We start from the raw sequence: 72,089 nt of genomic DNA on the forward strand, positions 1-72,089 counted from the left end.
CGCTTCCCTTCCTCTCTCCGCCTGCCCCTTCTCCTGCCCGGGTCTCCTCCCTTCTCCCTGGGCAGGTCTCACTGGCCTCGGACAAAGTTCCGCTCTCCTTCCCCGCGGGTTTGGAGCGGCTGCCTGCTCAAGCAGCGGCACTCCTCGCTCGCATCGTTTTCGCTCCCTCGCCTTCGCAGCTCAGGGAATCCGAGCCCGAGTTTTATATGGCCGGCCGGCCGGCGTGGCAGGGGCAGGTCCCGCTGTCACTGCCCGCGGGTTGGCGCGGGAGGGGATTGGATGTCAGCCGCACACCGCTCTGGCGAGGGAGTGACCCCTGGGCAGTTCACACGCATCAGCCAGCCCCTGGGCCCCGTGCTCTCCTTCTGTCCGGGCCCCCGGTGCGGGAGGAGCGAGCGGAGGGGTGGTGTCTAGGTATCCGGTGCGGGATTGGGGCGGGGCTTGTGGGGTGGGGTGCGCCTGTTGGAGGAGTGTGTGTGAGGAGGTGGGCATGGCGGGTCTGTGTGCATCTCAGCAGGAGTGAGACATGTGACGGACAGAGACGGGGGAGATTTTGGAGTGCATGCAAGGCAGCTAGAGAAGTCTGCTGCATGTAGGGCAGCTGAAGCTGGGAGTCAGGGTGTGCGGTGCGCCTGTTACGGCGGAGGGGTGAGCAGTGTGTAGGGGCTGGAAGGGAGGGACAGGGTGTTTGGCGGTGGGGAACTGGGTAATGTAGCCGTAGCGGTGGGACGGTAGGGGCGAAGGACGCAAGCGGTGGCTGGAGTGGTTTCCTTTTAGGGGTGTGTAATGGAGAAATGCAGTGGGATTTGAGTGAGGGCGGGTTGTCAGAGTGTAGGGGCCAGGGCTGTGCGATGGAGCTGTAGGAGTATGGTGTATGGAGCGTGCTGGTGGGAGTGGGAGGTGTTGGTCGACTTAACTGTGAAGGGATGGGTAAGAGAGGTGAAGGGGTTCCCCGTGCAAGGGCTTTAAGAAGGGGTGGTTTGTCAATGCTGAAAGCGGGCGAGAGCGGATTGTTTCTCGGTGTTTGGGTGGGAGGTCTGTATGGAGGTGTAGGACTGAGGTGGGTGGTTTGTCGGTGCCTAGAGTAGGGGTGCCTGACATGAAGTGGAGAGGTGTGATGTGCTTTGGGAAAAGGAAGAGAGAGAATAATCAATGCAGAAAAATCCATTAGTTAATTTATCTTTCCCAGGGGAGCTTTGTGGAAGGGTTCCACAAATAATGACAAAGAGCTAAGCCACGTGGTATTAAGAGAGCGAGATAGAATGTCAGTGTTTCCTAGACAGATTCCTGAAAGGCATATGGAGTCTGGGATCCGGAGGGGGGGAATTAATAACAGGTAATTCAATTCCATCTCACTCAGGTGGAAATGTGGTAATTGCCATGATCTGGGACTTTCGTTCCCTCTCATCTTATTTTTGGCAGGTAGTACTTCAGCTGGCTATAAAATGCCTTTCTTTTCAAGCAGCATCTCTGTTACCCAAGGAAGTGCAATCTAGTAGGCATAGCAAAGAGCTAAGAGTCACGACTTCTAGACATTGCTGTGTGACATAGGCAAGTCACATATAGCCTGATCCTATGATGTGCTGAGCAGCTGGGAAGTGCTGAGACTCCCTCAGTTCCCCTTAAAGACAGGACAACCAAGGGCACTCAGCATCCTGCAGAACTGGTCACTGAACCCTCTGTGCCTTAATAACAGGAGTGTGGTGATGCCTGACTAATTAACGTTTGTAAAGTACTCTGAGATCCTTCAGTGAAATGGTTACATAAGTGGTATTATAATGTTTGCTTAGCAGAGAATGCCAAACTCTAGGTGTCAAAACAGGTTTAGTTATAACCTCCTATTTTTGCTTATACAAGACAAACAAACAAATAAATAAAATATAGATTTTCAAACACCCTCTATTTTGGCTGAAATTGCCCATCCTTGCTAAATAATTTCCTTTTAAAAACAGAAAATTGATGCCGTTTTTTCCAGTTAGGGTGGACTGGAAAAGACAGGGGCGTTTATTCTGAAAAATTAATGTCACACTTCCATCACTCTATACCTACTCCCACCACCACGACCCAGCAGCAAACTGTAGCTCACCCACACTCTTTGTGACATACAAACACATATTTTATTTGCTTAGCATGGAAGGTATAGGGACATAATTTGCATGAGTGAGCCTAAAAATGTCTCATTGAATCACATGCTGTAAAATCCTCCAAATCTACCACCTTAAAAGCCAGAGCCAGAATGTGGATATCAGATTTTTTTAGTTTCATCAAAATTACTGCTGCATTCTGCAACACTCTTACCTTTTTTCAGGAATTTAAAAAATATATATATTTTTAGCTGCCAAAATATAGCCCTCACAGAATCAAATACATTGCTGCCTTGTTAACTCAACCTTGGAGAAAATTGTTTGCTGCTAAGCAATAGCAAGTCAAATCTTCAGGCTTGATGCCTAACATTTTAAATGCTTAGTTACTGATTTGGGCACTTAAATGCAAGAGAGGTGCTTAATAAAGTTCTAACTTGTCCATGGTATAATTAAGGACAAGGGCTATGTCATTAACTGGCCCAGTCCCCCCTCTGGATGGACATCAGTTCTTGCTTCTAAGCCAACTGGGTCCACCACGCAGACCTTGATCATTGTTCCTAGCTCTGGGTCTGTAAGACACACGCCATGCTCAGACTACTTGATTAAAATCCTTCCATGGGATGTGCAACTCCACTGTCCCACTGCCTGCACACTCTGGAACCAGTGCCTTAGACCTCCTGAGCCCCCATAGTCACTTGCGCACACTCTCAGAGCTCCACCTAGTCTCTAGTCACTCTGGGGTTAAAGGTTAACCACTCCGAGAAAATGGCAAAAGGCAAGGAACAAGCTCAGCCGAGGTTAACACCTGTCACTTTACTCTTAAAAAAGACTAGAGAGTTACAGATCTTTATAAAATAACAGAAGTTCTGCGATGCCCCCTTCCTTAGTCTGATCTCACCCCTTCTGAGGTCTTGCCAGCATTTCAGACCAGGCAGAGGCCCCATGCCTTCTTTCTCCAGCCAGTTCCTTTTCCATGTGGCAGTGGATGACCCCACTCCATTGAGAAGCCATCCTCCTTAAATACAGTATCTATTCTCTTTTGCCATGTACCCATGCTAAGATATTCCAGCCCCTTCCCCAGTCAGGCTTCTGTGCAGAGTTTTCATTATTTCATGGGATTGGGACAGCAGTCAAGAGACAAAATTGATGGCCCTAGATTGCTCCGTGATGGCTTCTCAGTCATAGTCATTCAACTAGATGTCAAGTCTTTTTCCTACGCTGGTCACCTATCTGGAATGCAGCATAAGACTGACCTTACCAAGGTCAAACTGGTTTTTCAATACAGAATACAAAATGGTAGTCAACACACAAAATAGAAGACAGTGTACAAAATGGAAGTCATAATTTGTTCAGAGATATTCCACACTGTCACAGTCCCCATTCTGGTATGTGTTACAGAAACCTGCTTAGCCATTTTTGGCCTGTTTGATTCCAGCTGGGTATTTGGTCCCGTATGAACCAAAGAGGAATCACCAGAGAGATGAGGTGACTATGCATTTTGCAACCATTCTGAAGTACAGGGAGTCTTCTACCACAAGACTTCCAAAATTCACGGTGTTCATCTAGCATTTGAGTCCCTCTGTGGTGTTAAATCAGGCTTAGATTTGGTCTACTAATTCCCACACAGCACTGCAAAGTCCCTGCCTGAGCTGATGAAGTGTCCACACTGCAGTGGCATTGGAAACAACAAGGCTGATAGTGCTTGGTGACTCCAACATCTGAGTAGATGGTGAATCCTTAGAATCAGCTCCAGATTTCATGGCCACCATAATAACCAGGTGGCTATTGCCTTGATGACTTAGCTAGACCAACCATAATCTAATTTTAAGGCCAGGGTGAACATACACTGATATGGCAAAAGACTTCAGAGATGGTATGTTTCTTCTTATAGGTCACTCTATCCAGAGTTTGCTAGGGTTTTATAATAAGCTTCTAGCTTCAATTCTTGATAGGAGGCACCCTATGCACTTTCTTAATTAACTTTGCTCTCACAAAGCCTTTTTAGTTTGACAAAGCTGGTGGAAGTAAACACATAGCTGTAGCCTGTCATATCCATCTGTTGTCTGACTTAGACAGTAATCTCTTTGGGGTAAGAACTATCTTTCTGTTGTGTTTGCACAGCACCTAGCACAATTGAGTCCTAGTCCTGCATAAACACATGCATGTTGACCATTGAAGGGGTGGGCTTCCACTTGTGTCTACATTTGTAGCAGACCTCTCCTATGTCACTGTGCAACTTGCTGTCAGGTATATCTGGACCAACAATTGGTAGCAGATAACATTCAGCAAATATGTAAGTGCTGTGTGTTATTAAACACTTCCAGACTCCTGTGTATAGGCAACAGTAGACAATGTAACATTCAGATAGTTACACCACCATTTGCCTTTGAAAACTTCTCATATAGTGGCTTCTTACAAGAACTGATTTAATAGGATGAGAAGCTTCTTCAACACAGCAACGTATATACCATTTTGTCTTAATATTTTCTATTGATGCTGTACTACCTACAGACTTCAGCATCTTGTCTGTTTTACAACCTTGGTATTTTTTGCATCACCTCAAGCTTTTTCCTTCATCTCGTGACAACTCTCTTCTATATAGGACCCAACAGCCTAAGGGACATCTTTGTTATTAATGATTATACTTGATAAATCTTCCTAGAGCATGAGACCACTGTCTATCATGCTGACTAATATTGTGTCGTTTCCATGTACTCGTTTGTATCCATACCTTGTCTTATATTTAGCCCTGAACTACATTACACAGTTAGGTCAACAAAAAGGTTGACCTAACTGTGTAAGTGTCTACACTACAATTTTGCTCCCAGTGACACAACTCACCCACTACACTGAAGTAATAACTCCACCTCCCCAAGAGGTTGAAGTAGTTAGGTCAATGCAGTGTCAGTGTAGATATTGTATTGCTTACATCAACTGTTGCTGGCTTTCAGAAGCCATCCCATAATGCCTCACAATGACAGTTCAATCCGTGCAAGTGCTTCTGGTGAGGATGCGCACCACCAATACAAGGAGCAAAGTGAAGACATGCTCAAGTGATGTAATTACTGTGACGGCTGTATGCCAATGTAAGTTAGGTTGACTTAATTTTGTAATGTCCTTAGATTGTAAACTGTTTGGGACAGGGACAGTCTTCCTGTTGTCTGTACAGTGCCTAGCACAATGGGGTCCTAGTTCATGTCTAGGGCTCCTAGGTGCTACAGTAATACAAATAATAATGCTATGGGTTCCTTCTGCCTGGATGTTACAGTCATCTGTGTTTCTCTTCATTTTGCAACAATTGTGCCACAGCTGGGTTCACTTTTACCAGGAGCTTTTATTTTGCAAAATAGTACCAAAATATTCCTTGGAGCAGGTTCCTGAAGGAGATGCACATCAAAGTCAAAGTAGGAAAACTGGGTGCAATTTTTTCCAGTCAACAATAGCTGCCATTGGGTGTGCAAATGACTGTGGCAACACTGGAACTGGCAGTATGGTAAGGATTGTACATAGCCTGCCATCCTTGTATTGCCTCATGTGTGTTGGCATTCTTCAATATACTAAGCCCCGGACGGCTGCCATGCCGTGCTCATGTGGCCATACTGTTTTGTAACTGGGTGGCTTAAGTCACAGATGCACAAGCTCTGATCTATGTCCTAGCCTGTAACCAGTCCCTTGGGAGAGACCCCTTTAATGTTCTCTGGCCCAAGGACCCACAGGAGCAGTTCCATGGCTTCCAAGACTCTGAAACTAAGCCTTCAGGCATGAGTAATCTCACTCTCTCTTCATGGCTCCCTGCAGTGAATCCAGCCAAGTCAGACTCATGCGGGAGAGACATGTACTTCAGGGTACAATACTCTCAGTATTTGAAGTGACACCAGGCAGCTTTTTCAAAACAAGGTAACAATTTATTAGTGGCCTAGAGATTCTGAAAGTCCTTAGGTCAGCAGAGAGAGGCAAAGGTTAAGATAGAGTTCAGTCTGGCCATCATCAGGGTGCCCTTGAGCCATGCTGCTGTCAAAGCCATCTTGGCTCGCTCTCTGTCTCTGACTCTTTGTCTTTAGTCTGAAGTGAGAGCTGCCGAGTGTCTTCCAACAGCCAACGCTTAACCCATCATTGACCCATGCTGAGTTCACATGTTCCACCTGCTGGAGATTCCCATGGATAAGTGTCAATTGTTCAGTCCTTGGGGGCTCCCATTAACTTGATGGATCCTCCACATTGATATGGGTCAGTTTCAGCCAGTCCTTTAACAACCCATTAATTCCACCTCAGATAGTTATGTGACACAATCCCTCATGTCTCCTGCTCTGCCCCAAGACAGTTGAACTCTTTTGCATGCACTGGGTAGCATTGCAAAGTACAGAGGGAAACTGAGGCACACATAGACATATTACAGAAATTTCCCACATCATCAGAGGTTACCAGGTGGATCATTGCATCATTACTTGATGAAGGGTCAATATTTGAGGAATTCAAAATCAATATTTACATGTGAAATGAATACAAATCAAAGATTTAATATAAATATATGGAGATATACTTATCTCCTAGAACTGGAAGGGACCTTGAAAGGTTATTGAGTCTAGTCCCCTGCCTTCATTAGCAGGACCAATTTTTGCCCCAGATCCCTAAATGGCACCCTCAAGGATTGAACTCACACTGCTGGGTTTAGCAGGCCAATGCTCAAACCACTGAGCTATCTCTCTGCCTCTCCCTGCTACCTCCCTAATTAAGTAACACCTGTGTTTGAAAAATACTTGCAGTCATTACTCAATAAATACAATTAGAAATGTTTCTTCGTGGTGCTGACAATGAGGTGGTAAGAAAAGACTGAGCAGTTGGCACTATGCCTTGTATTGCTCCAGCAAAAGAAGAACATTTCTGGGATTAATATAGCTGAAATACTTGTTGCCATCCATGTTAATTCATTGATGAATGCTTAAAAAATAACAATTATCCTTGGGCCCTTGTTTTGCAATAGCCTCTCCTGAAATCATTCTTTACCTTTTCACTTAACACTACAGCTTTCTGTGATCAGCTTCTTCCCTTCCTTTTGACACATGCTATACTGACTTAGATGGGGGAGTAGTTCTGTTACTAGCTGGGATAGCCAGAATGAGCAAAAAATAGCAATGCCTTCTTTAGAATCTAGTCCTCAAAGAGTTTAAACATCCATTGCTTATTTTCTTCCCTTTCCCCTGTGTTTTATAGGTTTCCTTTGTGTTTGCATAACTTTATGATCATTGTTACCATTTACAGCTGTGCAAGGTAAAGACAATATTATAAATTAATATCTCAACATTTGGAGCATCAACCAATTGCTTGCAGGACTGGGGAAGGAATTTATTCCAGTGTAAAACATTGAACAAGTTGTTTAGGTGAACTGTGGGTGGGGCAGGGCATGTCTCTTTTTCTGTCACATCACATATTGGCCACAGCTGGAGGCAAAATACCAACTAGATTGGTCTGTGGTCTGATTTGGTGTGGGGATTCTTACCTCTTGTTTTTTCTGCATGTGGTTTGTGTATAGCATCTTTTAAACTATTTCAAATACATTAAAATACTTTTCTTTTATTTAACATTCATCTCAAATGTCCAGGCTAGGCCATTCAAATTTTTTTTTTTTACTTTAATTTTTTTTGAGTGGCCATACTGTCTCGCGTTGTCTCAACAATTTAAGATGACAGATCTAGATGCAGTTAAAGCTGGAAAGAAGTGGAAAAATAAAAGCACCTGCCTCATTTTCATGACCACCAGCACTACTATCCAGTGATCTAAACACCCTGGGGATATTCAGGTGCAACATGATTGCTCCTTAAAAGAGACAGCAGACAATATGAGTGTCCTCAGCTGCTAATTAAAATACTGACTGCTGACTATTAAAATTCTTCATATTTTTATCTCCTCTCAGCATCAAATATGTTACACTATTTCTAACTTCAAAATATCCATGGATTATATATACCTTTAATTTTAGCTTTGAAAAGAACCTGGTTACCACTGTGATGGGTCTAGTATAACAACTGAACCAGAATGTAAAAGAAAATAAAAGAGAAGGAATGTGTGAAGAACAGCTGTGGTCAATAGCATTAAATGTAAGCAAAGTATAAATGGATAGGAAGTCAACAAAGTGTAATAGAGGGTAGACATGAAGAGTGAGTAAGAGAAAACACAATTTAGACATGGTGTTAAATATAATGAAGTGGTTGATCAAGAGAGGATTTTGGAAGACTAGCAACAACAGAAAGGGACATATTCATAATGATGGACATTCAACCCACAGATTAACGGCCAATAGCACCGGGCATTGGACACTGTCGGAAGACAGGATACTGGGCTAGATGGATGTTTGGTCTGACCCAGTATGGCTATTCTTATGTTATGTAGATTAGAACTTTGTAAAGTTTCTTCTTTTCTAGTGCCATAACTGTATGAAAAACTATTTTTGTTAAATAATAGGGATTATTCTGAAATACACATAGGCTTCTAATATTAGTGTTACTGGTAAGGAAAATGGAAACATGATTTAAGTGCAGGTAACTGAGTGAATTTTGTGCAATCACCTATTCAGGCAAGTATGATGCAAATGTTTTATGGAGGAAATGATAGTTTAGGTTTCAGAGTAGCAGCCGTGTTAGTCTGTATCCGCAAAAATATATATGCATCCGAAGAAGTGGGTTGTAGCCCACGAAAGCTTATGCTCTAATAAATATGATAGTTTAGGTCTCTCTGTCATTGTTCTCAGATAACAAAATAAATGCTCAAGTAGCCGAGCCCTTAGAGTAGATTGTTTGTGACAAGCCAAGGTGTAAATCTACCCTGTAGTAGCCTGCCACACACTAAGTGTCCATGTGGATCCTACTGACGTACTCTGACAATTCGTTTCAAAATGGAGTAGATTAAAGAACACTGAAGAACTGTTAGTGCACATCAGCAGGGTCCATGAGGACACTTAGTGTGCAGCATGCTAGTGCAGGGTAGATTCATACCCCAGCTTGCTGAGAACTAAATGTTGGTGTAGACAAGCTCTTAAGTGATTTATGAATAACAGCAAAGGAGGATTTCCCACACCACACATCCCTGTCTGATTTTAAGTTATTAAGCCTTACTTTCTGGTCTGCTATAGACTATTGCTAGACAGCCTCTTGTAAAGTGTTAAGAATCTGATAATTAAACAACAATTTTCCAGCTGTGTGATTTCAGGAAAACAATTATTTTATCTGTAATACAAATGCAGTATTGCCAACCCCAAATGTTCAAAAATCATGAGTAAGGCTCACCAAAAATCATGAGATTGGCTTTAATTCATGAGATTATGTAAAAATAATAGATTTGGTATTCTTTTTATTTACCTTCTGCTTTTTGAGCCTTTTATGGTGCACTGGGTCACAGTAAGGGCTAGAAACTTACTTTTTTTTTTTTTTTTTTTTAAGACTGAAGGCTGAAATCATCACATATCCACTTGACTCCAGGAGCTGGGGCTTTAAGGAAAACAATAATTATCATGAGAATCATGACAAAATCATGAGTTGGCAACACTGCAAATGTACAAAATTGAAGAGCGTTGAGCCATAGGAGATTGTTCAATCTACAAAAACAGTGTAATCAACAAATGGTAAAGTTAGACAAGAGACAGTTACAACTTACTTGATTTTTCATTCTCAGTGCAAAGCTATATCTGTCAGTTTATGAACTTCAGGAAGGGCTAAGTCATCACTAATTTTATTTAATTTAACCTGACTTTTAAACAACTATGGAGATGATTTTATACAAGTCATTTCTGCAGGATAAATACTTTAGACAAATAACTATACCTGGTTGAAGAGTTATTTTCTATATATTTGTAACAGGGAATACTGCCCTTTAAGACTAGAAGGGACCAGAAGTCCCCCTTCCAGGAATGCTGGAATAAACAAAGGTCCCAGAAATGGTCTTGTAGAAGTAAAGGAGGAAGAAGTCCTGCAGAATTAGTAGTTATGGTTTTGCCAATCCAACATCTTGCCTTTAAGGGCCTGGGACCAGGAGCCCTGTAGCTTAGAGTGGGGGCAGGGCTCCCCTCTCCCTCAACCAATTAGTGGGAAGCTCTCTGAAAGAGAGCACTATATAGGCTGCCTACCCACTCAGAAAGAACAGGAGGGTGGCTGACAGGGAAAAGCAAGCCAGATCCTGTAGGCTAAGCTACCACTAGGAAGGATGAGAGCTGTAGCTCTGTGTGGGGAGAATAAGAGCTGTGTATGTGGCAGAAAAGCCAGAGATGAGTATGAACTTTTGTGTTGCTGTGCCTGTGATGGACTTTATTTTTTTGGGACACTGAATGCTATTTTGAGCAGTGTTTAGCTATTAAGCTAGCCCCAAGCGGTGGTTGGTGGTAGGCCTGAGAGACTGTAGGGAGTTCCTAAAGGGCCCTGAGGAGGGCACACAAGGTGGATACTAAAGAGGCATCTCTGGCCATTAGGGGGTTCCCATTAAATAGCAAGCCTGTTACAATATTCTTATCTTATAGCTACCATTTAAGTATTTCTAGGACATTGACATACCTAAATACCATAGACTCTGTTCACTAGTCTTCCATATAATATTTTCTATATTATTTTAGCACTGTGGACTGCTCATTTAATCAGGGATTTTAATCATGATTTAAATCAGCAGTCAGAAAACCTTGTTTTAAACTAGTGGTTTTCAATAGGGGATCCCCAGACTATGTCTAAGGGAATGGTTCTCAACCTTTCCAGACTACTATCCCCCTTTCATGAGTCTGATTTGTCTTGTGTACCCCAAGTTTCCCCTCACTTAAAAACTACTTACTTACAAAATCAGACATAAAAATACAAAAGGGTCACAGCACACTATTATTGAAAAATTGCTTACTTTCTCATTTTCACCACATAATTATAAAATAAATCTATTGGAATATAAATATTGTACTTACATTTCAGTGTGATACTTGAGCCTGTTTTTCACTTGTGAGCTTTGTCTGAAGACTGAGCCCCACCGTTCAGGGCCGAAGCATGTAACATTGGCCTGGTCTACACTAGGCGTTTATGTCGAATTTAGCACCGTTAAATCGAATTAACCCTGCACCCGTCCACACCACGAGGCTATTTAGTTCGACATAGAGGGCTCTTAAATTCGACTTCTGTACTCCTCCCCAACGAGGGGAGTAGCGCTAAATTCGACATGGCCATATCGAATTAGGCTTGGTGTGGATGGAAATCGATGGTAATAGCTCCGGGAGCTATCCCACAGTGCACCACTCTGTTGACGCTCTGGACAGCAGTCCGAGCTCGGATGCTCTGACCAGCCACACAGGAAAAGGCCCGGGAAAATTTGAATTCCTTTTCCTGTCTGGGCAGTTTGAATCTCATTTCCTGTTTGGACAGCGTGGCGAGCTCAGCAGCAGTGGCAACGATGCAGAGCTCTCCAGCCGAGATGGCCGTGCAATCCCAGAATAGAAAGAGGGCCCCAGCATGGACTGATCGGGAAGTCTTGGATCTCATCGCTGTGTGGGGCGAGGAGTCCGTGCTTTCCGAGCTGCGCTCCAAAAGACGGAACGCAAAGATCTATGAGAAGATCTCTAAAGCCATGGCAGAGAGAGGATACAGCCGGGATGCAACGCAGTGCCGCGTGAAAATCAAGGAGCTGAGACAAGGCTATCAGAAGACCAAACAGGCAAACGGACGCTCCGGATCCCAGCCCCAGACATCCCGTTTCTACGAGGCACTGCATTCCATCCTAGGTGCGGACGCCACCACTACCCCACCACTGACCGTGGACTCTGAGGATGGGATATTGTCGACGGCCGCTTCCTCGGACATGTTAGCGGACGGGGAAGATGAGGAAGGAGATGAGGAGGACGAGGCAGTCGACAGCACTTACCAAGCTGATTTCCCCGACAGCCAGGAGCTCTTCATCACCCTTACAGAGATGCCCTACCAACCCTCCCCAGCATGTAACCCGGACACAGATTCAGGGGAAGGATCAAGCGGTAAGTGCTTTAAACATATAAACCTTTATTTTTTACAAAACTTGAATATTAAGACTAATAACAATCTGTGATTCATGATTTCTTCCCCCTGGGCGCTTAAGTAATCAGTAACAACTATTTATAAAAAAATCAAACAGTGTCCGGTTGTGCATGATTGTGCTGCCCAAGCTGCTCCACTCTTTAGTCCCTGCTACTGCAGCTAGATGAAAATCCTGTCTATATGTCCGGGGATAGAGCAATAGTCCTCCACGGACATCTCCACAAAGCTCTCCTGCAAGTAATGGGATAGCCTGTTCATCAGGTTCCTGGGGAGAGCGGCTTTACTTGGTCCTCCGAAGTACGAGATGTTCCCGCGCCAGGAGACAAGCAGGTACTCTGGTATCAGTGCCTTGCATAGCATGGCGGCATAGGGCCCCGGTCTCTGCAGGCTTTCTCGAAGCATCCTTTGGATCTCGGTGTCCGGGATCCTCATGAGAGTAATGTCGCTCATGACAACCTGCTTTGAATTAGGTAGGGGACTGTTAGTATTGGGACTGCTTGCAACAAGTTCCTTTACAGAACTGTGACCGCTGGTTTACAGCCACGCGGTGGGGGCGGGAGAGGGCCAGCATCCAGGGATCTTTCCCTGGCACATCCGCGAGGGGGTGGGACAGGGCCAGAGTTCCTGCTTGGCCGATTGCTGGCAGCACAGACTGGCAGTGCTTTCAATGTGAAAGGTGGCCAGTAGTACTCCTAAAGTTTTAATCTGCCACAAGTCTACGGCTTACCATGTTTGCCTGCTACAGAGAGTACTGTGTCCTGCCCCGGTTCCCAGATCGGCAGTGCAAAAGCCCAGGCACTGAAGGCGAGGTTCAAAAATTCGACCTTGTCCTCAGTGCGCATGTGATAGGTGTGGTTCATGGTCTTGTTCACAGAGAAAGACTATGTTCTTGATTCACAACTACATTTATCTTTCGGAGGAATTCACTGCCTTTTCCTCATTCCCACAGCCACATCTGCAACTGTCTCCCAACCCAGCCTGGCATCACACTCCCAGAGGCTAGCGCACATTAGGCGGAGGAAGAAGAAGACGCGAGAGAACATGTTCTCTGAACTTATGGGCTGCTCCCGAGCCCAGGCAGCACAGCATAACCAGTGGAGGGAGAATTTGTCCCAAATGCACCGGACACACATGGAACGTGAGGAGAGGTGGCGGCAGGAAGACCAGCAGGCGACTCAAACGCTGCTTGGACTTCTGAGGGAGCAAACGGACACGCTCCGGCGCCTTGTTGATGTTCTGCAGGAACGGAGGCAGGAGGACAGAGCCCTGCTGCAGTCTATCAGTAACCGCACTCCCCTGCCACCAAGTCCCATACCCCCCTCGCCCAAAGTCCAAAGAAGGAGGGGCGGAAGAGTCCGTGAAAACTCTCACTCCACCCCTGCAGACTGCTCAAGCACCAGAAGGCTGTCATTCCCCAAAATTTGAAAAGTCCTTTCCTGGCCGCCTCACCCAAGCCCCCGTCCAAGTTTCACCCCCCAGTTTCATGTGTGGTTGTTAATAAAAAATACGTTTCTGTTCATTACTGTTTCAGTCATGCTGTTTTGAGGGAGAGTCTGTCTGCAGGGGGGGAAGGGGCTTGGTAATTGGACAGGACAGTCACCTTTAGCAGGCTACAGAGGCGGGGGCAGGTCCAGCAGCAGGGCACATAAACAGTGCAGTGACTAGTTACCCTGGTCAGTCTGGGAGGTGGTTTTCATGTTCTGGGGGGGGCGGGGGGGGTTAGTTGCTCTGTGACTTTGTGGCGGGGGAGGGCAGTTACAGATCGTATGCAGCGGTCCTTGTCCTGGATCACAGAGCCACGCAGCAAGGTGTAACCCTCCTCCCCCTGCCATAAAGTCACATAGCCCCCACATACACGCAGTCCCACTCAGGAGGGCTGGCAGGCTCCGTTGAAACAACCAGTCTGCTACTGTGAATCCTGTCATTCCTGGAGTTTAGAAGGATCATTTGCATCAGTACACTACACCCGCTCCCCACCACAGTCTGCGTCCCCGGTTTCAAAGATTCCCGCGAAAACAGTACTAAAGACAACGGTGTTCAATAACAAAAGTAAAACTGATTTTATTTTTTTGGAAGGGGGTGGAGGGGGTCTGTAACTGGAGAGGATAGTCATCGTTAACTGGGTAAAGAAACGGGGGCAGGTTCAGCTTCTCTGTACAGAAACTTAAAAGTCACTGGTTACCCTGCTCACTGTGGAACCTGGCTTTCAAAGCCTCCCGGATGCACAGGGCGTCCCGCTGGGCTCTTCTAATCGCCCGGCTGTCTGGCTGGGCGTAATCAGATGCCAGGCTATTTGCCTCAACCTCCCACCCCGCCATAAAGGTCTCCCCCTTGCTCTCACACAGATTGTGGAGCACACAGCAAGCAGCTATAACAATGGGGATATTGGTTTCGCTGAGATCACAGCGAGTGAGTAAGCTTCTCCATCTCCCCTTGAGACGTCCAAAAGCACACTCCACCACCATTCTGCACTTGCTCAGCCGGTAGTTGAAGAGTTCTTTTTCAGAGTCCAGGGCGCCAGTGTAGGGCTTCATGAGCCAGGGCATTAGCGGGTAGGCTGGGTCCCCAAGGATCACTGTAGGCATCTCCACATCCCCAAGAGTTATTTTGTGGTCCGGGAAGTAAATACCTTCCTGCAGCCGTCTAAACAGACCAGAGTTCCTGAAGACGCGAGCGTCATGAACCTTGCCCGGCCATCCAACGTTGATGTTGGTAAAACATCCCCTGTGGTCCACCAGTGCTTGCAGCACCATTGAAAAGTAGCCCTTTCTGTTGATGTACTGGCTGGCCTGGTGGTCCGGTCCCAGGATAGGGATGTGAGTTCCATCTATAGCCCCACCGCAGTTTGGGAATCCCATCGCGGCGAAGCCATCTATGATGACCTCCACGTTTCCCAGGGTCACTACCTTTGAGAGCAGTACCTTGACGATTGCCTTGGCTACTTGCATGACAACAACCCCCACGGTAGATTTGCCCACGCCAAACTGGTTCGCGACAGACCGGTAGCTGTCCGGCGTTGCAAGCTTCCAGAGGGCTATGGCCACTCGCTTCTGGACAGTCAGGGCTGCTCGCATCCGGGTGTCATTGCGCTTCAGGGCAGGGGACAGCAACTCACAAAGTTCCATGAAAGTCCCCTTCCGCATGCGAAAGTTTCGCAGCCACTGGGATTCGTCCCAGACCTGCAGCACTATGCGGTCCCACCAGTCAGTGCTTGTTTCCCGTGCCCAGAATCGCCGTTCCACAACATCCAGATGACCCATTGTCACCGTGATGTCCTCGGAGCTGGGTCCCGTGCTTTGTGAGAGGTCTGTGCCCCTCTCAGAGTTCAGGCCCTCACCGCGGTGCCGTAGCCTCCTCGCCTGGTTCATCTGCATCTGCCTCTGGGAAAGGTGGATGATAACCTGCGAGGCGTTGACAAGTGCCACAACTGCAGCGATGGTCGCAGCGGGATCCATGCTCGCAGTGCTGTGGCGTCCGCGCTGTCACTGACCCGAAAAGTGCGCGAACTGATTTCCCGCCGGCGCTTTCAGGGAGGGAGGGAAGGCGGTAGTGACAGACGGATGACGACAATTACCCAAAAGCACCCTCAACCCTTTTTTTTTTTACCCAGAAGGCATTGGCGGCTCGACCCAGAATTCCAATGGGCAGCGGGGACTGCGGGAACTGTGGGATAGCTGCCCACAGTGCACCGCTTCCCATGTCGACGCTTTCCCCGTTAGTGTGGACTCACAAAGTCGAATTACTGTCCTTAGTGTGGACACACAAGTTCAACTTTGCAATATCGATTCCACATATTCGATTTAAGTGAAATCGAAATACCCTCGTAGTGTAGACATACCCTAATTGCAGGGTCCGCTGTGGCATGGGACCCCTGACAATTTCCCTGCCTGTCAACCCCTAACACCGACCTGCACTTGCAATGCCCCTAAACCCATCCCACAACCCCCAGGTTGAGAAACACTGATCTAGATGTTGAGTACCCCCAGAAGACTTCTGCATACCGTGGTTGAGGATCACTGGTTGAAGGGGTCTGTGAAAGATTGTTGTTACCATAGAACAGTGGTTTTCAACCTGTGGTCTGCGGAGCCCTGGCGGTCTGCAGACTACGTATGTCTAAGATTTCTAAAGGGATCTGCTCTTCCATTTGAAATTTTTTTAGGGGTCTGCAAATGAAAAAAGATTGAAAACCACCATTTTAAACAATTGGTTTTAATCTTGCATTTGTACTTCAGTTATTTTCTAAAAAAGGTTCACTCTCATTTAATGGTATAACCATTAAAACCTGCTGATTTGCAACCCAATATTGACTTTATGCCAAATTTGGTAGTTTAGCTACCCAGTAGGAAACACTATATGCACTTATTTTAGGCAATCTAGTTTCTTAACATACATTTATTCCAATTTATTTTTCATTATGTCAGAAAATGGTGAATGACATTTCTTGTTTACTAGGTAACCTTTTACTTGGGATTTGTGGCAAGCTGTCTTTGGATGGAAATTAGAATTCAATACATACATAAACATTTTAAATTACTTTTTTAGTTAAATAAAAGTACCTTAAATGTGCAGATATACAAGAAAAAAAGCAAGTTTATCAATATTTTCTCACTTAAAACTGATTTAATAAACAACGGAAATATTTACTGTAATTAGTAATTGCTGGATTGTTTCATCAGCCAGATTTTCGAAGATATTTACATACCTAAAAATGCAGGTCCAGATCCACACAAAGATTAGGCATTACTGTGATCCAACCCCACCCACCCCCTCAGCTGCCACCTAACCCTACAGACTCCTAAATTCACTCAGTGCCTAAAATTTTGTGGTAAAAGTTCCTTTGGTGCCTTAGTTTCTGCCTCTGGGCATGCATATAATGCCTTACACTAGACATCCAGGCACCTAGATCATGCCTAAGTCCCAACTCAAGCCCCAAAGCTGGTGGAGATAGGTAGGGGAACACCTTTCTCACCTGCGGGGCCCCTTTCAAAATCCAAGAAGAGATAGTAGTGGTGCCTCCCTTATAATTTAGCCCAGCAGTTAGAGCACTCAACTAGGATGTAGGATACCCCTGTTCAAATCCTGCCTCTCAGAGCATCCTAGTCATTGGGCTGAGGGATATTCTGATATGGGTCTTTCTCAGTCTCTCCTGCTGAAGTCATTCCACTTTGGATAAATACTCTAGTGAGTCATTGGGCCAAAGAGAAAGTGACTGACCCCAAAGCCTGCTGGTTATGACACTCACTTGGAACATGCATGATCTAGTCTAGGGGTGGGCAAACTATGACCCGCGGGCCGCATCCAGCCCGCGAGCCATTTTAAGCCGGCCCGCTAGCTCCTGCTGCGGGGGCTGCACCACGTGGCTCCTGGAAGCTGCAGCATGGCCCTCCTCCGGTGCTCCACTGGGGTGCAGGCTCGGGGGCTGCACCATGCAGCTCCCGGAAGCGTGGCATGGCCTGGCTCCAGTGCTCCAGCAGGGGAACAGGGTTGGGGTCCACTCCACGCGGCTCCCAGAAGCCACGGCATGGCCCCGTTCTGGCTCCTATGTGCTCCCATGGCCCCCTCCAGCGCTCCAATGGGAGCTGCAGGGGCGCTGCCTGCGGATGGGGCAGCATGCAGAACCACCTGGCTGCACCTCCGCGTAAGAGCCGGAGAAGGGACATGCCGCTGCTTCCGGGAGCCCCTTGAGGTTAGCACCACTGGAAGCCTGCACCCCTGAGCCTCTCCCCATGCCCCAACTCCCTGCCCCAGCCCTGATCCCCCTTCTGCCCTCCAAATTCCTTGATCCCAGCCCAGAGCACTCTCCTGCACCCCAAACCTCTCATCCCCAGCCCCACCCTAGAGCCCACACCCCCAGCCAGAGCCTGCACCACCTCCCACACCCTGAACTCCTCATTTTGGACCCATCCCAGAGCCCATATCCCCAACCAGAACTCTCACCCCTTCCCACACCCCAAGCCCAATTTTGTGAGCATTCATGGTCCACCATACAATTTCTATTCCCAGATGTGGCCTTCGGGCCAAAAAGTTTGCCCACCCCTGATCTAGTCCCTCTACTCCAACGACCTGTTCATTATTTACACACACAACAGCTTCAACAGGCGAGACAGAGACCCACATCAGAACACCCTCTAGCCCAGTGCTTCAAGCACATTTGTGAGAGGTAAGGATTTGAACAGGCATCTTTCTCCAGACCAGGCAGAGGGGGGAAATTGAACCCAAGTCCTCCACATCCCAGTTGAGTTTTCTAAAACTGGGCTAAAAGTTAAGGAAGACCCCCACTACTTGCAACCCCCCAAGCCTAGACATCTAGTTCTAGTATGTTCACAGCAGTAGATCCCAAGCAGAGGGAAGTGCCTACGTCCAGCCTGGGTGTGAGGCAGAGGACACATCCTGGCCTCCATCTCCCCATGGCTGGCTTAGGCAGTTCCCCACCGAACATGCTGGATTTTATAGATCCTGTTCCCAGGTACCTATCTAGCCCCATGCATCATAGAGGGAGCTGAGCCTCTCAACACCTAAGTTCCTGGGAAGACATAATCTGCTTAGGCACTGCAGCCTAAGAGCCTAATTTTCAATCATTTCAATGGGAGACAGACACCTAACCTGCTTAGGCACTTTTGAAAGTCACATTAGGCACCTCTCTACATCTTTAGGTGCCTAAATGCCTTTGAAAATCTGTCCCCATGTCATTCAAGTTTTCAGAATTAGCAGACCACCTCTTCTCCCAGCTGGTTTTTATTCATATACTGGAAGAGGAAAACAAGCTTTCCTGCTTCTTCACCTCCCAATTGGTTTCTCAGTTTGAATTAACTAGTCTAAATGAAGAAAAAACTCTCTGCCCCTACTAGCTAAACTGAAACCAAATTAAGATAGACAAAAGCTTTTCTGTATAGCAGAAACTGAAAATACTTGAGAAAAATGTAAATACCAGCATTCCCTCCATCATAAAGGATGAAAACATATCTACTTAATGTAGTGATTACATTGTGACCTTTATAAAGCTTGTGTTGACATCAAAAGTTAAGACGTTTTAGCCCTGATTGTTTCTAGTTTTAAAAGAAATCAGCACCCTTTAACTCAGTGGGTCTCAAACTTTTTTACTGGTAACCCCTTTCACATCGCCAGCCTCTGAGTGTGAGCCCCCTAATAAATTAAACACACTTTTTAATATATCTAACACCATTATAAATGCTGGAGGCAAGCAGAGTTTGGGGTGGAGGTTGACAGCTTGCAACCCCTCATGTAATGACCTCACGACCCCACGACCCCCAGTTTGAGAACCCCTGCTTTAACTCATTAAAGTTTGAGGACTTACTGATGAAGTTATTGTTAAAATAATTTTAATAGATTATAGTAAATGCACACCTCAACACAGGTTGTCAATTTCAGGTTTAAAATGTTTAAGAAAAATTTGTTTAAATATTTAATAAATACACCCTGCATGTTAGGCAGAAAACACCACCTTTTCCTCCACACCCTTCAATGTTATACCAACTGATTCTGTCCAGCTGTAGTCTATTTTAGAGGCAGAGGCTTGTCTACACTACAAATGCTTGGTGAGTACAGCACTCTTCAGAACTGAAATTGAGTACATTCCACAATTCAAGAATGGTGATAAATTCTGAGGAGAACCAGCAGAATGATTGAAGGATTAGAAAATATACCTTATAGTGAAACTCAGGAAGTTATTTAGCTTAACCTTCTGTTTCTTAAGGGGTGATTCAAACAGTCTATAAGTACCTACATTGGGAACAAATATTTGAATATTTGCTCTAATTTAGCAGCCAAAAGGTACAAGATCCAATGGCTGGAAGTTGAAGACAAATTCAGACTGGAAATAAGGCACAGTGAGGATAATTAGCTATTGGAACAGTTTACCAAAGGCCACAGTGGATTCTCCATCACTGGCAACTTTAAAAAAAAATAAAAATCTGATCTTGATTTAAAAAAAAAAGAAAAAGATATACTTTAAAGGAATTGTCTTCAGGAAGTTCTATGGCCTGTATTATACAGGAGGTCAGACTGGATTCCCTTCTGGCCTTGGAATCTATTAGCTTGTCATCAAAGTCTAACATTTACACAACTGTGGATCTGCAAAAAACCCATGCCTGCTGGCAGCAGAATTTAGCTTCTAAAATGTTTATTTACAGTCCAAAACTTACTAAGACATTCACAGCCAGTGTCTTAACAATATTTCCTATCACTGTGATGTGTAGACTACCAGTACCTATCAAAACACCTAAACAAATGCAAGATGGGTGAGCAGCTAGGACAAGTATTTCATAGGCTTCTACATGTCCATGTGCAGAAGAGCTCTTTTGCAGTTGGGCAAGACCCTGGCCTCAATGAATTTGTCCCAAGTGGTTATACAGAGTATTTATAATAGCTCAGTGTCTGTCAACATAAGCTAGCAATCAAGTTTTGGTAAATCAGGTATTCTAACCATTTAGAATTCCAGACCCAGTTCAAGGAGGCAGTTGAGCATATGCCTTGCTGTAACCTACTCCTCATCATGATTTGGGTGTAAAACAAGTCATGGAGGGAGTGACCTCAAACTTGAGGTATAAGTTTTGTTTTGACAGTCCAGCCCAGGAGGCTGCTGGTTAGTGAACACTTCATAAAATTTAACTCCAATGAAGTTTGGGTCATTTCCGAAATCAGTACATTTACTGTCCTCTGCCATCAAAGATGGCTTGGAGTGCCCTCCTACTAAGTCTAAGTGCAGTATTCAAAAGTTATAAGCCCATTATATTAATTTAGGACTATATGGGCCCAAAGAGTTAAATGTGTTAGTATAACCCTGAAACTGTCCAACACTAAACAAGATTCAGGGTTTGGTATCCCTTAGCCTGCTTAGAACCATGGCACTATTAAAAATCTATTACCCTTTAATGAAAGTACAGCGAAGATAGTCAAAGCATTTAAAATGTAGAGTATTAATAAGGGGTTCATTTTAACAACCTTTTTTCCCTTTCCATTTAGCAGGAGAGCGCTTTTAGAAAGATCTCTCTCACACCTATTTTTTTTTTTTTTTTGGTGACAGTCTCCCTCCTGATATTACAGATGGCCATAACTGTCCTTTTTGGGGAAAAGAGGTTAGTTGAGATGGGCTGGAGCTGCTGCTGCTAAACTCTAATCGTGTTTCCTAAAAGGCAAAACAAGACAGACAGACAGAGAGAGGAATGAGCAAAGATAGAAAATGTAGGTTTGGTCTCTGACTTTCACGTGCAACCTCACTGCTGGAAAAATGCCGGCACAAAACGGGGTCTTATTAGCCACTTTGATACCTGGCAAACTTATACCAGCGTAGGCTATTTAGGTGCTGCCTTTCTGGTCACAGACTTACAGCAGTGGTGCAAAATATGCAGCCTTGACCAGCTAAGACAGGTGTTTTAGACAGAAGAAAAGAGGAGAGGGTACAAAAGAGAAGAAACAAAGCAACGCGTGCATGCACATATGGGAGACAGACATCACCCCTCCTCCCCAAGTGGTGGTAGGATTGAGCTGGAGCAGGTAGGTGTGGAGATGTCTTGTGTCCCGCTGTCTGGCCCAGACTGGTCAGAACATCTCTCAGGATTAGGATAAAGATCTGGTGTCCTAGAAAATGGTGGTAGTGGCAGCAATGATGGGGAAGATCACTCCTTCCTCTTCTCTTGTTTTTCAGCCAGCCAGCCAGCATTTCCCTCAAAGTTGCTTTTTGAGGCCCTCAAAAGGGAGTGATGTGTGAAATACTAACCAGATAGGCCTAATTTTCAACACATCAATTTCAGTCCATTGATTTCTGGTCCCACACTCGTTTGTCAGGTATGATCTTAACACAGTCCTTGAGTTATATCAGTAGGCCTCTTTGTTTGGACTAATTTCATCTGCTCCCCCAACATTTGTTATAGGTTATTATAACACTTTATGAACTTTCACTTATTTTACAGTTGAGCTCATACTTAAGGTAAATTCATAGGGCCCAATTATTACAACATACCTGCTTCACAAATCGACATGTTAATGGTGTTAGAGAACACAGTAATCAGATTGCTTAAACAATTAGGTATTGAAAATGAATCAGTCATCTGTATATAAACTTTATTAAAAGCTTCCAGTCAGAACAGCTTTGTAAAATTAAGTGTGCTGCATAGTGTTTTATTAATGCAAACATACAATTTAAGATTGAAAGTAACCAATTTATGTGCTTGATGTATACGACAGAACTACTATACCTGAGCAATAATATATTTGAGGCATCATGATAAACAAAATACATCTCAAATTTACATATATACACAAGCAGAAACTGTAGGAATTTTTTAAACAAGAAAAGTTGAAAACCCTGAACCTCTGGAAAGTCTCCCTTTTATTATTTGAGAATATTTCTCGCTCTCATTAGATCTGAAAGGTTAGAATTAAAAAAGAGACTTACTCAAGGATCAACTTATTGTACCAGCTAGTTCAAATAATACAAATATAATTTTAATTTGATGGGTCACTTATGTTGTATGCTTTCAGTCAGGGCCGGTGCAAGGATATTTTGCGCCCTAGGCAAAACTTCCACCTTGCACCCCCCCCCCCCCCCCCCCCCGTCCTCCTCCCCCGGAGCATCGTTTATTATAAACTTTCAAAAATGAACACTACATAATGTGGCATTGTTCATTAGAATTAATACACGTTTGGCTTGAAAATTTATTAATTTCATTATTTAGTCTACATATCTATCTGCCATGAGGCTGCATCAACTGAAAATGAAAAAAAATGAAATTTTATTCCTATCAGTTCTTTTTCTTGTTCACTATTAAAAGTAAAGGATAGAGAATACATGTCACTTACTAACTATGAGTCACTATTTGAATTTCATCAAATGTTTGACGTAAACATTAAGAGCTCAATGTTGATTGTAATCAGAAATACACCCTTTTTAGTCACGTATACTTCCTTCCTTCTTTCATATCAAAATCTACTACATTTTATTCTACCTTTAGAATATCCAATTATTGTTATTAATAACGTTTATAAAATTAGAATGGCAGATACTCCGTCATACAACAGACAATATCAATATGACAAATTTCAATAACCTACACACGCATATTCGCACATGATAAACATACACACCTCTACCCCGATATAACGCTGTCCTCGGGAGCCAAAAAAATCTTACCGCGTTATAGGTGAAACCGCGTTAATCGAACTTGCTTTCAATGCCAGAGTGCGCAGCCCCGCCCCCCCAGAGCGCTGCTTTACCGCGTTATATCCAAATTCGTGTTATATCAGGTCGCGTTATATAGGGGTAGAGGTGTACACTCAAATACTTAACATACACACACAATTGACACAAAGTATTAGCGAAATGATGCAGCAGCAATTGCCAGTCTTAAATCTGAAACAACTCAACAAAAATAGTTAGACTCAGTCGACAACCTCCGAAAACTAGTAAATTTAGCATTATAAACAGTACGAACAGTTTACATTCCCACTGTTGCATGACTAGTTGCCTTTAAATTTATATTAGTTGCCTTTACATTTACAGTAGATTTCCTTCTTGTTAAGAAAGGAAAGGGAAATCTGGTTAATAGGCACTCTTCCATGTAATACACAAAAATAATTTAACAGCAGATAGCGAGGAGGAATGGTGAATACAGTGCAATTTAATTCCCCAAATCTTGTATCAGAGAAGCAAACAAACATCAAGAGAATAAGTCGCACTTGTACTTTTCATAACTTACTTTCTCTAGGAAAGATCTTAAATGTACATGTCTGAATTGGCAAAAAAACACAAATATGTATTAATACTTTATGGATCAATAATTTTTCTAGACATAGGACATATTTTCTGTTGCAGCATGGCTGCACACTGCTGGCAGAATCTGGCCATAGAGCCACGGGAGGGTCACACCAGCAAAGGGGGAACCTCTAGTAGCACCCATTCATTTGAGATGCTCGAATTTATGCCAGGGATACTAAAGTGGCTAACAATGGTACCAGGATCAAGGGTGTGCAAAGGTGAGGTTTACACCATCTTTGAAGGCCTCCTCCCATACCTGCATGTGGCTTCTTTGCTATTGCAGATGATCTGGCCCCAAAATTTTAATGGAGGTACAGTAACAGGCAATAGAACAGAATATTTCTTTAAAGATCAAATACGGCATACCAGAAGTTTATAAACATTGTCAATCTAGACTGAGCCTGATTCACGGATTCCAAATACCAATAACTTAGCAGAAGATACACAAACAAAAATTTAACTGACAGACAGCCAGAAGCTCATCTCTTTGGGTATAAGCCTGGGTTAGAATTGCCATCTATTGTAGGATTACTTTTAGAATTCAAATGGAATGAATAAGGTTTAATTGTGTTAAGTGGCACAACATTTAAATCAAAATCTTAAGTGGTTCCAAGTCAACTGATTATTATTTTTAAACAAAATGCATTTAAGAATACATCCCTCGCTTGTTACCTACCTTTGTAATACTATACATAAACTTTGTCAAGAAATAGTTAGCAGGGTCATAAGTTTTGGGTCACTAAAATAGGTTCTACATTACTGCATTTATACTTTGATAAAAGTCAAACAACTGACTGACAAGCTATTGTCTGAGCTATTACACAACTTTTGAGTTTAAGCAGAGATTCTCAGAATTATCATTTTTAAAAGGTATGACAGAGCACGGGAATTTAGTTTAAAAGGAAACTGTTGCCTTATAATTTGAAACAGTGAGCTCTTTACATACAAAGCTTATGGAAACAAAACTTACAAAAATATTGGAGGGGCAACAGTTTTCAGTCAATTTCAAATTAGACTCTGCGCACACACTTATACTGCACTATGATTTGATGAGTCTGCATCATTAAATTCAGTACACAATTCAGAGGTTATGTTCTGAATTCACTTGCGCTGTTCAAGTTGAAAGTTCTCGTCAATGTCAAGTATTCAGAAGAGATGTTATCCAACTAACTTCCCATTCCAGACATCTGCTAGTAACAACAGTCCCTTCTATGACTCTTTAGTGACACCTTAATTTGATCAGTTCTTTAACTCAATCTAGTAGCTTCTGAGCATTGCAGCACGTGCACCCCTTTTCCCCCTACAAATTCCAACAATAACATGGCTAGTGACAGATGGAACTGGCATGAATGTTGAATTGATTTGCTTTTGTAAATGTGAATCAGACTCTTACTGTGATATTAAAGTTTTGAAATACAATATTGCCATGTTTTTCAGCAGAAGTTCACAAGGAACCCATAGTATTTAAAGTTTGCACACAGTGTAGCGAATCAAGTTAGTTACCTCCTTGCAAAGGCAGATTTCTTGATACCTAGAAACTCAAAGAAAAGTAAGGATTAGTTATATTATTTTATTTCTTTTGTGCAAACAAAGCAAAACCAACATTACATATTGTCAGAACTATTAGTTATCTCAGATGTGGTAGCTTTAGAGTTAGAGACCGAGACTGAAAGAGTACATTACATTCGTCATCGCTGTGTTCACATAAAGGCATGCTGGCCTTCTTAAAGTGGGTTTACAAGGGCGAGGGGGCAGAGGACAGGCTAACAAACTAGGCTGCCCTGTAACAACAGTCAGCCAGCCAGTGAATCAGCTTCTCTAGGAGGGGAGCTATCATTGGATAATCCAGATGTCTGTTGCACAGGGCAGTTAATAAAGAACCAGGCTAAATGGCAGAGGGCCTCTTTCTTGGCTCCACCAGCTGGCATAAACTGTTTGCTGAACTGACATGGATATATGTGGTTTGTGTTGTGCAGCTTGGATTTTTTGTTTGTTTGCTTTACTTTACTTTCAGAGGATCACAATTTTGGGTTGTACAGCCTGTCAGATCCCCTTTTCAGGAGGGTAGTTACTGGGGTGGTTGTCTCAAATCTGCAAGGGGAAATTCTTTTCCCTTAGAAAAGGTGGTTCACTTGCAGAAAGCATGAGCCACCTCATGAGGCTTAGTGGTTTCTCAAGCCATTCTGGATTGCAGACAAAGAAAGGCTATTGTTTAAGTGGGCAGGATAAGACCTAGGAATGGAATGCACTGGATTTGAGCATCAAAAAAGGGGAGAAATGGTAAAAAATGGGTGTCAATAGTTTTCTCCTTTTTCCTTTGCTACTAGGACAGATTGCCCCCAGAAGTAATCCTGTTCTGATTTAATAGTTTCAGCCACTTGGCCAAAAGTTCCTGATGTCTAAATTCATTGGTCTCTATTGCTTACAATCCAGACTGACAATGTTTTAGGTAAGGGCGGAAAAACTCCCCTCAGTTACCAGAGCATGTGGAATATGGGAAATAAGATACACAAGTACGTGGGAGAAATGAAGGAGGAAACCTAAAAGTTTCCCCTGTCCTTGAACGTGAGGTGCACAGGATGGAAAAAGGTTTAAGTGAAGAGTTCATGTTGCTTGAGGGAAAAGAAAAAATACTGCAATGTTCTTCTCAAGTCACTAGTGCCCTAATACCGCATTTACAGGGATCACTGGGAATTTTAGTAGACTTTGGGCCAAGTTTTTCCCATGAGGTAACATTTTAGTTAGGGACTTTGTTTTTTACATATTTGCCAATATATGTATTAATTTTAAGGCTATGTTAATGGCATATTGGGAACTTAATTTTTCCAGAGGTTAGCAATAGTCCCACCTCACTCCAATGCTCTATAGAGAGCATGCTTTGCAATCCCTGCTTTTAGTCCCCATCTCTACCTGTAGCTGCCGCCACTCCTTTCAGCCAGCTAAAATGCCAGCACAGCCTTCACTCACTCTCAGTCAATCAGCGATCCATCTCCCTGACAAGGCACTTAATCCTATTCCACAGTCCATTTCTTTCCTATGCTATGGCCAAAGCACCACAGGACACACACTGATATACCACCTACCCAACATTCTACCCCACTAGCACCAACACAGCTGTGACAAATTCCAACCCTGGCTCATTCCTGAAAGTTGAAAAACAATTCAGGAATGAAGGGGGGAGAAGGGATTAGTTTATAGCATGTTAAAACTGGATATTTTGCATAAGGACTAATTTACAGACAAGATATATTGACTAAACTTGTTAGAGTTCTGTTTCTTGCATTTTTGTTAGAGTGCAATTGGTTTATCAAATGAAAGTTAGTATAATTCAAAAGACAAGTTTGTGGATGTACATAGATATTTAAAAATGTGTTACCTTAGGTGACTCATCCCAGCAGTGACACAAGCATCACAACACCCATAAACTGAGTGAACAGCAACAGAGGGGTGAGAAATGACCATACAGGCCATAAGGCAATGTTGAAACTGGAAATAAAAACAAGAAGAAGTTTAATTTTTTTTTAGTAATTTTAATGTCATGTACTATATCCTGCACATATTTGGCATATTGTACCAGAAGTAAGATTAAGGACTCTACACCCCAATCTTGAAAGATCAAATTTATTTGAAAACAGTATTGTAAAAAAGTCTCTCCTTCTTCTACACAATCAATTTTGTTATGGTGTGAAAGACAACTCTATAGAAGTGGCACCATGTTATTACACACCTGTGACACAATTCCTTGGTTTACTAGAAACCCTCCCAACAAAACAGCTATTAATTTTTGTCCTATACAACAAATATTACAGCCATGGAAGAGAGAGCATCAGCATAAAGAACTTTTAATTGTCTGTGTTTATGTAGGAAATAAGATGAGCAATTTGATTTTCAGATAGTGTTCAGGGCTGGCAGTTATGAAAAGCTTTTAGATCGTCCAGCTAAGCAGCCTTGATCATGAATTAACTGACAAGAGAACTCCAAGATATCCTTATACAACCTGAGAATAAAATTTGATTTGAGCAACAAAAACAGAAATTCTAAGCCAAGTGTGACCATTTTTCTTCTTTCACCCTTCCTTTTGTTCTCAAGTTTTGCAACAAATGTGTCATAAGGTCACCTATTGGCACTGTCTGAAAACTCATGCAATAGTGAAACTTTCAAAATTGGCTCCATCTTTTTCTAACTGAATTGGAAAGCAAGGAATACACAAACTTCTTGTTTTGCAGATTTCTTTTTCTGCATCCATGCACAATTGTTATAGACTGGGAATAAGAGTTTAGCATTATATAAAGCAAGGTGTCAGGCTGTAGCATTTCAGTAAAAGCCAAGTTATAAATGCTTGAAAAATAAGCTTTCCAAAAAAGTCACAGTTCAAAGTATATATTGAAATTTTTTTATTTAAGCAGTGTTCTGCAAGTTTGATAAAAGCTATCTGTACTGACCACCAGTCTGGCTATAAAGCAATTTGAGGTAGTTTCCACCTTGAAAAACAGTTGTACACAGAGTATTTAGTTTTGTCCTATCTTCTCAGCTTTATTTTTAACAATCATCTTTAATTTAACAAAACCAGGGAAGGACTTTTCTATCTTCGTAACACTTGGAAAAAATAGAAGAACCAATACACCTAGAAGTGGACTTAATATACAATTTCGAGCATTACTGGCCTCAGTTCCAGTCTGCAATCACAGCTTTCCAACAATTAGGAATTCACTTTTTCAATAAAAGGAAAATGTAACCAAAAAATGATGGCAGTATGATGTCTAAAATTTTTGTTTCAGTAGTGGTTTATTCTCTTCATAGGTTTACCACCTTGATCTGGCATTTTTTACTACTTTCTCAACAATGTACTCTGTTGTATTTTTGATATAAGACATTTTGTTTTAAGGTTTTTAGAGACAAGGCCAGGTCTACCACCTTTACTTAAAAAAAGAATTACCATATATAAAGGCCCTTTGATTTACAGGAGACTACTCATGAAACAAGGTCCTAGTAAACAGGAATAAGGGTGGCAGAATCTGATCCATGGTCTCCAAGAATATTAATGGAAATAAAGACTTTATGCTAAATAGAACTAATTCAGGATGTGAGCAACATTACTGGACTTGACCAAAATCTACAGAAGTGACCATTCGATCAGTGTCCACTAGTGCTTCTAAATTCGAGAGGCTGTTGGCATTATCACTGGTAATCCCTCTTCAGGTTTTGCAAAAGTTTTATGTATTTCTGCAGCACTTTAACTTACCAAACTGCTGCTGCAATAAAAGTGGCAGTTGTGACAGGTATCAGTACTGGATACTGGGCATCATAATCCTCAATTCCACAATACCATTCTAGATATATTATGCAGTAAAAAGCAATAGCTAAGCTTGCAACCAACAAACAGCTGCCGAGAACAATGCACCAACTGCAAAGAAATAAACAAATTAAATACAGCAAAATTTCAGTTTGCCTGTTATTATCCATCACTCTAATTCACAGTAGCTCCTTACTTCATAGATTTTTATTGTGTTGTAGTAAACGCTGATGTTACTAAGAGTACATTACTTTCACAAAATACAATACATCTGTATAAAACAAAGAAATTACTTAAGCATATCTTATGATGCATGATAACAGCAAGAATACTGTATCACAATAATTCACAAAATTCAGTTACTTTCAGTGAGTCTCAGTAATTAGGGGGAATTAGTGAAGATCTACTCTGCAGTGTATAAATGTACTGGAACAATTATTTTTGTTAGTCAAGCGTTGTCAACAGATTAAGAGAGTCCTAAATAGTTAGGCTCATGCCAGGTCTACACTAGAATAGATTTAGCTATATGGACCAATCCAGCTTAGACCTGCAAAAAAAGTGCTTTTGCTGGTATAGCTTACACCAATCGTCAGAGTGAAATAAACTGTACTACCAAAAGCATTTTTATGCCAGTATAACTGGATCTATTCTTGACTTTTGCTGATATATTTCTGAATCAGAAACAAAAAACAAAACAAAACAAAAAAACACAACCCCTTTAAACACCCCCCATACCGATATTGCTATATTGGCAAAAGTATTTAGTTTAGATCTGGCCACATTCCCAAGCCAGAGGATAACCACTACATTTGTATTTTATATGACAGTTTATTGTGTAGTTTTTATATAAAGTGAAGTTCTGAGCTTTTCATTGAACATTATCAAACAGAAGCCCTTCCTGAATTAACTAAAGTTTAACTCCACTTAGTTCTGCAACCCTTGGAAAAAAGTTATCTTTTTTAAATACACAGTATTACCTTGTTTTCAATTGCTAAAACACAGTATTTTCTCAGATCATTCTCACGCTGAAAGTTAGTTAAATGTTTTAATAAACTTTCACATCTACAAACTCATTACAGGAGTCTAATAGAGTCAAACAGTTTAATATACTGGCTAAACAAAACCATAAGGAAAAATTATTTCAAATCCAGGCATAACAGTGTATGGAACTCAACGGTACGGAACTTAGAAAGCTAACAAATTATGGACTATAGGTGCCAATTTTTAAAATTATTTTCTGGTGAAATATGTCCAAACAGAGTTCAGATATGCTCAGCTTCACAAATGAAGTGAATTTATATCACCTCAGTTGAAATTACTAAACCACAACAGACAGCAGAGCAACTGTCTTTGTCCAAGAGATCCCCTGCTCTGAAATATTGTAGCAAAGCTCTTAGATGTGCACTGGTAGAGACATGGGGACACTTGGGACCTTATTCTGCAAGGAGCTAAGCGCTCTCAAATCATGGGGGACTGAGAACAGCTCAGCACAGAATTGGACTCAACCACATCTGGGGACAGATTTTCAAAAATGCTCATCACGCATCAGCCCAATTGAAAACAATGCAAAAGTGTTAGTGCATTCCTATAATCTAGTTAAGTCTTTCTACTCTATTTAGGAAGAAAGTTATTGATCTGATCCTAAACATAATTTTTAAAATTTAAAGAAAAAATATACACATCAGAAAAACAAGTTCATATTACATTTAATTACCTTTTTTATAGTACCATAGTGGTACTTTATAGCTCTGCTCTGTAAATTTCTCTGTTATATGGATTTTAAATCTGTTCATATGTGTATGCATGGATGAGACAAGTTAAGTGAGTGCTAATCAATGATAAATTGGAAGTTCTTATCAGTAACAATTATCTGGTTGCCTGAAACATAAAACTATCTAAAATTCACAATGTTTGTAGACTAATCTTTGGCAAAAGATTAAGCCACTGTAAGCAGCTACTTCATTAAAAAATAGCTTACCACCTCTCCTCACCATGAGAGCAATATTCATAAAGAGCCCAGAAAATATCAGCAACATTCAAAACTGATAACCTAGTAAGACACACACATGATGAAGGAAAACTATTTGCTACAAATTAATTATTATGACTGTCTGCTATATGTGCAATATATGGAATTTACAGCTTAGCCCACATAATATCAGGTAAGAATTTCTCCAATATCCCAAAACCTCTCAACAAGATTAGTTCATAACTTGTGTTACCCATATTTCAAACCAGCTCAAATCTTTAGAGCCCTGCAAATCTGTAGATATCCATTTTATATCCGTGGATATCCACATTGGTGGATGCAGATATCCATGGACCACGTTTACAGATAGGACGCAGATACAAATTTTGTATCCGCACAGGGTCTAAAAATCTTTACTCCAATTTAACTGTAAAACTGGTAATTCTATTGATGAGCGTGCAGTCTGCACCAATCCTGCAAATATGCACTTTATTACTAAGGGCAGTCCAACTGAACTCAACGGATTATTCATAGTAGTAAAGTTTAAGCACGTGTAAGTGTTTGCACAACTGAGGCCTTATAAAATACTTAAAAGACCCAATCCTCAATTTGCTCCTTTAAAACCACTGGATGTTTTGAGTTAATGGTTTCAACTTAACCCCCCACAAATACATCAGCTCTGTAAACTAATGCCATAGGACAAATAGCCATGAAAATAAATATTACTTTTTTAGTCTTTGGCATCTGTCTTAAATCCAGGTATTATCCCCTCATTTTTACATTTTAATTCCCTTTCCCTCACTCTCAAGGGTACAGTAAGCCATCCTTGATTAAAAGGTGTTAACTTCTTTCAATCTCAAATAAATTTTCCAAAAACAGGCAGAAGAGTTTCTACAGAGCCAAAGGAAGACACAATATGTCCTTTCCAAAAATGTAACCAACATGCTACCCAATATAGGACCAAGAGACAGAGCAAGTTCTACATTCTGATCCCATGCACTATAGCAAAATAATGTACTATAATTCGATTACAGGGTCCTGTGTTACTGTGTAAGAAGAATCTTGTAAAGCTTGTATGGAAAAATTAACTTTTTAATTGACCACAAAGATGAAATCTACAGTAATAATGTTGAAGACGTACACAGAACTTTTCTTTTTAAGAAGAGGATCCCTTACCTATCTGCTTGAATGGTCTCTTTAATAGTTTTAAAAAATTCAACATAGTATGTCACAGCAATTGATGCCAAAATCCAGAATGCAGAGTGAACATTAAGTCTGGGAAGAGGCTTCTCTTTTTTCTCCACATTTGTAGATTCTTCTGTAAATAAAACCATGATTACTCTGTTATAACCACCAGTAAATGGAGTATCGTTTTATTAAAATTAAATAGGACACTTAATCCTTCTAATTCATTCTTCTTTAAAGATTAACGTATTCACTATAAAAATTTATTTTGAATTAAAAAGGAAGCATTCTAAAAAGGTTCTGCACATTTCCTGAAATAAAAACAAAAACTAAGCAAGGTGCCTTTTGATAAAAAAGTAAATAATCAGCATATGCTCTGTTTGTGCATCTTGACAGAAACATTAACAGCTGTTTACATTGCTGAAAAGGTTATTTAACCACTTAAGAATCACCTATTACAATGAAAGAAAATATTTGTTTGATATGAAAGACACACATGGAAAGGTAAGACCAGTGTTCCACCCACTAATTACTTTGCATCCATTTTCATTAACTCTGATGTTTGCAAGCTGAATTTCCCCATAGATCATCTTCCTACCAGAGCGGTGCAACCACTAGGCGAACTAAGCGGTCGCCTAGGGTGCCAAGTGGTTGGGGGCGCCAAAAAGCAGTGGCCTGGCTCGGCAGGGAGGAGCCGCCTTCTGGAGGCACCGGAGAGCCAGAGCGGCGGCGGTGAGCGGCTCCTGCAGGCTGCAGCAGATGCACGCGGGCGGTGGACCCAGGCACCCCTGGCTCCCCCCTAGTCGTGCTCGGCTCTGCGGCTCCCGGGCATGTGAGCTGCTGCCGGGGTGCAGGGCCCTGAGCCTGCTCCGGGAGGGGCAGCAGCTCACACTCCCGGGAGCTGCAGAGCCCGAGCACGGTGAGGGGGTAGCCGGGAGGCCCACAGGGGGCGCCGCCGGCATGCATCCGCTCCAGGAGCCCGGGGGGGGGGGGGGGCCACTGGGCTGGAGCCAGGGCAGGCGCACCCCCCAGCTCCCCCCTCACCGCACTCAGGTTCTGCCGCTCCCAGGCGTGTGAGCCGTTGCCACTGCCCCTCCCGGAGGGCTCCAGCGATCTGCGGAGGACAGAGGCGGCGGGCGGCGTCCAAGTGTGCAGCCGCCTCCTCCCTGGGCTCCAACTTTCCCGGCTCCCGCCGCTCTCCAGCCTGTGCGTCCCCGGCCGGGCACTTCCCCCGCGCAGCAGCAGCTGCGGGGAGGGGGCGGGGGCCCGCGGGAAGTTGCTTCGGGCCCCGCGGTTCAGGGAGTCGGGAAAATTGGAGCCCGGGGAGGAAGCGGCCGCGCGCTCAGATGCCACCCGCCGCCTCTGTATCCCGCAGATCGCCGGAGCCCGGCGTTGGCTCCTGCCCTGGGAGCAGCAGCGGGAGGTGGCGCAGGACTAGGAGGGGTGCTGCTGTGGACCGTGGCCACCAGGCACAGTGGGGTTCCCGGGAAATGTTCCTGACCATCGTCATCTGGCTGGCTTGGCAGGAAACCTTCGCGGCGCTGACCCCTAGGGCCGATGACCTGAACCTGGGATTTGTAAGTTGCAGCCACTTGGGGTCCCCTTCCCCTCATGTCGCATGGGCCAAGCCTCCACAGCTCAAAAAGACCCCTGGACTTTCTAGTTGTAGTTCCCTGTATGGATTAATCTGGGATATCTATGAGAAAACAACCTATTTAAAAAGTTACATGATTAAATACTTGATATTTGCATTAACCTAACTTTCAAAAATATGCCCCACCTTTTTTTATTTGCAGTATTTAAATCAAGAAAACAATTCCAGCTGCAATGATGTATCCTGCTCTTCAAACTGTTCAGAAAGCCACAGCATACAAAGAAATTAATGTAGCTAACATTTTAAAAAGTAATTCAACTGATTATATAACACAGCCACAAAACTAGGAAAATCACGCCATGACTGTTGGTTTCACACTTCCCGCATAAGGAAGTGATTAGTAAAGTAAGAAACACATATTATGCAAAATAGAAACAGAAGTTTCAGTAAATATTAGTTTAAACGTAAAGACAAACTTTACAATATGAAATCATATGGGAGGGGCCTATTTTATAAAGAACATTTCAAAAAAGCACTTTTCAGCAGTTGTTGGAAAGTTGTCAGGTCATTTTTAAGTAGAGCTGTCAAAGGTCTGCAAATCTGTTATTGAACTTATTACTATGAACACTTGAAAAGGACCAAGGTGATGGGGTTTAGCTACAGGGACACATGATTTTATACAATCCCTTGTGCTGTCACATTATTTAAGAGAGACAAAGTGGATGAGGTGATCTCTTTTATTGGACCAACTTCTGTTAGTGAGAGGGACAAGTTTTCGAGCTACACAGGAGTTCTTCTTCAGGTCTGAAAAGGTACTAACAGTGTCACAGCTAAACACTAGATCTAACAAATAGTTTAGCACAAGTAGTTAGCACATATTCAAGAATAACAGGAGTACTTGTGGCACCTTAGAGACTAACAAATTTATTAGAGCATAAGCTTTCGTGGGCTACAACCCACTTCTTCGGATGCATATAGAGTGAAACATATATTGAGGAGGTTTCACTCTATATGCATCCGAAGAAGTGGGTTGTAGCCCACGAAAGCTTATGCTCTAATAAATTTGTTAGTCTCTAAGGTGCCACAAGTACTCCTGTTATTTTTGAGGATACAGACTAACACGGCTGCTACTCTGAAACCTGTCACATATTCAAGGGGACCATTCAAGGTGAAGTAGCCCATTAACTCCCTTGTAATCCCAGGACAAAAGAGATTAGTGGGTTGCAAGTTGTTGTAATTAACGATAAATCCAGTATCTTTATGAAGACCATGATTTTTAACGTCCAGCAATGTTTTGAATTCAAGCTCCCAGGCTCATCTTTTGAAAAGTGTTTTGCAGGTTTCCTTTGAGGATGAGGACTAATAGGTCAGATATTGAGTGATTTTGTGGGGGCCCATTTCATGAGTTCTGAATGTTTGAGGTTGGCAATACTGAATATTACATCACGTCCCCAAAGAAATTTAAGTCAAGGTTTCTCAAACTTTTTCCACAGGCAGCATCTTAATACAGTTATTGTTTCAGGGCCAAATCCTCCCTCTCCGACAATCACATTGTATCCAAATATGGTAACCCTACCTACGCCAGCTCTGCGTCTCGGGCACAAGCGTACTGCTTCACTACAGTACAAAGTGGCAATGATGTCATTTTTCTCGTCACGCGTAGGCGTTACCCGGTTTGACAGGCTGTTTATAATGCTAAGTTTACTAGTTTTCGGAGGTTGTCGACTGAGTCTAACTATTTTTGTTGAGTTGTTTCAGATCTAAGGCCTTGGCTACACTTGCGAGTTACAGCGCTGTAAAGGCTCCCCCAGCGCTGTAACTCACTCCCCATCCACACTGGCAAGGCATTTGCAGCGCTGTATCTCCGTGGTTGCAGCGCTGCATGTACTCCACCTCTCCGAGAGGAACAGCAAGTATTGCGCTGCTGCTGCAGCGCTGCAGCACCAGTGTGGCCGCCCAATGCGCTGTGAATGGCCTCCAGAATTATTCGGCAGTATCCCACAATGCCTGTTCTAGCCACTCTGGTCATCAGTTCAAACTCTACTGCCCTGGCCTCAGGTAACCAACCATGTGACCCCACCCTTTACATTCCCCGGGAATTTTAAAAATCCCCTTCCTGTTTGCTCAGCCCGGCGTGGTGTGGAGTGCTATCAGCGAATCTTTCCAGGTGACCATGCCTCCACGCACCAAGCGAGCACCAGCATGGAGCAATGGCGAGTTGCTGGACCTCATCAGTGTTTGGGGGGAGGAAGCTGTACAGTCCCAGCTGCGCTCCAGCCGTAAGAATTACGATACCTTCGGGAAGGTATCAAAGGACATGATGGAAAGGGGCCATGACCGGGACGCCCTGCAGTGCAGGATTAAAGTGAAGGAGCTGCGGAGTGCCTACCGCAAAGCCCGCGACGCAAACGGCCGCTCGGGTGCTCCCCCCACGACCTGCCGATTCTACAAAGAGCTGGATGCAATACTTGGGGTTAACCCCACCTCCACTCCGAGCACCACCATGGACACTTCAGAGCCGGTGGGGGGTGGGGGGGGGTGAGGAAGAGGAAGAGGAGGAGGAAAACGGGAGTGATGGTGGTGGGCCGGATGGAGACACCCCGGAATCCCTGGAGCCATGCAGCCAGGAGCTCTTCTCGAGCCAGGAGGAAGGTAGCCAGTCGCAGCGGCCAGTACTTGGTGGAGGACAAACAGAAGAGCAGGTTCCCGGTAAGCGGTTTTTTTTTTCGGGAAGGAATTTTTTCGGTGCGGGCTCTTTGGGAGAGGAGGGTTAGGCATGCATGCCTAGATGTGGAATAGTGCATTGATGTGGTTTATCACATCGCAGTAATCGGCCTCGGTAATCTCCTCGAATGTCTCATCCAGAACATGTGCAATGTGCTTGCGCAGGTTTATCGGGAGAGCCACCGTGGTCCTTGTCCCAGCCAGGCTAACGTGTCCGCGCCACTGTGCCGCGAGGGGCGGGGGGACCATTGCTGCACACAGGCAAGCTGCATATGGGCCAGGGCAGAAGACGCATTGCGGTAGAAGACCCTCCCTTGCTTCCCAGGTCACCCTCAGCAGCGAGATATCGTCCAGGACGAACTCCTGTGGAAAATGTTGGGACAGTGTTCAGTGTAGGTGCCACCTGAAGCTGTTGGCTCTCCCCAAGGCACAGAAACCCAGAGGACAGTGCAGCTCTGAAACAATCAGTCCCCCTTACTCACCATTTTGAGGCTCCCGTGGGATGTGTGCGCTCTGTTTCGGACGGGAAAATTATGCTATTGTGTAGACCCTGTGTGTTTTCTACTCCTTAAGTGCGGGGGGAATCATTACTCTGTCTGGTATAAACAATGCTGCCTCTGTTAAATGTTGCATTTTGCCTATACAGCTGCATCAACCTTGACACCTCAGCCGTCCCTCTTATCGCCTGCTCAGAGACTGTAAAGACTCAGGAAGAGACCGCGAAAAAGCAAAGAAGACATGCTGCAAGAAGTGATGCAGCAATCTATTAAAGAGAATGAGAAAGCACAGAACTGGAGGGAGAAAGAAAGCAGGATCCGCCAGGAAAACGCAGCGCCCCGGCGGCAAAGCACCGCGCACCAGCAGCAAAGCACCGATAGGCTCATAAGCATCCTGGAGCGACAAGCAGACGCTATCCAGGAGCTGGTAGCCATGCAGAAAGAGGAGCAGCCCTTGTCCCAAAACTCTTTCCGTTGTGCCCCACTGTCACCTCCAACCCACTTTCTCCAACTTCCGTGTTCTTCACGCCACCCACTGCCTCCAACACCAGTATCTTCACCACCCAGCCCTGAAAACCATGACCCTTACCCTCTGCACTCAACCCCCATCACCATGCAGTATAGCTGTCCTGAAGTGCAGCACTCACTGCACAGCACACCAGACAGGACATACACGAATCTGTGATTGTACTGTTCCCCACTCCACCCCCTTATTTCTTTTCAATAAATGGATTTTTTGGCTTTGAAAACATTCTTTATTATTGCATAAAGTAAAAGACTCCTTGGCCCAGGAAATAAACAGGCACTGCAAGTCTGCTTGTCTGCTTAGCAAACACTGATTCCTAAAGATTGGAACTACTGCACTTCACTCCCGTGCAGGGCATCAGATATCACTGCTGGTTTTCAGCCTCAAATTGCTCCCTCAAGGCATCCCTAATCCTTGCAGCCCCACGCTGGGCCCCTGTAATAGCCCTGCTCTCTGGCTGTGCAAATTCAGCCTCCAGGTGTTGAACCTCGGAGGTCCATGCCTGAGTGAAGCTTTCACCCTTTCCTTCACAAATATTATGGAGGGCACAGCACGCGGATATAACCGCGGGGATGCTGTTTTCGGCCAAGTCCAGCTCCCCATACAGAGATCGCCAGCGGCCCTTTAAACGGCCAAAGGCACACTCCACGGTCATTCGGCACTGGTTCAGCCTGTAGTTGAACCGTTCCTTGCTGCTGTCAAGGCTCCCTGTGTAGGGTTTCATGAGCCACGGCATTAACGGGTAAGCGGGATCTCCAAGGATCACAATGGGCATTTCAACTTCCCCTACCGTGATCTTCCGCTCTGGGAAAAAAGTCTCGGCCTGCATCTTCCTGAACAGCCAAGTGTTCCGAAAGATGCGTGCGTCATGCACCTTTCCGGGCCAGCCTGTGTTAATGTCAATGAAACGCCCACGGTGATCCACAAGCGCCTGGAGAACCATAGAGAAATACCCCTTCCGATTAACGTACTCTGATCCTAGGTGGGGTGGTGCCAGAATAGGAATGTGCGTCCCATCTATCGCCCCTCCACAGTTAGGGAACCCCATTTGTGCAAAGCCATCCACTATTTCCTGCACGTTACCCAGAGTCACGGTTCTTCTGGGTGCGATTAATGGCCTTGCAAACTTGCATCAACACGATTCCAACGGTCGACTTTCCCACTCCAAACTGGTTTGCGACCGACCGGTAGCTGTCTGGAGTTGCCAGCTTCCAGATTGCAATAGCCACCCGCTTCTCCACTGGCAGGGCAGCTCTCAATCTTGTGTCCTTGTGCCACAGGGTGGGGGCAAGCTCCTCACACAGTCCCATGAAAGTGGCTTTTCTCATCCGAAAGTTCTGCAGCCACTGCTCGTCATTCCAGACTTCCATGACGATATGATCCCACCACTCGATGCTTGTTTCCCCAAGCCCAAAAGCGGCGTTCCATGGTGCTGAGCATGTCCGTGAATGCCACAAGCAATTTCGTGTCGTACGCGTTACGCGGCTCGATAGCATCGTCGGACTCCTGACCCTCACTCTCACTGTCATTTTGGATCTTAAGGAATAGTTCGACAGCCAAACGTGACGTGCTGGCGAGACTCGTCAGCATACGCCTCAGCAGTTCGGACTCCATTTCCAGCAGACAGATCGCGCTGCACAGAAACCGTTGAAAGATGGCGCCAAAGGTGGATGGAAACAAAGGGATTTCTGGGATGCAAAGCGATGCATCACGGGGCATTGGGACAGGACCCAGAATCCCCCGCACCCACGCCCCCTTCCCACAACCCACGGCGCCAGAATGGGAAAAGGTGCACTGTGGGATAGCTGCCCATAATGCAACGCTCCCAATAGCGCTGCAATTGCCGCAAATGTGGCCACGACAGTGCGCTGGGCAGCTGTCAGTGTGGACAGACTGCAGCGCTTTCCCTACTCAGCTGCACGAAGTCAGGTTTAACTCACAGCGCTGTACATCTGCAAGTGTAGCCAAGGCCTAAGTCTCTGGCAATTGCTGCTGCATCATTTCACTAATACTTTGTGTCAATTGTGTATGTTAAGTATTTGAGTGTACACCTCTACCCCTATATAACGTGACCTGATATAACATGAATTCGGAGTTAACGCGGTAAAGCAGCGCTCCAGGGGGGTGGGGCTGCGCACTCCGGCGGATCAAAGCAAGTTTGATATAACGCGTTTTCACCTATAACGCGGTAAGATTTTTTGGCTCCCGAGGACAGTGTTATATCGGGTTAGAGGTGTATATGTTTATCATGTGTGAATATGCGCGTGTAGGTTGTTGAAATTTGTCATATTGATATTGTCAGTTGTTGTTGTATGACAGTATTCGCCATTCTAATTTTATAAATTTTATTAATAACAATAATTGGATATTCTAAAGGTAGAATAAAATGTAGTAGATTTTGATATGAAAGAAGGAAGGAAGGAAGTATACATGACTAAAAAGGGTGTATTTCCAATTACAATCAACATTGCTTAATTTTAAGGAAAAGTAATCTTGATCTCTTAATCAATGTTTACGTCAAACATTTGATGAAATTCAAATAGTGACTCAGTTAGTAAGTGACATGTATTCTCTATCCTTTACTTTTAATAGTGAACAAGAAAAAGAACTGATAGGAATAAAATTTCATTTTTTTTCATTTTCAGTTGATGCAGCCTCATGGCAGATAGATATGTAGACTAAATAATGAAATTAATAAATTTTCAAGCCAAACGTGTATTAATTGTAATGAACAATGCAGTGTTCATTTTTGAAAGTTTATAATAAGCGATGCTCCAGGGGGAGGGGGCGCAAGGTGGAAGTTTCGCTTAGTGGGCAAAATATCCTTGCACCGGCCCTGACTGAAAGCATGCAACGTAAGTGACCCATCAAATTAAAATTATATTTGTATTATTTGAACTAGCTGGTACAATAAGTTGATCCTTGAGTAAGTCTCTTTTAATTCTAACCTTTCAGATCTAATGAGAGCGAGAAATATTCTCAAATAACAAAAGGGAGACTTTCCACAGGCTCAGGGTTTTCAACTTTTCTTGTTTAAAAAATTCCTACAGTTTCTGCATGTGTATATACGTAAATTTGAGATGTATTTTGTTTATCATGATGCCTCGAATATTATTGCTCAGGTATAGTATACAATGACAGAATACATCAAGCACATAAATTGGTTACTTTCAATCTTAAATTGTATGTTTGCATTAATAAAACACTATGCAGCACACTTAATTTTACAAAGCTGTTCTGACTGGAAGCTTTTAATAAAGTTTATATACGGATGACGGATTCATTTTCAATACCTAATTGCTTAAACAATCTGATTACTGTGTTCTCTAACACCATTAACATGTCGATTTGTGAAGCAGGTATGTTGTAATAATTGGGCCCTATGAATTTACCCTAATTATGAGCTCAACTGTAAAATAAGTGAAAGTTCATAAAGTGTTATAATAATCCAGGGGTAGGCAACCTATGGCACGGGTGCCAAAGGCGGCACGCGAGCTGATTTTCAGTGGCACTCACACTGCTTGGGTCCTGGCCACTGGTCTGGGGGGCTGTGCATTTTAATTTAATTTTAAAAACCTTATTTACTTTACATACAACAATAGCTTAGTTATATATTAGAGACTTATAGAAAGAGACCTTCTAAAAATGTTAAAATGTATTGCTGGCACATGAAACCTTAAATTAGAGTGAATAAATGAAGACTCGGCACACCACTTCTGAAAAGTTGCCGACCCCCGTAATAACCTACAACAAATGTTGGGGGAGCAGATGAAATTAATCCAAACAAAGAAGCCTACTGATATAACTCAAGGACTGTGTTAAGATCATACCTGACAAACAAGTGTGGGACCAGAAATCAATGAACTGAAATTGGTGTGTTGAAAATTAGGCCTATCTGGTTAGTATTTCACACATAACTCCCTTTTGAGGGCTTCAAAAAGCAACTTTGAGGGAAATGCTGGCTGGCTGACTGAAAAACAAGAGAAGAGGAAGGAGTGAGCTTCCCCATCATTGCTGCCACTACCACCATTTCCTGGGACACCAGATCTTTATCCTAATCCTGAGAGATGTTCTGACCAGTCTGGGCCAGAGAGAGGGACACAAGACATCTCCACACCTACCTGCTTCAGCTAAATCCTACCACCACTTGGGGAGGAGGGGTGATGTCTGTCTCTCATATGTGCATGCAAGCGTTGCTTTATTTCTTCTCTTTTGTACCCTCTCCTCTTTTCTTCTGTCTAAAACATCTGTCTTAGCTGGTCAAGGCTGCATATTTTGCACCACGGCTGCCTGGCTGGCTGGGGAGGGTGTGTGCGTGTGTGTCTGTGGGTGGGTGGCCTTTTAGGAAACACGATTAGAGTTTAGCAGCAGCAGCTCCAGCCCATCTCAACTAACCTCTTTTCCCCAAAAAGGACAGTAATGGCCATCTGTAATACCAGGAGGGAGACTGTCACCAAAAAAAAAAAAAAAAAAAAAAAAAATTGGGGGTGAGAGATCTTTCTAAAAGCTCTCTCCTGCTAAATGGAAAGGGAAAAAAGGTTGTTAAAATGAACCCCTTATTAATACTCTACATTTTAAATGCTTTGACTATCTTCGCTGTACTTTCATTAAAGGGTAATAGATTTTTAATAGTGCCATAGTTCTAAGCAGGCTAAGGGATACCAAACCCTGAATCTTGTTTAGTGTTCGACAGTTTCAGGGTTATACTAACACATTTAACTCTTTGGGCCCATATAGTCCTAAATTAATATAATGGGCTTATAACTTTTGAATACTGCACTTAGACTTAGTAGGTGGGAACTCCAAGCCATCTCCTTGAACTGGGTCTGGAATTCTAAATGGTTAGAATACCTGATTTACCAAAACTTGAAGGCTAGCTTATGTTGACAGACACTGAGCTATAATAAATAGCTCTGTATATCCACTTGGGACAAATTCATTGAGGCCAGGGTCTTGCCCAACTGCAAAAGAGCTCTTCTGCACATGGACATGTAGAAGCCTATGAAATACTTGTCCTAGCTGCTCACCCAATCTTGCATTTGTTTAGGTGTTTTGATAGATACTGGTAGTCTACACATCAGAGTGATAGGAAATATTGTTAAGACACTGGCTGTGAATGTCTTATTAAATTTTGGACTGTAAATATACTGTAGGCGCAAAATATCCTGGCACGGGCCCTGCTTCCTACCAATGTCACATGCCAAGTTTCAATTTCAGGAGGTAGCGTGATATGCAGAGGATATTAACTGTACTTAAGTTACTGTAAAAAAAGTGATTACATGGAAATGTAGATGTTTCTAGAATTCTCACTGTAAGATCTGAGCGCCTTACAAATTTCAGAGCAGACAGAATCAATATGAGGGCAAAGGAGCATGCAGTTTTGAAGGCAAGGATGTATGTTCTTTTAACTGCGATGTTGAAAGACCAACTCATTAAACAAAACACATACACTGTTAGAATAAACTAAACTAAATTGATGGGAATACCTGTGGAAATATTTGAATATTTCACATATTTTAAGTCTCCTTTATTATGACAGGTTTCAGAGTAGCAGCCGTGTTAGTCTGTATCCGCAAAAAGAACAGGAGTACTTGTGGCACCTTAGAGACTAACAAATTTATTAGAGCATAAGCTTTCGTGGGCTACAACCCACTTCTTCAGATGCATATATAGAGTGAAACATATATTGAGGAGATATATATACACACATACAGAGAGCATGAACAGGTGGGAGTTGTCTTACCAACTCTGAGAGGCCAATTAAGTAAGAGAAAAAAAACTTTTGAAGTGATAATCAAGATAGCTCAGTACAGACAGTTTGATAAGAAGCAAGTGTGAAAATACTTACAAGGGGAGATACAAACATTGAATCTAATGGCTCAGCCATTCCCAATCTTTATTTAATCCTGAGTTGATTGTGTCTAGTTTGCATATCAATTCCAGCTCAGCAGTCTCTCGTTGGAGTCTGTTTTTGAAGTTTTTCTGTTTTAAGATAGCCACCCACAGGTCTGTCATAGAATGGCCAGACAGGTTAAAGTGTTCTCCCACTGGTTTTTGAGTATTATGATTCCTGATGTCAGATTTGTGTCCATTAATTCTTTTGCGTAGAGACTGTCCGGTTTGGCCAATGTACATGGCAGAGGGGCATTGCTGGCACATGATGGCATATATCACATTGGTAGATGTGCAGGTGAACAAGCCCCTAATGGTATGGCTGATGTGATTAGGCCCTATGATGATGTCACTTGAATAGATATGTGGATAGAGTTGGCATCGGGCTTTGTTACAAGGATAGGTTCCTGGGTCAGTGTTTTTGTTCAGTGATGTGTGGTTGCTGGTGAGTATTTGCTTTAGGTTGGGGGGTTGTCTGTAAGCGAGGACAGGTCTGTCTCCCAAGATCTGAGAGAGTAAAGGATCATCTTTCAGGATAGGTTGTAGATCTCTGATGATGCGCTGGAGAGGTTTTAGTTGGGGGCTGAAGGTGACAGCTAGTGGTGTTCTGTTATTTTCTTTGTTGGGCCTGTCTTGTAGGAGGTGACTTCTGGGTACTCGTCTGGCTCTGTCAATCTGTTTGGGAATGGCTGAGCCATTAGATTCAATGTTTGTATCTCCCCTTGTAAGTATTTTCACACTTGCTTCTTATCAAACTGTCTGTACTGAGCTATCTTGATTATCACTTCAAAAGTTTTTTTTCTCTTACTTAATTGGCCTCTCAGAGTTGGTAAGACAACTCCCACCTGTTCATGCTCTCTGTATGTGTGTATATATATCTCCTCAATATATGTTTCACTCTATATGCATCCGAAGAAGTGGGTAGTAGCCCACGAAAGCTTATGTTCTAATAAATTTGTTAGTCTCTAAGGTGCCACAAGTACTCCTGTTCTTTTTATTATGACAAGCACATTACTTGTAACTGCTCTCTGGATTTGCCTTTCTCTGTTCCCTAGTACTAAACAGTCAGTAACACCCTTGCCATGGTAATATATATCACTTCACTTTACATTTTTCTGTGATTTGCATAATAATTAGGTAAATTTAGTAGTAATAGTTTTAGCAAACTTACCACTTTGGAACCTCCCTTTGTCTCAACCCCTTTGGTCCACAGTTCAAGGGCCTTTATGCTGCCTACAAAAACTGCTTTGAGATCTTATTCTTGTATTCCTGAGATCCTCTACAACAGGGGTTCCCAAACTTGGTTTGCAGCTTGTTCAGGGTAAGCCCCTGGCGCCGCGAGACGCTTTGTTTACCTGAGCATCTGCAGGTATGGCTGCTCGCAACTCCCAGTGGCCGCAGCTCCCATTGACCGGGAACAGCGAACCGCAGCCACTGGGAGCTGCGAGCGGCCATACCTGCGGATGCTCAGGTAAACAAAGCATCTTGCAGCCCACCAGGGACTTACCCTGAACAAGCCGCGAACCAAGTTTGGGAACCCCTGCTATACAACAAGGGTGTGAGACCTCTTTTGATTTTTTTCTTCCTCCCCTTTTTGTACAGTTCTTCCCCCTACCCTCCCTTCTTTTATTAACATTTTAATAGCTTCATAATGAATAAATCACTGCAACCTGTTGTCTGACACCCGTAAAAATTAACAAGAACAAAGTACGGATAAGCTCTCCTCAGCTGTCGTCTCTGTTGGGGAGGGGATCGGGCTGGCATAAGGGGCAGAGAATATATACCCTCACAGACTGGGCCAGCTATTGGAACTCACACAAGGGGCTTGTCCTCATGAGAAAGTGTAGTTCAAGATACCACCCCCTCGACCTGCACACACACCCCTACCATGGATGTAGTTATAGCAGGGTATGCTGCAACCATTTATTCCCTTATGGGAAGGGTAACAACTGCACTGGCATGAGCCACATTTATACTGGTATAATAGTGGCCACACCAGGGTTTCACTGGTGTTAACTACTTCAATTAAAAACCTCTAAACGACACACTTAAAATGTAAGTATAGAGCAGGCTTAGAAGATGCTGCCTCCAGGGTAATACTCCTAGAACTGGTGCAATTTCTCCTCTAGACCATACATCTACCTCAGCCACCGGCAGCCCCAGAGTGACTGTCTCCCCTCCCCACATCAGCCCTGAGGCTCCTTCTCGCTGCCTGTCTCCTTTGGCTTCTCCAGGAAGGCCCGGCAGGCACAACACGCTCTAAGAAAAGCCGCTGGATGGTCGGCACTGGCCACCTCCCCGCACGTACCGGATTCCAGAGGGGAGCCTCCCCCCGCTCCCCGCCTGCCCACAGCAGATACCGCTGCTCCCGCTCGAAGGTACTTGGGACAGGGGCGCGCGGGCCCTGGCCTGCCCTCTTCTCCCAAGGTCGTGGGGAGAGGGGGAGGCGCCGTACTGCACCCAGGCAACGGTCACGCACCGCCCCGCGCTAAAGGGGGAGGGTCCCCAAGGCTCCAGGAATCACCTACCAGGGGGAGGCTGTAGCAGCAGTGCCTGGGGCTCTACCTCCTCCCTCAGGTGGCGTCTCAGCCGTAGGAGCGGGTCCCTGTCACCCACCCCAGCCGCCATTTTGGACTGCTCCGGAAGTGACGCTAGGGGGAAGCGCAGGTAGGGCGGGCTGAGAGGAAGCTATAAATAGAAGCGTGATGGGTCTAAGCAGTTGTAGCCGATGTCCTGAGCGGCGCGCGCGTGCGCGTTAGGGTTTGTTGCCTTGCTGTCCATTTTTGTGACTTATTTTCTTGTGGTTTTTTTCCATTAAAAATAACTGAGCTTTTGTAGTAGCTTGTTCTAAAAAACAAGAGCCCCACAGGTGGCGTCCCTCACTTTTGGGGACTAAACGTGGTGCTGGCTTGGGTGGAGTTGACAGGTGGCTGGTATTTTATCAGAACGGCTGGTTAAAAAGGGACCCTGGCAGCTCTGGTCAGCACCCCTGACTGGGCTGCTAAAAGTCCAGTTGGTGGCACAGTGGGGCTAAGGCAGGCTCCTTGGCTTGGCGCAGCTCCTGCAAGTGGCCAGTATTTCCCTCTGGCCCCTAGGCGCAGGGACTGGGACGATCAGGGAAGCTCCCTGTGCTGCCCCCAGCGCCGGCTCCACAGCTCTCATTGGCTAGGGACAGTGCAGAGCTCCCTGGCCCCTCCGCCAGGGACCGGACGTGCTGGTCGCTTCCAAGAGTAGTGGAGCCAGGGCAGGCAGGGAACCTGCCTTAGCCCTGCTGTGCCGCGGACTGGGAGCCACCTGAGGTAAGCGCAGCCTGGCTGGAGTCTACACCCCAATCCCCTGCTCCAGTTTGGAACCCCAACCTGCACCCCAACCTGCTGCCCCAGCCCTGAGCCCCCTCCAGGAGCCTGCACCCCAACCCGCTGCCCCAGGTCAGAACCCCCATCCACACCCAAACTCCCTCCCAGACCCTGCACCGCAACCACCTGCCTCAGCTCCCTCCCGGAGCCCACACCCCTGCCCCAGGTCAGAACCTCCACCCGCACCCAAACTCCCTCCCTGAGCCTGGACCCCAATCCCCTATCCCAGCCCTGAGCACCCTCCCGGAGCCCACACACCCTCCCGCACCCCAACCTCCTTCCCCAGCTCTGAGCCCCCTCCCACAGCCAAACTCTCTCCTGGAGCCTGCACCCCGAACCTCCTTCCCCCAGCCCGGAGCCCCCTCCCGCACTCCTAAGGCCCAGCTCATCCCCAGAGCCCACACCCCAACCTCCTACCCCAGCCCGGAGCCCCCTCCTGCACTCTGAATCCCTCATTTCTGCCCCCACCCTGGAGCCCTCACCCCCTCCCTCACTCCAACCCCCTGCCTCAGCCTAGTGAAAATGAATGAGGGTGGGAAAGAGCGAGTGACTGAGGTGGGGAGTGGAGTGAGTGGGTGGGGGCTTAGAGAAGGGGCGGGGCAAGGGTGTTTGGTTTTGTGCAATTATAAAGTTGGCAATCCTAGGCTTGGGGATGACCAAGCCTGTAGCTCTGGTGTCCACAATGTCTTTGCCCCAGTCACTGGGGCAGGTGAGTGCCTGCGCCCTGCCCCGATGTGACAACCGCTACACCTATTTCAACCTCAGAAGAGTCCCTTGGCTGGGTGCGTGGTGTTGACCTGTAGCATGGGTGCAGGACACAGGGAGACCAGTAATTTGGTGGCAATGTATCTTGTCTCACCTTGAGCCCATGGGAAGGATAGATGGTGTGCACGGTACATTCAAATACAATGCAAATCTCTTGGGAAGTATTTTTGAGTGCCACCAAGGAGTCATCTCTGGCAAGGGATGATTTAGCAGTGCCCAGAGAGTGGGTAATCTGCTTCTGAGGTATGCTAGTCATCTCTCTTCGGTTTGGTGGTGGAATTTAGAGCTTCCTCCAACCCTTCACTGTGTCAGATGTGCTCAAAGCATGTGTGTCCGGGATAAGTCAGTCACTTCTTATACCTACACAGGAGAATCTGCACAGGTAAGACAGGTGCCATAGAAAGATTTCAGGCCTACTTGCAGTTTTTCAGTTTCTTTCCAAAGAAAGTTTAAATATAGCACGGTAGGTCAGTAAGTGTTCACTCTTTTTTCCAGTTTACAGCAGTTTGTTGTTTCTTTTCAGAAAATAAGCTTGCCCTATATATTATCACAAAATACAAATCAGATTTGTATATGATGGCTTTGTATACTTTTTATATATATTTTTGCTCTAATATTGTACAAGCACGTCTTTACCTACAAGAGCTCACCTACCTGACAAATACAACCAGGAGAGGAGACTCATCTGGTAGTCCCCAAACATATTTTCATTTTATATATAGTGTGTTCTGTAACCATCCTAAAGCCTTGGACATATACAAAATGCATTCAGAGGGGCAGCCTCACCAGGGTGATGTTTAGCAGTGGGAGAGGGTTGCTGTTTTCCTTAACCTAGAAGAATCTGTTGGAGAAGTAAAGTTTTAATTTATGGCTGGATCATTATACGAACCTGCCAGTGAAAGTTTTGATATATACTGTACTTGTTTGCTTTAACCTTTTATAGGTTAAAAAGGGCACAAAGGATTTTTAATAAGAAAAATACTGTGCTACGGTATAGTCATTACAGAGTAAACATCGTCTGTTACAAATTAACTAATCACTTTGAGAACTATTCTAAAAGACAATTGCTAAAGAGTTATGGAGAGCCGGAAATAGAAATGTTGGTTGAAACTTGACAAAACAAAACAAGTGCATTTACCTGAACTTTGGCAAAGAAGATAAAGGCAAAACACTTTATAATTTCATGGGATGACTGAAGACATCATAGGATGTATAAACCAGAAACATTTTCAGTAACTGAGTAATAAGAATAGAAGTGTTTCTCTGATATTTATGTGTGGAGTGTTTATTTTCTGGGAAAGACCCATTTTATTAAGTATATTTTTCCCAAGGAGTGGAAAGAGAATAATCTTTAGGTGAAAATGTTTTAAATTGTACTAAATGTCCCATGTTTCCTGGTCGATCATAACCAGACAAGTCAATTGTTGGTCATCATCTTGATGCCTAAAAGGGAACCTTACTTGTGTTCAACAGGTTGTTACAGTGTTTGTGTCTGAGCATGTGGACTAGAACAATTTTGGAGGAAATTATGTAACTGAGAACAGTAAGGTTGAGGTCTATTCCTGTATACATGAAATATCCTCCCTTTGGTTTTCTGTCTCTGTCAAATAGATGAATATACATTTGTATTTTCACTGGTCTAATATATTTTACAATTTCACTTCAAGTTTATATCTACCTTTCATAGTACACCAGGGGTTCACTTCCTTGTCTTAGAGTCTAGATCTTATTCATTTTGGGGCATGTGTTTTTTTTTGTTTTTTTGTTTTTTTGTTTTTTTTATGGTAAATATATTTTAAAGTATTGTGAGCAGTGCTGTTCTACATGGTTCTTCATTCATATTCATAAGAAATTAATCCACTTCATCAATACCTCTGCTCTATCATAGTTAAACTATGCAAGTTTTTAAAATTGCTTTTATGTAGCTATTACAAGTTTTGTCCCATAGAATCATAGAATATCAGGGTTGGAAGGGACCTCAGGAGGTCATCTAGTCCAAATCCCTGCTCAAAGCAGGACCAATTCCCAACTAAATCATCCCAGCCAGGGCTTTGTCAAGCCTCACCTTAAAAACCTCTAAGGCCTGGTCTACACTACGAGTTTAGGTCGACTTTAGCAGCATTAAATCGAATTAAGCCTGGACACGTCCACACGACGAAGCCCTTTTTTTCGACTTAAAGGGCCCTTTAAACCGGTTTCTTTACTCCACCTCCGACGAGGGGATTAGCGCTAAAATCGGCCTTAGGGGGTCGGAATTGGGGTAGTGTGGACGGAATTCGACGTTATTGGCCTCCGGGAGCTATCCCACAGTGCTTCTGTCCAGAGCGGTCACAATGCACTCTCAACTCAGATGCACTGACCAGGTAGACAGGAAAAGCCCCGTGAACTTTTGAATTTCATTTCCTGTTTGCCCAGTGTGGAGAGCACAGGTGACCACGCAGAGCTCATCAGTACAGGTAACCATGATGGAGTCCCAGGATCGCAAAAGAGCTCCATCATGGACCGAACAGGAGGTATGGGATCTGCTCGCCATATGGGGAGACGAATCAGTGCTAGTTGAACTCCGAAGCAGTAAACGAAATGGCAAAATATTAGAAAAGGTCTCAAAGGCCATGAAGGACAGAGGCCATAACAGGGACGCACAGCAGTGCCGTGTGAAAATTAAGGAGCCAAGGCAAGCCTACCACAAAGCCAGAGAGGCAAACGGAAGGTCCAGGGCAGAGCCGCAAACATGCCGCTTCTACGCGGAGCTGCATGCGATGCTAGGGGGTGCAGCCACCACTACCCCAACCGTGTGCTTTGACTCCGTCAATGGAGAAACACGCAACAGGGAAGTGGGTTTGGGGTACGAGGAAGATGATGATGAAGACAATGAAGAGAGCTCACAGCAAGGAAGCGGAGAAACCGGTTTCCCCAACAGCCAGGATATGTTTATCACCCTGGACCTGGAACCAGTAACCCCCGAACTCACCCAAGGCATGCTCCCACACCCTGAGGGCACACAAGGGACCTCTGGTGAGTGTACCTTTGTAAATATTACACATGGTTTAAAAGCAAGCGTGTTTAATGATTAATGATTAATTTGCCCTGGCAATCGCGGCCAGTACAGCTACTGGAAAAGTCTGTTAACGTGTATGGGGATGGAGCGGAAATCCTCCAGGGACATCTCCAGAAAGCTCTCCTTCATGTACTCACAAAGCCTTTGCAAAAGGTTTCTGGGGAGGGCTGCCTTATCCCGTCCGCCATGGTAGGACACTTTACCACGCCAGGCCAGTAGCACGTAGTCTGGAATCATTGCATAACAAAGCATGGCAGCGTATGGTCCCGGTGTTTGCTGGCATGCAGACAACATCCATTCCTTATCTCTCTTTGTTTTCCTCAGGAGAGTGATATCATTCACGGTCACCTGGTTGAAATGGGGTGATTTTATTAAGGGGACATTCAGAGGTGCCCGTTCCTGCTCGGCTGAACAGAAATGTTCCCCGCTGTTAGCCATGCGGTGGGGGGGAGGGGTGAAGTGATCATCCCAGAGAATTGGGTGTGTGGGTGGGGGGTCGTTGGGTTTGTGCTGCATGTTAACCCGGAAACCCTAGCCCCTCCTTTTACATTGCAAACCCATTTTAAATGGCCAACCCAATGGGTCCTTGGTATGGGAAATGAGGGCGCTGCTGTTTGAAACCATTCCCACATGTTATGAAGGTTAAAAAAGCCAAAAGACTGTGGCTTACCATGGCTGCCTGCAAGCCGAATTCTGTTGCCTGGCACTGTATGAGTGATCTCTCACACCAAACCGGCAGGCCCTCAATATAAGAGGAAAAATGCGACCTTGTAACGAAAGCACATGTGCTGTGTAATGTGAACAGCAAAATTTAACGTGAAAGAGTGTACCCATTGTTCTCTAAAATGTGTCTTTTTTTTTTTTTTAAACCACCTCTCCCTTCTCCTCCACCAGCTGCAAATGTTTCTCCCTCGCAGAGGCTAGCGAAGATTAGAAGGAGAAAACGGCGGACTCGGGATGATATGTTCTCGGAGCTCCAGATGTCCTCCCACGCTGAAAGAGCACAGCAGAATGCATGGAGGCAGTCAGTGTCAGAGTGCAAAAAAGCACAATATGAACGAGAGGAGAGGTGGCGGGATGAATCGCGGGATGAACAGAGCAAGTGGTGGGCTGAAGATGATAGGTGGCGTCAGCTTGCAGACAGAAGGCAAGAGTCGATGCTCCGGCTGCTGGAGCATCAAACTGATATGCTCCAGCGTATGGTTGAGCTGCAGGAAAGGCAGCAGGAGCAGAGACCGCCACTACAGCCCCTGTGTAACTAACAGCCCTCCTCCCCAAGTCCCATTGCCTCCTCACTCAGACGCCCAAGAACACGGTGGGGGGGCCTCCGGCCACCCAGTCACTCCACCCCAGATGATTGCCTGAGCATCGGAAGGCTGGCCTTCAATAAGTGTTAAAGTTTTAAAGTTTTAAACTGCAGTGTGTCCTTTTCCTTCCCTCCTCCCCCACCCATCCCGGGCTACCTTGGCAATTATCCCCCTAGTTGTGTGAGGAATTAATAAAGAATGCATGAATGAGAAGTAACAATGACTTTATTGCCTCTGCAAGCGGTGCTCGAAGAGGGGAGGGGAGGGTGGGGTGGTTGGTTTACAGGGAAGTAGAGTGAACCGGGGGGAGGGGGGGGCGGAGGGTTCATCAAGGAGAAACAAACAGAAGTTTCACACCGTAGCCTGGCCAGTCACAAAACTGGTTTTCAAAGCTTCTCTGATGCGCACCGCGCCCTGCTGTACTGTTCTAACCGCCCTGGTGTCTGGCTGCGCGTAATCAGCGGCCAGGCGATTTGCCTCAACCTCCCACCCCGCCATAAATGTCTCCCCCTTACTCTCACAGATATTGTGGAGCGCACAGCAAGCAGCAATAACAATGGGGATATTGGTTTCGCTGAGGTCTATCTGAGTCAGTAAGCTGCGCCAGCGCGCTTTTAAACGTCCAAATGCACATTCCACCACCATTCGGCACTTGCTCAGCCTGTAGTTGAACAGGTCCTGACTCCTGTCCAGGCTGCCTGTGTACGGCTTCATGAGCCATGGCATTAAGGGGTAGGCTGGGTCCCCAAGGATAACGATAGGCATTTCAACATCCCCAACGGTTATTTTCTGGTCCGGGAAGAAAGTCCCTTGCTGCAGCTTTTAAAACAGACCAGAGTTCCTGAAGACGCAAGCATCATGTACCTTTCCCGGCCATCCCACGTTGATGTTGGTGAAACGTCCCTTGTGATCCACCAGGGCTTGCAGCAGCATTGAAAAGTACCCCTTGCGGTTTATGTACGCGGTGGCTTGGTGCTCCGGTGCCAACATAGGGATATGGGTTCCGTCTATCGCCCCACCACAGTTTGGGAATCCCATTGCAGCAAAGCCATCCACTATGACCTGCACGTTTCCCAGAGTCACTACCCTTGATATCACCAGGTCTTTGATTGCCCTGGCAACTTGGATCACAGCAGCCCCCACAGTAGATTTGCCCACTCCAAATTGATTCCCGACTGACCGGTAGCTGTGTGGCGTTGCAAGCTTCCACAGGGCTATTGCCACTCGCTTCTCAACTGTGAGGGCTGCTCTCATCCTGGTATTCTGGCACTTCAGGGCAGGGGAAAGCAAGTTACAAAGTTCCATGAAAGTGCCCTTACGCATGCGAAAGTTTCGCAGCCACTGGGAATCGTCCCACACCTGCAACACGATGCAGTCCCACCAGTCTGTGCTTGTTTCCCGGGCCCAGAATCGGCATTCCACACCATGAACCTGCCCCAGTAACACCATGATTTGCACATTGCTGGGGCCCGTACTTTGTGAGAGGTCTATGTCCATGTCAATTTCCTCATCACTCTCGTCGCCGCACTGCAATCGCCTCCTCGGCTGGTCCTGGTTTTGCTTTGGCATGTCCTGGCTCTGCATATACTCCAGGACAATGCACGTGGTGTTCATAGTGCTCATAATTGCCGCGGAGATCTGAGCAGGCTCCATGATCCCAGTGCTATGGCGTCTGGTCTTAAAAAAGGCGCAAAACTGATGGAGGGAGGGAGGGGCGACTGACGACATGGCGTACAGGTACAGGGAATTTAAAATCAACAAAGGTGTCTGTGCATCAGGGAGAAACACAAACAACTATCACACAGAATGGCCCCCCCAAAGATTGAACTCAAAACCCTGGGTTTAGCAGGCCGTTGATTTCACGGAGGGAGGGGGAAGCAAATGAATACAGAACAAATCTGGTCCATCTATTTTTTACATCTTAAGCTGGCAGCAGACGGTGCAGCATGACTGATAGCCATCGGCATCTTCTGGGTGCTTGGCAGAAAATGATGTACTACGATTGATAGCCATCATCGTCAAGAATCAGATGCCCAGAGTGGAAAGTTTGGTGCAGTATTTCTTAGCGGAATCTGCTGAAGAACTTTCCTGGGTGCCTCTGATTGCACTCACTGAGAAGTACGACGACGACGGATACCAATCGTAATACACCATCCACTGCCAAAAGGCAAGGAGCTGCTGCTGTGTAGCAATGCAGCCCCACGTCTGCCAGCACCCAGATAGCCGATGACGGCTACCAGTCATGCTGCACCGTCTACTGCCAAAAGGCAATTAGCTGCTGCTGTGTAGCAATGCAGTACCACGTCTGCCGGCACCCAGATGACATATGGTGACGGTGAGCTGAGCTGAGCTGAGCGGGCTCCATGCTTGCCGTGGTATGTTGTCTGCACAGGTAACCCAGGTAAAAAGGCGCGAATCGATTGTCTGCCGTTGCTCTGATGGCGGGGGAGGGGTCTGATGACATGTACCCAGAACCCCCCGCGACACTGTTTTTGCATCATCAGGCATTGGGATCTCAACCCAGAATTCCGATGGGCGGCGGAGACTGCGGGAACTGTGGGATAGCTACCCACAGTGCAACGCTCTGGAAGTCGACGCTAGCCTCGGTACTGTGGACACGGTCCGCCGACTTAATGCACTTAGAGCATTTTATGTGGGGACACACACAATCGACTGTATAAAACCGATATCTATAAAACCGGCTTCTATAAATTCGACCTAATTTCGTAATGTAGACATACCCTAAAGAAGGAGATTCCACCACTTCCCTAGGTAACCCATTCCAGTGCTTCACCACCCTCCTAGTGAAAAAGTTTTTCCTAATATCTAACCTAAACCTCCCCCACTGCAACTTGAGACCATTACTCCTTGTTCTGTCATCTGGTACCACTGAGAACAGTCTAGATCCATCCTCTTTGGAACCCCCTTTCAGGTAGTTAAAAGCAGCTATCAAATCCCCCCTCATTCTTCTCTTCTGCAGACTAAACAATCCCAGTTCCCTCAGACTCTCCTCATAAATCATGTGTTCCAGCCCCCTAATCATTTTTGTTGCCCTCCACTGGAATCTTTCCAATTTTTCCACATCCTTCTTGTAGTGTGGGGCCCAAAACTGGATAGAGTACTCCAGATGAGGCCTCACCAATGTTGAATAGAGGGGAATGATCATGTTCCTTGATCTGCTGCCAATGCCCCTACTTATACAGCCCAAAATGCCGTTTGCCTTCTTGGCAACAAGGGCACACTGTTGACTCATATCCAGCTTTTCGTCCACTGTAACCCCTAGGTCCTTTTCTGCAGAACCGCTGCCTAGCCATTCGGTCCCTAGTCTGTAGCAGTGCATGGGATTCTTCTGTCCTAAGTGCAGGACTCTGCACTTGTCCTTGTTGAACCTCATCAGGTTTCTTTTGGCCCAGTCCTCTAATTTGTCTAGGTCCCTCTGTATCCTATCCCTAACCTCCAGCGTATCTACCACTCCTCCCAGTTTAGTGTCATCTGCAAACTTGCTGAGAGTGCAGTCCACGCCATCCTCCAGATCATTAATGAAGATATTGAACAAAACTGGCCCCAGGACCGACCCTTGGGGCACTCCGCTTGATGCCGGCTTCCAACTAGACATGGAGCCATTGATCACTACCCGTTGATCCCGACGATCTAGCCAGCTTTCTATTCACCTTATAGTCCATTCATCCAGCCCATACTTCTTTAACTTGCTGGCAAGAATACTGTGGGAGACCTTGCTAGCAAAAGCTTTGCTAAAGTCAAGAGCACTGAAATCCTCTATTTATGCACAGAACAATATTCCTCTCCAATGTGTCTTTACTGTGGTTTGGAGGCATCAGGCTAAGCTATACACCAGATACTATGATTTGTAGGGCTTGAAAATAGATCAGTCTGCAGGCCCATTCAGCTTTTGGTCTTCCTGCAGAGAATATTGATAATGTGCTAATTGTAGTGCTAGTGTGACATCTGTCCTTCAGGGACTAGAGTGGGACCACTAACTCATATAAGCCAGTCAGGCCCAGATCCACAAAGGGATTTAGACATTGTTCTCAATCCCAGTTTTAGGCACCACTGTGATCCACAAAATCCCTGCTTGGCTGCCATCTAACCTTGCAGGTGCACAAATTCAGTGCCTAAATTTTTGCTGTAAAAGCTCTCTAAGCATCTACGTTTCTGCCTCTGGCCATGCACACTGCTACCTCATTCTAGGCATCCAGATACCAATCTCATGCCTAAGCCCCTACATGAGTGGTGCCCAAACTTTTCCTCTCGTGCCCCACCTTACCAGTAATGGAATATGTCTGCATCCCTTGGGCGGAAAGCAGAGTTGCGGCCGGGCTGGGGGCTGTAGCCGGAGCTGGGGGCTGGAACTGGAGCCACAGCAGGGACCAGGGCCAGAGGCCGAGAATGGGGGCTGGTGGCCAAGCAGGGGCTGAGGGCCAATGTCCGAACAGTGGCCTGAGGCAGGGCTGGGAATGTAGCTGGGGCCAGGACTGGGACTGGGACAGAACTGGGGGCAGAGCGGGGCTGGGTGGCATTCTTCCCCCCCACCCTTAGGGGCTGGCCCAGGTCCTGCTGTGCCCCCCTTGACATTCCTGGTATGCCCCACAGTTTGGGGGCCACTGCCCTACATCATCTGCAAACCAGGAGAATACAGGCATTCCCCCATCTATCTTGCCTATGTGGGGCCTGATTTGGTAGGCACCTATCAGATCAGGGCCCATTCAAAATCTGACTCATGGTGATGGTGCCACCTCCCTTATAATTTTTAACCCAGTGGTTAGAGTACTTACTCAGGATGTGGGAGATCTGGGTTCAATTCCCTCCTCTGTCTGATGGAGGAAAAAGACCCCTTTTCATATCCTGTCTCCCGCCTCTTAGGATAGTGCCTTAATCCCAGTGATGTGCTCCCTCATTTTTTCTGTTGAAGCCATTATTCAGGTGCTTAAAGTTAGGCATATGTTTAAGTAGTTTGCTGAATTAGGGTCTCAGTGGGTATAACCTCCCACTATATCCATTCTATCAAGAAAAGGGTCTTATTAGCGTTAGACTTCCAATTATGCTCACATAGAAGAGGAAGCTTTTTTCTAGTGGTTGGAGTACAGGACTGGAAATTAAGAGTTTTGGGTCTTATCTGTGTTACATACCAGTTCTACCGCAGACTTCCAATGAGGCAAATCACTTAGGCCTGATTTTGCAAAGCTGAAGGTGAAAATGCTCATGTGGGAGCTGCAAGGAACAAAAGCACTACCATATGATATTGCTAATCTGATCGAACTAAACACCATAATTCAAATAATAAATGTAAAGTATTCAGTGCTCTAGGAAGATGCTTTGCAACCAATCCTTTTGTTGTACTAAAAAAAAAAAAATTCTGAATGATTTCCAATAATGAGTAAACAGGAGAAAATCTCAATCTTTTTTGAATATTCTGTGATTAGAAAACAAATTTGAGTTAGTTGGATAAATTATTAATTACAAATCATTCACCCAGGTCCAGTAAAAATGCCTTTCCATTTCATTCAGGTTCTTTACTTTTTGTTTCCTAGGTCATTTCTCACGTCTTACAAATAAAAGCTGCGTCCTACATGAATTGCTTCAGGAAGAGAGATACAATTTGTACATGTTTTCTAGGGAGAGAAAATTTTATGCATTCACCCATAACCAATTATGGCTATGGCCCCAATCCAGTAATTGAACCCACACAAGCTGGTCTTAGTACCACACAGAGCACCACTGAAGTCAAAGGTAATTGGATCCAGCTTCAGAATTGAGGCCCATAATATCGAAATAATTTAAAATGGGGGACTCTCTGTAGGTTCTTTTGGCTGTCTCATGCTGTAGCATTTAATCAGTCTAATGGTTTCCATTTAGTTTTTTCTTTACTTTAATTTCTGGAACAAAGTACAGTGGCTTGGTCAGATTTTAGCAGAATGAATCATAGGAACTGGTTCTTGGACCTTTACCATCTTAAATGTGTTAACCAGCTAGGCAGGTCACTATTACAACACAAACCCTCTAGCGGGTCAATAACATAGGGAGCTAGTATTTGCCCTTAAACTCCCTTCCAGTACAGATTCCCCATCCCCTCCCCCCCCCCCCCCCGTATCTATCACCAAAAGTAATAATGACTCTTAAAGTACTAGGAGGCAAATATAAAGGTACAAACAGAACAAGGTTTATTAAACAAAGGACCCCACAACCAATAACAGTGAACAAGCAATAAAGCACTCAGATGTTAACAGACAAATAGATTGAAGCCAAGGACTCCAAACAATACAGGTGGTTGGTAGGTATACAATAAATCAAGAAAATTAATACATCACCATGTAATTGACGAACAAGGAACGAGACAGTATCACGCAAGGACTCAGGAACACAACACAGGAGACAGGAACTCGGGAATGCACAGGAAAAGCGCAGGAAATCGGGAGCGATCAGGAACAACAGGTAAGTAGGTTTTCTGGTCTTCTCTTCTGGTCAATGTTCCCTCTAATTTTTTCCATCTATGTGCAGAATGAATTTTGTTATGTGCACCAAAATGGAGGTAATGTCCGCATGTGCACCACCAGTAGAAACAAAAAACCTAGATATAACATATATTTTTAAAAAGTTACCATAGGTATGGAGGAAGAAGAGAGAATATTAAAACAAAGGATAATTAACAAGGTGCACTGCTTAAGATGTTTATTTAATATGAAATCAAATAAAAATAAAATTAACATTGCAAAAATTTCAGTTGCCTTTTAGAATCTTACATGTATGTATTCCTTTTGAGGCATAAAACAAAATTATCCATTTTCTTGATATAGGAAACAAATATTTTATCATTAGTATTGATGCATGAAATAAAATAAAGTTTACACTTTATGCTTGAAATTAAAGATATCTCTTGGCTTGACATGAAAACAGTTTTTTATCTTTGTGTGTGTGTGTGTGTGTGTTCCTTTTTTTTTTTTTTTTTTTTGGTGACACCTGAACGAAATTATTTTATTTTCTTGATTTAGGAGACCACTTGTCACTGGAATGAGACCCCAGACCAGTAGTTATCAAATTAGATGATGGGGCAGACACTTGCTGCTGGCTATGAACATTTTCTCTTCCAGTGTTTATATACAGTGTCAAGGTTTACTTCTTTACCACTTGAAGTATGAAATTTGATCCTCATTGGCATATCCAGGTGATTTTATTTCAAGCTGTTTCATGATTTAGTTCTGATATTATTCATATGGCTAAAGCCACGCTCATGGTCAGCACTGGAAACTTGAAAGGTTGCACATATATCCACCAGTTGTGAAACTACACTGTATTATTCTGCATTTTGTAGACTGAAAGTCACCATTTTCTGGAAATTTATCATCAACTTTGCTTCATGTTTCTCTGCAATTATGTATTTGTAAACATTGTACTCGTTCACAATGGACTCCTTTTTTTCCATGGTGTTTTGGGCAGATGACTTCACTTGACTAAGGTCCAAAATTTTTCTGTATTGGTCAACTAGCTTGCTTAAGTTTTCAATGCCAAATTCATAACTGATTTGCTGTGATGAAAGTGAGGCAAAATCAAAAGCTGCCTATTCATTTAGTTCCTTTTCTAGAAACCTTTTATTCAGATGATCACACAGTAGAGAGATGAAACTTAGAATAGATTAACTGCTGAATTGTTCATCTCTTGTGCTTGATGCAATTAGATTTTTCACACTGTTGCTCCAAGAGACTGTTTGTTTCTCCTAGATAGCATCCTCTCATCTTGTGGATCTGGGCCCTTGCTAACTGTACAGCTTCAACTGTTAAAGAGCTCTTCTGAAAGCATTTGGTCAGTTCTGCTAATTCATATAAAACATCATTTAATGCAGGTAGAGTGATACAGTAATTAGTGTCAAAAAGCTTCTTGAAGCAGTACTTTGCTATCGGGTCATTATATGAGATTTCACGTTCAAAGTATCTAAGAAGGGTCTCTTAATTGTGCATCAAAGCACTTTCCGCGAAATGTCTAGATAGCCACCTCACTGCATTTAGAGGTTTAAATGATAGTCTCATTTTCTGTGACATTTGCCATTTCCTCAAATTGTCCTCTTTGGACTGAGGATCTGCAGAAGACAGTATAGATGGTCTTCAAAAGTGTCTCGGTTTTCTTCATCATTGGTACTTTGTTCCACACATCGACTAACCCCAGATTTTCTCAATGGGCCACACAATGTTGTTCTATTAAATGTGGAATGCACTCCTTGAGTTGTGTGGCAACACCATTGTTTTTTCCTAGCATGACAGAAGCACCATCAGACATGAACATCACCTTTTTCATCATGTCCAGCTTATTGAGAATGTAGAAATCCACCAGACACTGGAGATGCTGCATCTCTGAACTTAACAGAAATATCTGTGCTTTCTTCAATAATAAGTGTATGATAGGAAGACAGGTGAATCTCTGACGTGATTTCTGTGTGGACAACACTATTGATCGATTCCAAAAACTCTAAAGCGTAGTTTTTGCTACGCCATCTCGTTGGTTCATGCAGATACGTTGCCATGTGATCATTTATATTTTGCACAGAGTTCATGGAGCTGTTCATTTGTACTGCAAGCAGAACATTGTCTATGAGAAATTTTATTTCTTCTGGCTTTGAACATCAGTCTCTTCTGTCTGTCACTAGTGGTTTCTAATAGAATACTTCACAAGTCAAATCCCAGTGGGTGAGAATTTATGCTTCTAAGAATATGTGCAGCAGATTCATGACCTTTGCTTAATAAATGCCTCTTCATGTAGTCCAACTTCCATCCATCTTCACATTTCTTGCCTGTAGAGAAATCACTGGATATTCTAGCTCCAGCACAGATTTTGCAGATCAAGCCCACATCAGCCCAATTGGAATATTTCCTGCAGTTGTACACGAATCTTGCCTCTAGATTGTTGAGATTCTGTTTCTACTATTTCATCCAGCCACTCTCCTTTGAACATGAGGCAGCATTTCTTCTTAGGATTTGCCCCTTTGATGGGTGATGTTGTTTGCCTTCTTTTAAACATGTCTGTTAAAAGGATATGCTTTTGTTAATAAATAGAATCTTCACAAAAATAATTAAAATCAGTAAAATTTTAAAAATTCTACATTAAACTCTGACATTTTACTCAATTACGGTAGGCAAGACTTTACCAATAGTATTTGTTTATATGTTTGATGTGAGAGAAACAACTTGGAACAGTTAATCGTTAAATTGAACCGCAACATTGTTAAATTGAACCGAAAATCCTATAAGGTTATTGCATAAATGTACTTTTATCAGCAAAACACACATATATTACAAGTATAAATTCTATCAATCTTACCGAAAACTGGGTGAAAATCAAGAGAGTAGCAACTGCACGCCACATTGCAACTGCCCCATGACTACGTGTCCTCCTCTGTCCTGGTTTCTCAGCACGAAGAGAGGTGTCAGCACCAGTCCAGTGTACATGGAGCAAAATTCAATTTTTTTTTTATTTATTCCTATCAAAAACATAATGAAGCCCTGACATTCTGACAAAAGTTTATTTGACTGAATCTACCAAGATAAACACTATTGTGCGGCCATGCAGGCACACAGCTTAGAGGGAACGCTGCTTCTGGTCTTGACTTGACGTCTCAGCTTGGTTCACTTACTAGGTACTGGGCCGCCATGGGGGCAGACAGTCTGGAGTGCTGTGCGCTTAGTCCTTATATAACTTCCTGTTTCTGGGCAGATTACACCTGTTACATGATTAGTTCCCAGCTTAGTTTGAAAAAGGGCACCATCTTCACAAACAAGAAGGGGTACCAACATGGAGGCCAAACAACAACCCTGGTAAAACAAAATGGCGATTTAGGAATTGGCCCTACAAATATATATTTATTTTGATGAGTTATGATAATGGCTTAAATTCACCTATGTTATTGGACTCTAATTCTTAAGGTTTATTATATTTTCAAAGTAGCCTAAAGGATTTAGGGGATGGAATTCCATTGATTTTTTTTTTAATGGGATTTGGGCCCCTAATTCCCATAGGCTCCTTTGAAAATCCCACCTTGAGATTTAGAGAGAGAGAGTGTGTGTGTTGTGAAATCCCAACTCTGTTGAAGTCAGTGGGAGTTTTGCCATTGACATCAGTGGGCTCAGGACTTCACCGATTGCATGCTTAGATTGTTGTCTTCAAGGCAGGGGCTGTGCATTTTGCACAATGAAGTTGGTCCCATATTTATTTGTAATACAAATAAATAAGAAGAATTGTGCTATTTTTATACATTATGGTTCTTTGGCAAGATTTCAGAGGAATACTTTGCAAACTGTACTTTCACAGGATCATTTTACAAAGCAGATATTGCCCCTCAGAAGGATGACTAGACAAATGTTACAGTAATAGAGATACAAAAAGGAGAAAAGAAACCATTTTCACAGAATGTGGTGATTCACTGTGGGCTGGATCCTGTAGATCTTACTTAGGGCCTGATGCTTTAGGATCTAAAGCCCTAGCTACATATCTTTTTCCAAATGTACTGTAGTCCCAACTTCAAAAGTATAAAAGTGTAATACATGCATTTATGATAAAATTATTTCTGTAAAACAGTCTAAATTCAGCCCTGTTCTTCACACATACAAAGGCTTTTGCAAACCTTGTTGTGCAGTTGCATCCACTTAGAACAAAGATAGAACAAAGGTATAGACAAGACAGAAGTCAAATATAAGGGCTTGGGAGTTATGAGAACTCTGGGTATCCTGTAATATTGTGGGAGAAGCCTATAATTGAATTTAATAACCAGGTTCTTAGTACTAAAACAGAAGATAAAAAGAAAAGTTAAAAAAAAACTAATAAAACAGTACAATAGATTGCCTTTGTTTCAACTCTCAGGAGATGAATCTGTCATATAACTACTTTTGATAAATTCACATAAGCATGTTTCAATAAACACAGCCCACAGGGTTCCTAATAAGCTTACTGTATAGTTGCTTTCTTTGTTACTCGAGCATGTGGACAAGGTAAATATTAGGGCTCAAAATTTATTTATCTAGTCCATCTATCTTTGGTATTTATAAGATGTCTCTGTTACATTTTCATCTAATAGTATCTTTAATGATATGTTAATTGATTAAATACAATTAATTAAGTAGTCATATTTTTGTAGCTTTTTATATGGCAACAAACATGCATCTTACTAACAGTAATTATTAATTGATAATTAATTAGAAAGGGTAATTCTGTTTCATGATCTCTTTGATTACTGATGTGATACTGACATTTGAATCAGTAAAGTCAATGGAAGTTTTGCTTAAGTAAAGACTGCAGGAAAGCCCAATATCTGTAACTGTCAAGTGTGGCATCTATTAAGGTTAAATGTTCGTAAAACTTTAGTGGTGAATGATCACCCAGGAGGAAATGAAGAATTAATCTTTAGTAGCTGGTCAGCTATTGGTAGCCTCTCATTGGAAAAAGAAAAATAGCTCATGGTTTTAAAACAAAAACAAAAACAAAAAAGGAAGTTGTGGTTATGGAAAAAAATTAACATACCAGCGATGTATCCAGCAAAATAGACGTAGGACAAATAGATACTAGATATTTGGTTACCTTTTATTCAATACTCAAAAAAAGTACATTCACCTTCAAAAAAATCAGTACACCTATCCAGTTGTTTTGAATATTAATATTTGATAAACATGCCTGGTTGGTTAAATATGTGTGTATATATAGAGATTTCACTCAATTTAATAAAATCTCTAGTAACGATATACTATAGGTGTTGTAATGACGCTCACTCTGTAATATAATACCCTATGAAACAGAAAGATCTGATTACTATATTCCTGTCTCTTTAAACAAAAGCTAACGTAATAAGTGTTATGTTTCTGATATTTACATGACAAAATTTTGTAAACTTATTAAAGCTTCCTAAATAAATAAATAAACATTAGCGGTGATTGAATTTGTGCAGAAATACTTTAGTGAAACTGTATGAGTTAGGATCTCGGTAAGAAACTGTTGCTGGATTGAAGAAAATAAGTAATTTCTGTATTGTGTTGTGGACCATAACCTGAAATCCAGGCACAATAAGATGGATAGTAAATGTTTGTTTAAATGTATTACATTTTAAATTATTGCATAGAGGGTAGAGAGTACTCTATTTACATGGGCAATGAGACAAATGTGATGAGAGAAAATTCTTAAAGAGATCTGGTTTCATTATGTATATATCTGGAAGTATAGATTACAGCATGTTTTACCTTTAAAAGGTACCATGTCTGAATATTTTGCATAGAGCCATTGATTAAAAAAAAAAACACTATAAATATGAAGAAATATTGAGGGGTGGGGTGGTTCAGCTTTTACTCACCATGCACATTTGCTGTGAGAAATGTATATAACCTTCCCCTCCCACCCCCCCAATTTTGTAGACATTCATTCATCATTCGGTGGAAAATTAGAAAATAGAAAAGATGGAATTGTTTGCTATAGTTACATAACGATATATTTAATTACTGCACTACTTCTCATAGTAGAGTAATTTTAAAATTGGAGTGGAAGCCAATTGCTAGAGTTATTTGAAACTGAACTTGACAGAGTACTGGAAAGTATATCGTACTTTATGGAACAACCCTGAACTGGCGGGGTAAGAAGGGCCTGATCCAAAGCCCATTGAAGTCAGTGGAATCTTTCAAAAAGATCCTTAGTGAACTAAGAAGTCTTTTACAGCATAATTCATTACTGTGTTACTCCAGTTTTACGACAGTTTAACTCATTTATTTCAGTAGTTTCACCAGCTAAAAGGAGGAAAAATCAATTCCCTGGTTTCTATAATATTTCCTTTTCCATCTGTTGTAACATTTTAAGCAAACAATATTTTTTTAAAAGCTCACTTTGGATCTCCCTCAAACCCAAAGAGAAGCAAGCAGTTAGGCACAGTCACTGTGTAATTAGACAAAATGAGATTAGTTTTGGAGTTGACAGTTTTGGCATATAACGATTGTGTGAAACATCTACCAAATAATTTGGAACACTGGTACCTCTGAAGAAAGGATATACTTGTAAGATTGTCTAATCTTTCAAATCTGGAGCATACTAGAATGGAGTCTGACAAGGACTGCAGGGAACAGATAGAACAGAACTTGTCATTGAATCAGTCTGATTGCTGCATGATAGTAGAACCCACTGCAGTTTAATGAAACTGAGATACAAACACAAATAATACCCTCACCTGACCCCACTCACATAAATTCCGATGCTGTAATATAAAAATGGATATACGTATTTGCTGTCAACAATTTCACATCTGCATCAAAAGTAGATCAAATGTTGCATCATAGCTACCCAATAACCATGCCACTAAAATATTATTATAATAATCAGATAACTCAGCTGTGGAATTCCCAAGCAGGCTCCACTTCCAACCTCAACTATTAGTAAGTCTGTCTGACAATAATGAAATGTATATTTAAAATATTGAGCAAGAAAGAAAGTATTGCATGGGTGGTATAAACCGTGTATATAGTATATTGCATATGTGGACAATGAAGAACCAGTCCTGTAGACTTTATGTATGTAAAACTCCCATTGACTTTTCCATAAAGGTTGTGAGAATAGGTCTACCTTGCTGCCCCAGCACCCCTCAGATGTGGAATGGGACATTCTGCCAGCTAGTTGTCACCTGATGACCCAGGTAAAGAGAGGAGCCAATCAGCCACGGCTGAAGTTGAGAGAAGAGAGAGGTTCAGAAGGCTGCTGTCCCAGCTTTCTTAACTAAAAGACAGCTAAAGGTAAGGCAGAACTGAAGTTAGGCAAGGGGGTCACCCATCTCATCTTGACTAACTTCTCTTTTCCTACTCTCTCGGAGGATCAAGAGTCTCAGCTCTGGCAGGGATCTTCATTTCCTCCCAGATACCTAGTGATGTGAAATCTGTGGGGCTACTGCCCTTCCCTTCCCCTAGAGGCCAGGAGGAGGGCAGTGCCTGGCAAGTAAATGTGTTTTACAAAGAAAATATACACATGGAATGTGTAGGTGAGGACACTTCCCCACCCTCACTCGAGGAGAATATTTGTTAGGGAACCATGCTCTTAAACTTACAGCACTGTCTATGCCAGTGGTTCTCAAACTTTTGTATTAGTGACCCCTTTCACACAGTAAGCCTATGAGTGTGGCCCCCCCCCTTATATATTAAAAACACTTTTTAAATATTTAACACTATTATAAATGCTGGAGGTGAAGCGGGGTTTGGGGGTGGAGGCTGACAGCTCATGACCTCCCATGTAATAACCTTGTGACCCCCAGTTTGAGAACTCCTGGTCTATACCTAATTAACAAGTCATAATAGCAAAAATGTAGACAATAAAATAAAACATTTGTCAACAGCTCCCAAATTTAAGAGCTGAACTATATAAGGAATGAAAATTGAATAGTTTTCTTAATGCTGCTTTGAAGATTTATGATTCAACACACACTGTTTGTTTGTTATGGAAGCAGATCATACTAGTCTCTGTCAGCTCAATAAAATCGTTGTTTGTTTTTAATTAAATCATTAAACAATCCCCTGTTTTCTGAACTGCTTACAGCACTGTGCAATTATTCTAACACTAAACTCCTAGTCATTCTTCAAAATGTCATAATTGCTGATTTTCTTAACATCCTTAAGACATTCTATGATAATTAAAAGGCCTGTTTTAATTAAATAAGTGTATACATTCTTTCATCAAAGTAGCTGATTCACCAAATATTTAATAAAAATGAAATTTCATATCCAGGAATATTTCTAAATTCTGAATGGCATTACTGTATATATGTGTTGCTTTTCATAATTACAACTTTATTAATTTTAGATATTGGCACACTTCTGTCATGTTTTGCAACTTTTTAGTTTTGGTAAGTATCAAATTGCATCATAAATTCTATTTATTATTGACTGTGGACAGATTTTTGTAAAATGATGCAAAAATACCACTGTCTTCAAATATTGCTACTTGTTCCCAAGTTTTTCATGATTTTGATGAACTTGAAACAGGCCTAAACCTCTTACAACACTGTAGTTTTGCAACATGCCAATTAGTCTGGTAATGGGAAATCTAGGTGCTGGAAAAAATATGGGATCAGGCCTAAAATATGTATTGTACAAATAGGAGATAACTACTGCTTGATGTGTTGAAAAAGCAGAACATGTGAAACCTCCAACGATGTGGCTTTGAACATAGTCAATTGGATGGGATATTTTCAACTTAAGGGACAAAAATAACTTCCATGATGAGCCCATATTCTCTGTAAACATAAAGCTCCCATTCACTTTAATGGGAATTTTGAGTGCACAAGAAATGCAGCATGGACCCTGTAAAAGGAAAACTCCAGTTACTATATGGTAAATTTTCAGAAAAAATGGGTTAATAGAATCACAAATGTTCATTATTAATGTGTGTAACTCAGGTTTATTATTATTATAGTCAGGACAGGTAGCCATGTCTATAGAAAAGGTTAGAGAGACAAGGTGGATGAGGTAATATCTTTTATTGGAGAACCTTCCGTTGGTGAGAGAGACAAGCTTTCAAGCCACACAGACCTCTTCTTCAGGTCTGGGAAAGGTACTCTCAGAGTAACTGTAAAATGCAAGATGGAACAGATTGTTTAGTATAAGTAGTTAGCACATATTGTTAGGGACTATTCAATGTAGAGTGGCCCGTTAATACCTCTGTAGTCACAGGACAAAAAAAGGGGGTTTGTGGGTTACAAATTGTTGTAATAAGCCATAAATTCAGTGTCTCTGTCCAGTCGATAATTTTTGGTGTCTATCTGAGTAATGAATTTAAACATTCAGGTTCATCTTTTGAAAGTGTTCCTTTGAGGATGAGGACTGATAGGTCTGATATAGAGTGATCGCTTTGTGAAAAGTGTTTACCTACAGGTGATAGAGTGTTTTTTTTTTATTATTTTTTTTATTTTATTTTATTTTCCTATGTGAGTTCATTTGAGAGCATAGTGATTGTCTGGTTTCACTCACATAGTTATAGAGCCATTTGGTGCCCTGGATGAGGTATACCACTTATTGTGATAGGCATGTGTAGGATCAATGGATCTTGAAAGGTGTGTTGTGGGGAGAGTTGATCATTGTTGAAGTGGAGATATGTTTGCCGGTTTTGCATCCGTTGTTCTTGCAGGACCTGGTGCCAATTTGAGTTGGTGTGCACTGGTCTGTGGGGAGCTTTCTTCTGATGATGAGCCTGGAGAGGTTGGGGGATTGTTTGAAGGCCAGAAGTAGGGGTTCAAGAAAGATTTCTTTCAGGATGGGGTCCCCATTGAGTATGGGTTGTAGTTGTTTGATGATATCCCATATGGGTTCCAGAATGGGGTGATAGGTCACAACTAGGGGTTGTCCAACAGTTTTGTTTAAAAATGTCTGTTTTTATTTAATTAAATACCAAAAGCTGAACATTTTTCAGTTTTCAAAATCCATGAGTCAAAATCTTAATTTTTCAAAAAACAAAAACATTTTGTTTTATTAAAAACCAAGGGTTTTTTTTTTTGTTTTGTTTTGTCGAAGAACTGGAAAATTTCCACCAAACGTATTTTTTTTTATCAAATTTAGAAAAATGAAAAATTTGTTTACATTTTGCCATTTTCTGACCAGTTCTAGTGTCTAGATTGTTTGCTTATTGGGCAAATTTAGCACAAATTCTTGATTGGACACACAGTCTGCATGGTATGATTCGTTTCCCTGATTGAAGAAGTGTAACTCTTAGAATCAGGTTTTTGTATCAAAATCAGATTTCATTTTCCACAAGTATTCTCCAGGGTTCCATGAAATGTATTGTTATGGCAAATATTCTTGCCAGTATACTTGTTCACTAGAATATCTGCAGAAAGAAAACACAAGGAATGTAAACAGTCTCAGCAAGTTTGTTTAAAAATTTGAACTCATATTCATGGAAAAAAATCTTGCAGTATTCATCCAGCTCTTGATTTGAGGACCATTTGAGATAAGAGCTCAATGTGTAGACTCATAGCAGAAGAATATCTAACCCTTTTGAGGTTTTCAGTATATATTGCAGATTTTGGAACATCTAACTATCCAGTCTGATATTCTGTCTCCATCAGTTCTTCAGAGCGAGACTTAGGGGAAAAAAATACATTCTCCACCTCATAATGCACCTAGCCAATTATACAGTTCTGTACATTGAGTTGGGAGAATGATCTATGTCAGAGTGTGAAGTGGGATTTCCCTGCATCAAAAAGTACTTCCCAATTTATTGCATGGCAGGTAAAATCTGCAAATGGCAAGCAGCTTGTGGAAGACATGCACCCTTCTGGCTGGGCATGCATAGCAGCTCTTTCCTCATCTATAGCCCCCTGCTGACAGCTGCTCTAGCCCTGTGGTGGTCTCTCTTCTTGTGACTCATCCCTCGGGCCAGGTCAATTTAAAGTCTCTCCCCATCTGGGGTAACAAAAGTCAAAAAAGGTCCCAACACAAAAAATCCTTCTGCCCCCTCTTGGGCTATTCCTTGCTCCCTCTTGGAGGATGAGCTTCAGATCCATCCTAGGCTCAGTAGTCCTTATATTGAGCTTGTATGCCCCTTCCTTGGGGCTGATGGAAGAACCCAATCCCACCCTCTGGTCTGGATTCTAATCCTGGGATCCTGTATTAAGCAGACAGGTCTGCTCCTTCAGATGCACTGCTGTTTCCTTGGACCACTTCCTACCTCTGAGCCCCTCATGTTGTTTCCCTGCAACCTGTGGTTAACACAGCCTTTCCAGTCCCCAGGCCTCTGGCTTCTCCCTCAGTCCTCCCAGCTCATTCTTTCTCTGCTGGAATGCCAACCCTTCATGGCTGCCTCTTTGTGCCTTGCCCCCCTTTCAAAACTCACCACAGGGATTAATTCTGTCCCTGTGGCCTTCTTTAGCTTGCCTTCCTCAGGCTCTTCCCAGAGAGCAAGAACTCCCTATTGCCTCTCCCCTGAGTTTCTCTGTCCTGGGCCCCTCTCCTGGATCTCCTCTTCAGCTTTTACTTCCTTGTTTATGAAGAAGCTCTTCCCTAGCTGGGTGTAATAATAAATCAAGCCTGATGCCTTCTCCAGGTACAGCAAGGTGGGCTAATTGGGGGTCTCAAACGCCTGTTAATCTTTTGTTCACCTGTTTGGGGTAGCCACCCTATCACACAGACAAGCCTGCTGAGGCTCCACAGTAGCAACTGTAGGTTACCAAAGGTGGAAAGGTCTGTTCAGAAACAAAGAGACTTTTGGCCAGAGAGGGAAGGCACATATCCAAAGCTATGGAAATGTTTGTGGTCAGTTTTATGTTTGTATTATTGGTGGTCAGATGTTTAGTTTAAATAATAATATGAGGCAGTCATCCATCCTTAAGACCTAACACTGGCACGGTAATATCCCTACTGTCCTTCCCTTAGTGTCAGAAAGTGGTATTCAATATACTGTTGTTCTCCTGCAAGGACATAGAGGGTGGGACACCAGAGGTGGGAGAGAAGGTAAGGGAAGAGAGATGAAACATTGGGGAGTGAAAGGGACAATAGGGGAGATGTGTAGAGATGTACAACATCAAAGGGGAAGGTCAGAAATAACACATGGGAGGAGAGTTGAGGGGACAGGATGCATTTCACAGTCAGGGCATGGGGGACGCACACCACCACTCTCCAACTACAATCACAGCCCATGGGCATAGCCTGTGGGACAGAGGCTTCCCTTGCCAGTAGTGGGTTCCAGAACTCCACCCTTTGCCTTGGGGTGGAGACCTCTCCTACAGCCTCTGAGGAGCCAAGAATTCATCCTCAAGTGATGCCAACACCATTATCAGTCACACTCAGCTTTATCAGCAAACAAACCGCCTCAGTGTCCCTCAGCATCAGCTCCTCAGTCACCAATGAGAGGCCTCCATCCCTCTGGGCTCTTGGCCAATCTTCACATGCAGCATAGTGCTGGCTCACCAAGGCCACCCGCTCAGGCTGCTCCCTGAGCTTGTGCCCCGGACCTGGGCTCAGACACTCTGCAGTGTCTCAGCAGCAGCCATTGCTGCCACAAACACACATCCTCTCTGGTTGCCTGTGAATTCTTCACCCAAGTCCCAGAGAGCTTTTAACAGGAAGTTAGGGGCAGGATTTCCTGCCATCTCTCTATCCAACCAGAGCTCTTGCCAATCAGGGCTACAGATTTCTGCTCTGGTGTTACATTCCTCCCTTCCAGTGAAAGGAAGGAGGACCAGCAGCAGGAACTCAGGGGTGGGATTTTCTCCCAGTCCGTTACCCGATTTGGGACTGGCTCCCTCTCTGCCTACCCCCTAATTAATCAGAGGGCATGGAGGCTGGGCTTTCCCTTTCCTATGCCCTCCTACACAGGGAGTGTGGTCAATGGATCTGTGCACCAACTGACTACACTATAGGGTAGGGTTCTGTAGTAGATTATAACCCCTCAGAAGCAAGGGGGTAGCATGCAAAAAAGAGATGCAGAATTGCTTTCCTGGGGTGGTACAGCTATGTGCCATGCCTTACAGAGGGCAAATTAAAAACACAATCTAACTGTCAGAGATTAGGAAGAAGCCATTTAATAGTACTAAAGTTTAACTGGCTTTGTCTAGCCTGGCTTTGTTTTTAAATTATTTTATATGCATTATTCAATATAAAACATCACCAAAGAGTTGTAAGCATTTGGAGTCAGCAGCTTAATGCAAATCTGCTGAAGTATAACCAGAGGTTAAAACCTGATCTAACTTGAACATTATACATATACAAACTGTTGAATTCAAGTGAGAATTCTCATGTGTGTATTAAATTACAGTGCAACCCTGAGCTGACCCTTTAAGAGGAAGATAATACATATAATAGTGTATTCGATACAAAGAATGTGCTATAAGCATGCACGCATTTGAACTGCATGAGGGGAGAGATGGGAAGAGAGGTAGTGTAAAGGCAGTTAAAAGGTGAACAGGGCACCTTTGGAAGTCTAAGATAGAAAATTTAAAAGAGAGGCATTGTATAAAAATGTCATCTGATCTACATAGCTACTACATCCTCTGCTCCAAAAGTTGTCAGTGCAAATTATGGAGCATGTAGTTTAT

The 72,089-nt window shown here is 43.5% G+C and overlaps 1 protein-coding gene across 5 annotated transcripts; it reads right to left on the reverse strand.

Annotated features, from left to right (window-relative positions):
• Positions 1 to 9,516: 9,516 nt before the first annotated feature.
• TMEM128 (transmembrane protein 128) lies at positions 9,517 to 46,209 on the reverse strand. 5 transcript variants are annotated; one of them, XR_010561434.1, is made up of 7 exons: positions 46,091 to 46,209; positions 32,321 to 32,462; positions 29,125 to 29,286; positions 27,259 to 27,368; positions 25,386 to 25,413; positions 23,824 to 23,854; positions 9,517 to 9,565 (listed from the first exon to the last, which is right to left on the reverse strand). XR_010561434.1 is itself a non-coding variant. In XM_065404750.1 (5 exons), exons 1-4 carry the CDS (start codon positions 46,188 to 46,190, stop codon positions 27,269 to 27,271), a joined length of 504 nt encoding a protein of 167 aa, XP_065260822.1. In that variant the 5' UTR covers positions 46,191 to 46,209; the 3' UTR covers positions 22,109 to 25,413; positions 27,259 to 27,268. The 5 variants fall into 5 exon arrangements, 1 of the variants encoding a protein (XP_065260822.1); XR_010561435.1 differs by lacking the exon at positions 9,517 to 9,565 and adding an exon at positions 22,109 to 22,836; XR_010561433.1 differs by lacking the exon at positions 9,517 to 9,565 and adding an exon at positions 22,109 to 22,836 and having other exon boundaries at positions 23,824 to 25,413.
• Positions 46,210 to 72,089: the final 25,880 nt, after the last annotated feature.

Source organism: Emys orbicularis, chromosome 5, assembly GCF_028017835.1.
Source record: "Emys orbicularis isolate rEmyOrb1 chromosome 5, rEmyOrb1.hap1, whole genome shotgun sequence".
NCBI lineage: Eukaryota > Metazoa > Chordata > Testudines > Emydidae > Emys > Emys orbicularis.

Bases quoted from the DNA above. Each gene is read 5' to 3' on its own strand.
- TMEM128 (XM_065404750.1), bottom strand. From the start codon at position 46,190: ATGGCGGCTGGGGTGGGTGACAGGGACCCGCTCCTACGGCTGAGACGC. The intron at 29,287-32,320 runs GTAAGGGATCCT...ATTTCTTTGCAG, and splicing joins GAGACCATTCAAGCAGATAG to TTGGTGCATTGTTCTCGGCA. The intron at 27,369-29,124 runs GTAAGTTAAAGT...TTTTATTTCCAG, and splicing joins TTTATTGCAGCAGCAGTTTG to TTTCAACATTGCCTTATGGC.